General features: G+C 34.5%; 1 protein-coding gene across 3 annotated transcripts; it reads left to right on the top strand.

Moving 5' to 3' along the window:
• Positions 1-23,854: 23,854 nt before the first annotated feature.
• LOC110105722 (probable inactive heme oxygenase 2, chloroplastic) lies at positions 23,855-55,785 on the top strand. 3 transcript variants are annotated; one of them, XM_020835327.2, is made up of 4 exons: positions 23,855-24,322; positions 24,398-24,632; positions 55,069-55,176; positions 55,288-55,785. In XM_020835327.2, exons 1-4 carry the CDS (start codon positions 23,880-23,882, stop codon positions 55,390-55,392), a joined length of 891 nt encoding a protein of 296 aa, XP_020690986.1. In that variant the 5' UTR covers positions 23,855-23,879; the 3' UTR covers positions 55,393-55,785. The 3 variants fall into 3 exon arrangements, with proteins under 3 accessions (XP_020690986.1, XP_028552012.1, XP_020690987.1); XM_028696179.1 differs by having other exon boundaries at positions 24,422-24,632; XM_020835328.2 differs by having other exon boundaries at positions 23,855-24,312; positions 24,409-24,632.
• Positions 55,786-65,883: the final 10,098 nt, after the last annotated feature.

The following is a 65,883-nucleotide window of genomic DNA, read 5'->3' on the forward strand; positions in this document are numbered from 1 at the left end:
TATATTATATAAAATATATTTATTTAACATCATTGAATTTTGATTATTTGAAGTTTATATAAATTTTATGATTATCAATATTAATGTCGAATGTTCTTGTTGGTAATTTAAATTTTTATATTATTTTAATAAAAATATGTTGTGCTTGATTTTGTATTTATACTTACAAATTTATCAAGAATGCATCATAATATTTTTTCATCTAAATTATAATCATTATGTGATTTTATGTATTTTTCTTATATATTTTAAATTATAAATGTAAAATGATTTTTTAATTATCATTTAGTATGAGTTATATGTGTCTTATTATTTGAAAACATAATAAATTTTTTACTTAGTAAGAGTTAGTGGACTGCATGTTTAGTCTCTATGTGTTTGTTTTCATCAAAACTAATAATTTTGTATTTAGTAATTATAAACATAAAGATAGTTAACATTTCAGTAAAAAGTATTATAATTTCTCAATATTTATTTAAAGAATATATACTTTAGACAATAATATTGCACAAGCTGGGATGAAATAATTTAAAATAGTTAAATAAAAATTAATTCATAAAAATTTCTAACAGAATATGAGATAAAATAAGCATAAAATTTTAAAAAAATAACATAAATCATAATAAAAAATAAAACAATACATGAATGAATAAGTTTCAAATTAATAAGAATATTAGGTTAGGAATTTTTTTAATAAATAAATTTATCAGAATATAAGACAAAGTCACATACGCTACTAATCGTTCGCCTTTTTCTGCAATAATAATTCATGCATTAGTAAAAAATAAACAAAATTTATGTCATCATTAATTAAATAAAACAAATTTTTTGATATATTTGGAGATATAATGCGATATAGGGAGAGAATATCCTAATAAAGATAATAATTTTCATAATAATATAGTAAGAAAATAGAAAAAATAATATAAATTTGCTTATATAAAGCAGGTTAAATCTACATGTGCACAAATTATTTCGTACATGCAGTTTAGTTTCATAGTAATCATATAGACGTGACATTTGATAGTTAAAATGTAAACATTGGTTTCCAACTAAGGATTGGCTTGTTAGTTTTCTCAATGACTTTCATCCAAGCTAAAAGTTAATCCGAATTTTCAGCGATATTCGATCTTCCAGTGAAATTCACATTCTTATTTATGATGGCCTTGAATGATTATTGAGAAAAGTATGGATAATGGTTTTTAAATCAATCGTTCTCCAAATTTTAGAAAATTTAATAATCTTGTGGAGTGTTTTCGGCAACCTCCCTACATTCCCTCCCCGTCAGGAGAAGACGGGACAGCATTTGCTGTAATTTCTTCCCGCCCGAATCTAAAATTGACGGCGCAAGGTCTTGCATTTGGAACATTCTCACCCGGATCTAAGATCGATGATGTGAGGTCTTGTATTTGAAACTATCCCAACCGGATCTAAGATTGACGGCGCGAGGTCTTGAATTTGTAACAATCCCAAATTGTATTCTATATTATTTTTAACTCTCTCTCTCCCAATTTCTATATTAAATTAACATCATTGATATATCATCAAAAAAATATGTTGATCGGGCACAAATCTCGAAGCAAAAAATCAAGTTGGAAACTTCAAAAATTAAATCTGGGATAATCTAAACTCCGATTTCAGCAAACTTATAGTCGAACTAACGTTTCGAAAATACAAACCCAACGACACCAAATTTGACTCAATCTGAGGCCAAATGAGTCCAAATCAAAGACCCAAAGCACATTCGGAATGTTCAAACCAAAATTTGGATTACCAAACAGTTTCCAAACATGACATGCTTATAGTCGAATCAAGCAGCTCGATGGGACGAATCCAAGAACCCAAGATCACTGAATTCTGATATCATTAAGACATTCAAATGCCCAATAAACGGTCTATGATCAAAGGAGTCAACATCAGCTGTCCATTCAAACCAATCCCAACTTCCTTCTGATCTCCTCTTTATTTACTGTTCATGCCACTCTCAGAAAACTATAAGTAAACCCCTCAGTTCTCATAGAAGGGGACCCCCCAACAGGGGGGGGGGAAGGCGGCCCAAGCAAGAAGTGAAGAGAAGAAAACAATGAAGAGAAGGAAGAGACTCCTCGATAACCGTCGGACTTTCAACTAGCAACCGACTAATGCCGGACTTCTGCATAATCACTAACTGAGACCGGAATTAAGCAAGGAAGTAAGAATAGAAGAAAGAAAAGGAAGAGAAGAAAGAGAGATCTCTTATCACTAGACTCTTCCTCGACCACCGCCGGACTTCCACCCAGTAGCCTATCGACGTTGAAGTTCTACCTGAATGCCATGTGACATCGGAGTTTTGCCCGGCCGCCGATTGACGTCGGACTTCTACTCGAAGCCATACCTCCACTCATCATCGGATATCTACCCGACGTTGGACTTCTACTCGATGTCAGACTTCTGTACGTCGCCGGACTTTTATCCGACGTCAGACTTCTGTCCATCAACTGACTTCTACCCAATGCCAGACTTGCACCCGTCGTTGGATTCTTATTCGACATCAGACTTCCTCCTGTCACAAGATTCTTACCCAATACTAGACTTCCACCTATCGCCGAACTCTTGTCGTACGTCGAACTTCTGTCCGTCACCAGAATTCCATCAGACTTCTGCCCGTTGTCGGACTTTTGTCAGACTTCTATCTGATGGTGAACTTATGTCCATCGTTGGACTTCTACCTAACGTCTTCCTTCCGACCTCCACTATTAGACAATGATCATTATGACCTCTGTCACCCGTCGACTACGGTCCTTCCGACTTACATCACCCACCAACTATAATCCTTCTGACCTTTGTCATCAGACAATGGTCATTATGACCTACTTCGCCCGTCAACTATGGTTCTTCTAACATAAATCTTCGATCGACTATAGTCCTTCTAACCTTCATCACCAAACTATAGTCCTTCCGACCAAATGAGCACATCAATAGTGATTCTTTGTATCCCCACCATGTAATGTACTCCATATGATGTATATTTGTTATATCAAGCCAAGGGCTTCCTCCCAATGAAGAAACTCATTTGTAATCAACTGTAAATACTAGTGGATTCATTTAAATTGGGTTAGGCTCCTTTGTTTCCCCCCTTTTTAGGGGTTTTTCACATAAAAATCTTGGTTCCTCTTATAAATGATGCATCCTCTCTCATTATATAATTGTGTGCTGGATCTTCGTACAAAGATAAGATGTTAAACTTTATATTTCTCTACTATCATGAATACTCCAGAATGTAACAGTTTGATTCCATACGTGGGAACGTGGCTTCTGACTAGGGGGGAAACTATTACTCTAATCTCAAAAGTTTGCTCTTATTAGTATCCTAATATTAATCATTACTGCATAAGTTTCATAAATCAGATGTGGACCGGGGGAAACTTTGACTCCAATTGTGGTTAAAAGAACCTCCAATGCTTTTAACATTAAGATGGTATTTTAGAAAAATACCAACAAATGCAAATATGCTTCCAATCAATTATAAGCTTTATACAGTCCCTTACGGGACTTCTACTCCTTAGACAATGACTTAATCTTGACCTCAAAAAGATAGTAACGTTCTAAATATATACCATTCTTCATCTTTTATTTGGGATACACGCGGCGTTCTTCCCCTCCCAATCAAGACAAAATCGATCTCAGGAGGATTCGATTCTACCTCTTTCACATAAGTTAACATCATTCATTAGGGCTCTAACATACAATCTCGGATAGGTCATACATCCTTGGTGGATTCTCTCAATCTCTTTCATACAGGTTGAAATTAACAAGTAGGGCTCTGACATACAACCTTGGATAGGTCATAAATTCTTGGTGGATTCTCTCAATCTTTTCTATATAGGTTAAAGTCATCGAGCAGGGTTCTAACATACAACCTCAGAAAGGTCATACATCATTGGTGGATTCTCTCAACCTCTTCCACATATGTTAATGTAATCGAGCAGATGTCTAACATATAACTTCGGATAGGTCATACATCTTTGGTGGATTCTCTTGACCTCTTCCACATAGGTTAATGTCATCGAGCACGGCTCTGACATATAACCTCAGATATATCATACAACCTTAGTGAATTTTCTCAACCTCTTCCATATAGGTTAACGTCATCGAGCAGGGCTCTAACATAAAACCTTTGACAGGTCATATATCTTTGTTGGATTCTTTCGACCTCTTTCATATAGGTTAACATTATCGAGCAGGGCTATGATATACATCATCGGATATATCATACATCTTTGGTGGATTCTCTCGACCTCTTTCATATAGGTTAACTTCATTGAGTAGGGCTCTGACATACAAGATAGGTCATACATTCTTGGTGGATTCTCTCAACCTCTTCTATAAAGGTCAACATCATCGAGCAACGCTATGAGTTAACAACATTTTCTCTATAAAGATTTCATGAAAGTAAGTGGTTAATAAAATTATCATTCATATGAAGATCTTAGTAGGCTAAAAAGCCTCAAAAAAGTATATTATATAATATATTAAAGCATGTCTCAAAGATGTAATAACAAATCAGTTTCCTCCAAGGGACAAGTTCTCAACTTCATATATAATATTAATGGAGTTACATAAATTCAGATTTATGTGTATATTTATTCTCATTAGAAGTTAAAATTAAAAAAGTACATTTGCATCATCCATATAAACTACTATCATTAAGAAATAAGCAACTTCAAAACTGTCAAATATCTTTGGTGGATTTAAGTGACGTATTCTCTGCTACACACAATCATCTCTTACAACTTCTTCTTAAAAGAAAGCACATAACCTAATCATCAATAGGCCTCCACTCAATTAATAGTGTTAGTGTGTTTCTAAAATGCTGGCATAACACAATACTCTGGCCCCTTGACTCAGGAATATCTGATGTCGGTACACTTCAGTATGGATGCATATTACCTTAGCAAAATGTCACTGGACACATGCAATTATTAACCCTTCATCTGATATCTGCTAGTGGTCCTTTACTTCATATCAATCATTATTGACTTCTCGCTTGACCATTATTAAAAACACACCCTCCAACTCTCTCAACACTCCACTCAGCCATTGATACCTCAATTCCCCATCGTCGAAGGACTTCTGCTCAAATAGTATTAAAATTTTCCCCATTTGCTAATCACTTATAGTTCTCCTCCCTTATAATATTACCATAAGATCTTCTCAAATCACATTCGCATGCAAGAAGAATTTGATATTCTTTTGTCAAGGACAATTTAGTAGAGAGAATAAACTCTCGCCATGACTTCTTCTACACAAGAGAGGGGCACTGAAGCTTGATAGGGGAATATCGCCTATCTCCAACAGTAGAATACCTCCAATATATGAAGAAGAACATATGAGAAGAAAAAAGGAGGAAATTTTACTTCTACACTAAAGAGGAGTATTGAATTTGGATATGGGATACCTCTTATCAAAAATAGTGGAATGCCTTTAGAGTAAAAAAAAATGGGGGAAAAAGAAAGGCGAAAGACTGAAAAATTCTAACATCTACACAATGAGAGGGGCACTAATTTTGTGTAGGGAAAGTCACCTACAAAAATAATGGAATGCCTCAACTATAACAAAGTTAGAAAAAGAAAGAAGAAGAAGAGAATGATTAGAAATTCTAACTTATACATAAGGAGAGGGGCATTGATTTGAAGTAGGAAAAGTCACATGCAAAAAATAATGTAAAGCCTTAATTATAAGAGAGTTAGAGGGAAAAGGGAGAAGAAGAAATGGGGCAATTTACCCCTTGCGTTAGGGGGTTTTTTATATGTGAAGGGGGAGGGAGGAATATTCCATAGGAATAAGAATATTCCAAAAATATGTTAGGAATAAGAATATTCAAAGAAATATTCTTGTAAAAAATTGCTCTCTTTAAATAGAGAAAAAAATCTCTAAAGAAAAATTCATGAGGCCCACAAAAAAAATTATAAGCGTGAATATTGACGTCGCCCCCTTAAAGAACAATTTTCGGTGGGCCCCACCAAATTATATAAAAAAATTAAATTTATAACTGCAGCTGGTTAGGTCGGCTGCTATGCTTAAGGGTGCATCTATTTACAATTGTCGTTGCCGCCGTCGACGAGCGGTGACCGGCCAGTCGGTTCAACCGCCTATGGGTGTTGGGCCCAATTTTTGGCCCGGATGGTCCAAATTATACAATTTTGGGGTTTACAGAATCATTTTTTGACATTGTGGACTCAATTTTGGTACTTTCAAAATTCAACAGAGCCTCTATGATTAATTTAAACAATTTTAAATTTTTGGAACACAAGTTTTTATGATTTAACGAATATAAAATGCTATGACAAGTATTTTTCGAACTTCTCGAGTTTTGACATTCAAAAATAAGGGGACAACTGATATATCATCAAAAAATTATGTTGATCAGGCACAAATCTCAAAGTAAAAAAGAAGTTGAAAATTTTAAAAATTAAATCCAAGATAATTTGAACTCTGATTTAAGCAAACTTATAGTTGAAGTGAACTTATCGTAAATACAAACCCTACGACACCAAATTCGACTCAATCTAAGCCAAAATGAGTCCAAATCAAAGACCCAAAGCACATTCAAAAGGTTTAAACCATAATTTTGTACTACCAAACATGATATTCTTATAGTCGAATCGAGCGGCTAAATGAGATGAATCCAAGAGACCAAGATTGTCAAATTCTGATATCATTACGACATTTAAATGCCAAATAAACGGTCTATGATCAAAGGATTCAACATCAGCCATCCAACAGGCAGATCTCCTCTTTATTTACTGATCATTCTACTCTTAGGAAACTATAAATAGACCCCTCATTTCTCATAGAAGGGGACTAGGGGTGTAAGTGACCCGAGCTTATCGAGTTCGCGAGTCGAGCTCGAGCTCAAGTTTAAGCTTGTTTAGTAAACGAGCTCGAGCTCGAGCTTGAGCCGGCTCGGCTCGTGAGCTCACGAGCCGGCTCGAATAGTATTTAGGATTTTTAAAAATTAATTAATTACCTAATTGCATTTTTTATTAAATTTAAATCTTTAAAAATCTGTATTTGGTTTTAAAAATATGAAAAAATTTAAAACTGTAGGTGGCATAGACTATAGCTATAGCCTATAGTCTGCCATACAGTCCAAAACCTATTCAAATTAAATATTTTATAGATCTACTGCAACAGTTCTAAAAAATAATGTATATTAAAAATAATGTGTTAGTTTAAAATAAAAAAAAACAAAAAATAGAAAAGTTCGTAGGTCTTAAAAAATGCACAGAAAAACAAAAAATCCCTTTTTCCTGGGGAAAAAAGTAACCAATCGCAGTCAGCCTGTCTTTTAGCCATAAAACGAGGCGGAAAATGTTTGAAATAAAGGCGAGGAAAAATGAATTCGAGCCGGCTCAAACAAGCAGCCGACAGCTCAATTTAGGTGTATTGCGAAGTCGAGCTCAGTCGCTCGAGTTCGACTCCATATTAGCGCAAGCTCGAACCCCCCATCGACATTTGGCTCGCAAGTCGAGACTCGAACACAACCCCAGCATCGAGCCGCTCGACTCGTTTAAACCCTAAAGGGACCCCAAAGGGGGGGGCGGGGGGAAGAAAGAGGCCCAAGCAAGAAGAGTAGAGAAGAAAGCAAGGAAGAGAAGGAAGAGACTCCTCTTCAACAACCGCCGGACTTTCACCTATCAGCTGACCGACGTCGGACTTCTACCCGATCACCAACTAACGCCGGAATTAAGAAAGGAAGCAAGAATAGAAGGAAGAAAAGGAAGAGAAGAAAGAGAGCTCTCTTATCACCATACTCGTCGTCGACCAATGCCAGACTTCCATCTAGTAGCTTACCGATGTCAAAGTTTTGCTTGAATGGCATCTGACACTGGAGTTCTTCCCGACCGTCAACTAATATTTGACTTCTACCAAACGCAAGACCTCCGCTTGTCGCTGTATTTTTATTGACGCTGGAGTTTTACTCGACGTTGAATTTCTTCACGTCATTGGATTTCTATTCAACACCAAACTTCTATCCATTGAAAAACTTCTACCCAACATCAAACTTGCACCCGTCGCCGGATTCCTATCCGATATTGGACTTCCACCAGTCACCAGATTCCTACCCAATACTAGACTTCTTCTTATCGCCAGATTCTTGCCATACATCACACTTCCACCCTCCACCAGAATTCCATTGGGCTTATGACTGTCGTTGGACTTCTATCAGACGCTGGACTTCTACTTGACGTTGTCCTTCTAACCTCCGTCGTTAGATAACGGTCATTATGACCTCAGTCGCGCGTCAACTGTAATCCTTCCATCTTATGTTGCCCATCAAGTCCTTCCAACCTCCTTCATCATACAACATTCATTATGACCTCCTCGATCGTCGGCTATGATTCTTTCGACTTACATCGCCCATCGACTACAATCCTTATGATAATTAAACTATGGTCCTTTCGACCAAACAAGCATGTCAATAGTGATTATTTTTATTCCCACCTTGTAATGTACTCTATATGATGTATATTTTTTATATCAAGTGAAGGTCTTCCTCTCAATGAAGGGCCTCATTTGTAATTAACAACAAATACTAGTGGTTTCATTCAAATTGGGCTAGGCTTTGTGGGTTTTCCCCCTTTTTAGGGGTTTTCACGTAAAAATTTTGGTCTCTTATAAATGATGCTTTCTCTCTCTTATCTGATTGCGTGTTGGATCTCCGTACAAAGCTAAGACATTAAACTTTATATTTCTCTACTACCGCAAATACTCCAGGATGTAATAATCATCAATAGTAAAATCAAACATAGTACATGGTCTCTATATCATTTGTGTAGTAGGATCATAAATCTTAACATTGAAATATTGATTTAAATTAAGTCATGAAAAATATCAGGAATATTATATATTACCACATTCATAAACAAAACAATATAATATCGAATATGATAATCCTGATGATAAAATCAATAACAATTCATAATTAAAGTCTATATATATCTTACAAAATAGTCTCATTACTTGAAAATCAAATAAGAGTTCCTTAGAGCTAAAAGTAACAATATTAGTTGACGCTTGATACCTAAGTTTTTATTTGGTTCAAATTTTATGGAGACCATTTTTCAGTTAACTCTCCAGATTAAGTCTTGAAAATATAGTCTAATTAATTTCAAAGAAAAATCTTTAAATGATTAGGTAACCAACTTTTAATCACACAAACATCCTAAAACCTCCATTAGTAATTATCAAATCTCATCCAGTATTCTTTGCATCTGATCAATTCAGAGTTATAAAGTATGAAGAATAATTCAAAGTTGTAAATCACTGTGAATACACAATGCCTTTCTGCAACAATAGGAACTGAAAAAATATTAACTACTAAAAAATGTGGTTTTGGAACCATGCCTATGCAAGGGTAGAAAAGAAGCTATGTAGGACATCATAGAGTGGTACCTACACCTTAGTGCCAAAAAAAAAACTTAGTCAAGAAGCTCAAGCAAGCCAAACAAACAAAGCATGCACTTTGTGAATATATCTTCCTAAGCCGTAAGACTAAGTAATGTCATTAAAGGGTGAAGAATTGGCGCGTAAGTGAATTGAAACTATAAATTTAGCCAATCAAAATGATAGACTCTTTTCAACACTAATTAATGTCTTTCAAGCTTGATAATATAAATTAGTTAACTCAAGAAGTATCATAAATGATGGGAAGATAGGAAACTGAAAAAAAAGCAAAAAATAAGAAAATAATAAATTAGTTGTGAGTCAAGAGTACAATATCAATTACATAATGACTCAAATCTAATAAGGGTATTGAAATAGATGTAAGACAAATGAAGAGGATTCTTATGAGCATTAATATAATTTAGTAAAAAGTTATTATGATGTTGCATAATAAGTGTTTGAAGGTTGCTTTTAGCAATATTGTTGTGATGCTACAAATAATGTTGGCCACTTATAAAGTATACCTAAGAAGAAAATGTCAATAGAGTATTTGACGACGGAGAGCTCTGCTAGGGTTTGCCTTCCCCCTAGCCACTTCGTTTTGCGCCGCCTAAAATCTTCTCTTCCTCCAGCTCTGCTGGAGGCTTCCCCTCCATTTCTTTTCATTCCATGGATCCTCCCCTTCTTTCCTCTGATTTCCCTCTCCTTGTTTCTTCTACTATTAGAGTCTCCTCTCCAAAGCAAAGAAATTGGAAAGCTATTTTCACTCCAGATGAACATACCGCCAGTGAGCTACATCTGTCGCATTTTCCTTCTGAACTAGAAATTGTTCCTTTTTCTGGTGATAAACTCTTGAAATGAATAGAAGATTGGAGTTTATGCTAGTTGGATACTCTATTGGCAGAAGACCTTATTATGAGGCGCTACCTAGCGCCATCAAGAAAACCTGGTCTCTTAAAGGTTCGGTAAAAATGCTTTCTTTAAGCGAAGGTTTTTTTCTTTTTAGGTTTTCTTGCTCGGAAGACCTGGATATGGCATGGTCGAAAGGAGTTTGGTTCCTTCTCAATAAGCCTTTTGTTCTTCAAAAATGACATCCTAAATTCAAACTGAAGCGAGAAAATTTCACATATGTGCCAATTTGGATAAAAATCCACGATCTCCCCTTAGCATGTTGGAATTCTGAAGGGATATCTAGAATAGCAAGTAAAGTTGGGATCCCTCTAGCTGTAGACACTCTCACAACTCAAAAACTCGTCTCACGTTCGCTAGAGTCTGTGTTCTTGTAGACAACAAAGCAACTTATCCTAAAGTTTTTCAGGTTTTGTTAGATGGAGACATTGTTGATTTGAAGGTCCAGTACGAATGGAGGCATTCCCCCTCTGAACACTGTAAGTCGCTAGTTCACAGTTCCTCATTCTATCCCACAAAACCAAAATCTGATGACATTGGCATACAACCAGACCACGATGACCACCCAGGCCTCCTAGAGGCAGAAGTTTCACTCACAACTCCCGACATCGTTATCCCTCTAATTCGCAATCCCGACCTAATGTCTTAGTCAACCTCAATACGCAACCTATTTCAAACACCGCCCCTCCCTCCTCTGTTCCAATTAAGCCCACTACAGATAACATCCAAAATTCTACAACTTTAAATTCCATTGGCTAACCACTCTACCAACCACATTCCCCCCCACCGCAGCCCATCTCCAAGAATCTGACTCCTGTTTCAGAGACTTGTAATCTCGCAGCAAAGAATGTTATCTCATGCATTGTGCAAATCAATGTTCCTAATCTAAACTCTCCTACGGTTGAGGACACCTCCTCTTGAACCAGTGCTTCTCAAAAAAATCATGTGACCACTCTTATTATTCATGGAGTTTTATCTCCTAATAAATTTGATGTGCTACAAAACCGACCAGATATTCATATATCTTCAACATCTACAAAAATTGCAGAAACGATCTTGATGTCCAAAACATCACTGCCATCAACACACCAAAATTTCATTACTGTTACGTATATAAAGCCTGCTAGGGGGAAGCAAACCAAAAAACCCTCATCCTTCACTAATGCTTAATGCTTCTCCCATCCATTGCAGCGTGGAATATTCAGGGGTTTAATCATTCTGATATAGTCCTGTGTTGCAAGCGGCTGTCCGAATCGTTCAATCTAGATGTGTTGTGTATTTTGGAAACCAGGGTACACTCGACTTCTTTTCAAAACCTTTTTTTTTTTAAGTTCTCATTCAGTTTTTTCTAATGAAAAAAATGCAACAACTTTGACCACTCATCCTCTGGTCGTATTTGGGTTAAGTGGAACCCAAACAAGCTTAACTTTCTTCTAGATCATATTACTTCCGAGCTAATTTCAGGTTCTGTCATTACATCCTCTTTCCTCCTTTCCATCTCATGATTATTTATGCATCAAACTGCTCTGCTGAAAGGAAGGAGCACTGGACTATATGAAACAGATTGCTCCAAATCAAGATGTGCCTTGGATTATTATGGGGGATTTTAATTGTTGTCGTTATGCAAATGAGAAAATGGGGGGATGCCTCTATCACAAAGATCCCTTGTAGACTTAAATTCAATGATATTTGAGAATGGTCTTGTGGGCCTTCATTATGTGGGTTCTACTTAAACCTGGTTTAACCATCAACCTGGAAATCCGATACATATCAAAATGGATAGGGTACTTATTAACAATGCTTGGTTGCTGGCTTTCCTGACCTCTTATTGCTCATACCAAAGTCCTTCATGCTCCGATCATTGCCCTATTGTTCTTCATTATGGAATTGTCTATTAGTCTCAACATAGATTTCTCTTTAAGAACTACTGGACGGACATTGCAAAATACTGGGATATACTTTTAGATGTCTTTTCTAAGCCATATGTTGGAAACCCCATTTCCTTGTTATGTTAAAATCTTAAGCAGATCAAGAAGAATATCAAATTACAGTCTTGGGCTCACTCCAAATTTGTTAAGTCTCACCTAGACAACCTGCATAATCCGCAATTAGATTGATTGAGGGATATTCAATTCAATCGAAATGATTATTCCCTAAATTGCACTCTAAAAGATATCAATCTCAAAATTCACTAGGATCCTTGCATCCTAGACTATTCAAAGAGCCAAAGTTAAATGGCATAGAAATGGTGAGGAAGATTTGAAATTTCTTTACTAAATAATTAGAGCTAGACAAGGCAGAAATAAAGCGGCAGTTAATCTGATTTCTTCCACCTCTAGCACAAACAAGTATGTGCGCTTATCACCATTATTCAGCTTTTTCAATCTATTTATATCCCTTCTCCTCCTTCCAATTTGGATGTGAGTTTGGATCCTATTCGCTCTGCATTCCCTACCAGTCACTACAATATTATTACTAATCATGTTATGATGAGGAGATCAAAAAGGCTGTCTTCTTGGGTTCTTCCTTCTCTACCCCGGGGTCAGATGGTTATACATTTCACTTCTATAAATCTGGTTGGCACTGTTAAGACCCTACCAGTCACTACAATATTATTACTAATCATGTTATGATGAGGAGATCAAAAAGGCTGTCTTCTTGGGTTCTTCCTTCTCTACCCCGGGGCCAGATGGTTATACATTTCACTTCAATAAATCTGGTTGGCACGCCATTGGACCCATGGTTTGCAAAGCGGTTAGATCCTTCTTCTCTAAAGGTTATCTACCTAGTGGTGTTAAAGCTACGGTGCTTGCCCTTATTCCTAAAAAGATTAATGCTGAATCCTTACCAGATTTTTGGCCTATTTTCTTATGCAACACTATGTACAAAATTATTGCTAAGGTGCTTGCTAATAGACTCAAAAATATTATGCCTATGATTGTGAGAGAAAACCAATCAGGATTTATCAAGGCAAGGGTCTCTTCTGACAATATTCTACTTGCTAAGGAATTTCTATCTCATTCTAACAATAGGAGAGGTACCAAGTATTTATATGCCAAATTAGATATTCGGAAAGCCTTTGATACTATTTCAATGGAATTTTTATTAGCTCATATGACTCAAAAAGGTTTCCCCAATAACTATGTGGTTTGGATCAAATCTTGCATATATGTTGTGAATTTTTCTATTATTATTAATGGAGAGCTAGAGCGCTACTTTAACACATCTGCAAGTCTTAGGAAAGGGTGTCCTTTGAGCCCTTATCTCTTTTGTTTGGTTATGAATGCCTTCTCTAATCTTTTAGATGATGGGAACTTTAAAGGTATAACGTTGGATGATTTTTCTCTCACACACCTCTTATATGTAGATGGCATATTAGTATTTGGAAAACTGTCTGTTGAGAACTGCAACAAACTCTCTAACATTCTTAATACATTTGTAAATGCATATGAATTGCAAGTCAATCTTGATAAAAGCTATGTCAAGCTGCCTAGAAATATGATTAATCAAGATGCTATTTGTTAAACTCTGGAAATTCACAACCTCGCTTCCGAAATTACTTATTTGGGTATTCCGCTATCATTTAACAAACTAAGGATTGGGGATTTTTTGTCTCTTATGGACAAGGCCACCCAAAAGTTGTCTGGTTGGAAAGCAAATTTCCTTTCATTTGTGGGAAGATTACAATTTTTTAAATACACCATTGTGAACTCTATAGTCTACTGAATATGGGGAGCTATTATACCTAAGGCTATCATCAAATACTTTAAGAAATCTTGCTCTAAATTTCTTTTTTTGGGGATTTGACTGTTGGTAACAAAATTCACATGATTTCTTAGGATTCTGTTTGCAAGCCTAAATAATTTAGGGGCTTGGGTTTGCCATCTTTTTAAGCATTACAATTCACATATAATTGTTCTGTCATTCACATGATGTAGAAGAACAACTCTCTTTTGTCTAATTGGCTAATTTGTAGATACTCATCCCCATGGAAACATGTTCTGAACTGCGCATCCCAGTTTTGGAAATAATTTTGTTCAACTGCTATTTTAGCTAAGCAAAATTTCACTTTTAAAATTAACTCTCAAGCTCCTATCTCTTTACACTAGGATAATTGGTTTTACAATGGTTTGATTGGAGATATTGAGGAGGGGTACTTATGGCTTCATGACACTAATTCTAATACTTTTGTTAGCTGCTACATTTCAGATGGGGCTTGGGCACTTCCTGCTCATTTGCCTCCTTCTTTATATAATGACATAATGACATTCCCATTTATGATACTCATAATTCATGCTTACTGTGGGATAACCATGACAACTACAAGTTTGGTAATTACCTTAATGAGTTTTACTCTCACTTGAATAGAAGCAATTGGCACAATCTGATATGACATCCTTATCATTCTTTGAGATATTCATGCTATTCTTGGCTAGCTGTGGTTGGGGGATTAAAAACTGTTGATGCTTTACTTAAGAGAAATATTACTGTTCCATCTATATGCAGTTTTTGTCATGAACATTCTGAAAGCGTTTCACACTTATTCTTTGAATGCTCATATTTGCATGCTGTCATAACTATCCTGATCCCCTCCTCTACGAATCTGCTTCTAAGACCTACGACACTTCAAATTTGTGAGTGGATTGATACTGAATTTAAGTCTCAAAAGAGTGTCAAAAATCTTTATCTTCTTTTTGTAAGCATTTATATATGCTATCTTTGGAAGGAAAGAAATAGTAGATGTTTTGAGAACATTATTAATAGCAGTACTTCTACTTCTGCAATTATCAAAAGAGCTATCTATGATAAAGTCATCAAGTGGAAAACTTTCCCTCAAATTCTAAGTTGTTTCTGATTAATTTCGAGCTTCATTTCTGGAGTCTGGCTTGGTGAAGTTCTTACGGTGGTGTTCTTATGGACTGGTTTCTTTTTGACTGACGCTGGGTTGCTTATGAGATTTTGGAAGAATGCTTGTCTACGATATACCTGCTTCGACTTTACAGTCTGTTATGCGTATGCCTTGGACAATGATGATGCTCCCTTTGCAGGATCCCCTTGGATGATCTTCGGGTAACCAAGGGTTTGAATTTTTTGCTATGAACTTCAGTTATTTATCCTATGTCCAGGCTTTTTTTGGCTTAGGGAGCTTTATTTTATCATTTTTTATCCCTTTTTTTTTCGTGTGCTTATTGTGTATCTTTGAGCAGTTTTTCTGATGCTCAGTTGAGCAAGCTCCTTCTGTTAGAGCTCTATTCCATTTTTTGGGGCTTTTCATTTCTTGTAATATTTAGTTTTTCCTTCTTCCAATATACGGGAAAATCCCAAATTTTCCCAAAAAAAAAAGAAAAAGAAAATTTTGTCTTAGTGTTTTTCTTCTACATTTTCTTTCCTTTTATTCTTCAATCAAATGCAAACAGGAAATATGCCTATAAGAAATTAAGTACAGGAAAAGCAATCCCCAGACACACCTAATTTAACTAAGAAACTTTCGAAAGGGGAGAGAAATTGATACATTCGAAGTGACCAAAGTAGGCGAATTCGAATAGAAACCAAGAAATAAAGATTATCTTATTTTTTAAAATCTAAATGATATGGGCTTGAATGCAGTAGTTATATTTAGGATGCACTAAATAGGTTGGTTAAAATTGTTCCTTATCGCGATTTATTGTTGAAATTAATAGATAAAATTTATTGCAAATGCATCTTAATATACGTTCTTAACTTTACTCCAACAACCAAAAAAGTTAAATGTTTAACAACTGAGTTGACGACATAAAATGATTCCAAAATACACTTTTGCCTCAATTTCTATCTAGTTTGGTTCATTTTCTAACAAAATTCTATCAAGAAACTGTCATAAGATATAAAAGCTTCCTATCAAAAAGAATGAGGATGAATTACAAATCTAAAGCAGTTTCAGACCATCAAAGCAGTACACCAGCATCAACAACTACTTATAGACAAAGAAATAGAAGCACATTACATTTATGCTTCGTTTGTGATGGCTTTCTTACTGCTTTTAAAGTAATTTTTTAGTAAAATAAATTTAATTTTGTACCGTATAACAATTACAGATCTCAAGCAGGGACAGCATGAAAAGAATAAACAAATTATATTAAAGAGAAAATTCTTGCATATATATAATTAATAAAGAAAACTCATTTGTTGGACAATCATGCGAATAGGCAAAATAGATTTGAGCCCAACGTAAGTTGTTCACTTTGATATTAGTTTGATTTGACTTAAAATATGATTTTATAAATATTTTCCATTCAATCCCTCAAAGATTAATTCATAATTTTCTAATTCATATAATGATTAACAAAACTGCAATTGATAAGAAATTATAATAATGATACACAATTTCCTAAAATCAATTAAACACAAAATTTTGCGGTATTCTGTACACAAATAAGGAAAATCATGCCTTAATCCATTTGAAGAAATAAAATAAGCAGGTTGATTCTATCTACTTTTTTTTTTTAAAGCACAAATGCTAATAATATTATTAATCAAAGCTTCCTAATTACAAACTACTACCATAACTTGATTCCTCCTTTAACAATTTACAAAACATAGAAGGAATCTTATTACAAGAGAAATGTTCCCAACAAAAATCACTACAAATAGCATAGCTAGCACAAAGGTTACCTAGCTTATTAGATCTCCTATTAACCCAATTAAAGAAGACAAACTTATGATTCTTAAGAAATAAGACCTCATCTCTCCATTTGCCTCCCAAGTTTTGCAAGTATTTGATAACATTGTAGTTGTTGCCTTTTATGATTATACCTTGAAAGTCTTGCATCCAATCTTTCATAATTTCCCTTATAAAATGAATTGAGAATAGTTCTAAACTTGTAATATCCCAATCGATACATGAGTGACCATATGCCAAAAGAAATCTTACTTCACTGTCACGTACGACACCACTAATTCCAGCTTTGTAAGATTGTAACAAAGATGCATCAACATTAATCTTTATCCAATTGGGAGGAGGAGGGTACCAATGTTCTAACAGTCTAGAAGTATGATTCGTACCCCAGTGTCCCAACTTCCCTTCAGCCATATAAGAAATGGACGCCAAACTTATAACATTTGAAGCTATAAACATAGAACAATCCTCCTTACCTCCACGAATAAGTTTGTTCCTAGACTTCCATGTAAGATAGACTGCATTGCAATAAATATTAACAATAAAACCTTGAGTTTTTTGAGTTTTATAAAACTCTTCCATCCATTCCCAGTAAAGTTGAAAGGAATAAAAAACTTGAAATCCAAAACGACTTTTGTTCAAACAACTGATGACCTCCTTCATCTTCTCACATTTTTCTGTGATATGATCAGAATCTTTCGTCAACCCGCAGCCTCTTGGACAGCCATAATTCTCTTGCATTCTTCTCTGATACAATAAATTGAATGTTGGGATTGCATTGTTAAACAATCTCCACCAGAAAACTTCTACTCGGGATCTTAACCTGATCTTCTTCAAGCATTTCCAGTAACCACATTCCAGCTCCTGCATAAATGAATTTTTGTAAACGAAGCAGAGATTGAACATCCTAAATTTTGATAAATTAGCTCCAAATCATCTCTATCCTGATTCGAAAAGGGTTTTAGGATCTAGGATCTAAGGGAATCCTAGGCTCTAGAGTAGGCCCTAAGGTTTGTCTCTAAGAAGGGATCCTAAGGTCTAGAGTGGATCCTAGGATCTAGAATTAATCTGGAGTTTGGAAGGGTCTTAGTGACCTCATACCAAAAATGAGGTCAACATCTTCCTAGGCGTAAGAGAGACGAATTCCTGGGAATTCCGATCAGAGGGCGACGGAGTTGGTTCAGGGCATTTTCGCGAATGGAGATGGGGGAGCGTTCATGCGAATCAGAGGGAGAGAACGCGCGCATTCGACGGAGGCAAAGCGAAGGAGGCGAGGCGAAGCGCGGCGGAGGCAAAGGGGCGGAGGCGAAGCAGTTGAATACAAGAAAGATGAAATACACAGTAACTTATCCCAAGATGGTTGTGTTAGCGCCTTAGAGCCAAATCGCTCTATTAATGGGCGCGAAATCAAAATATGCCCTAATACATATCTCTTAAGGCACTTAAATATAAGTGTTATAATATATATGTTGTTATAAATATATTTTTTTGTAGTGCATGAATGACCTTCCAAGCTAATTTAGCTCTTAAAGCACCCACGATCTCAACACATGAATGAATGCCGCTTCCACCTAATCTCACTGGTTTACACAGATTATTCCAGTTAACATAGTGCAATCCCAATCTCCCATTTTGTTTATTCCAAATGAAATCACGACATAACTTGTATAACTTTTTAAGAATACTTTTAGGAACCAATGAGAAAGTGCAATAGAAATTAGGAATATAAAGCATCACTGTTTTAATCAACAACATCTTCCCTGCCAAAGAGAGTTGTTTGCTTCCCCAAACAGCCGTGAACTTCAGAGCTTTCTCTATAATAAAATGGAAATCTGCTACTACAAGCCTTCACAATGCCATTTTAACACCAAGATACATGAACTCCTTTAACACCTTGAAACCCATGATCCTTTCAATAGTTTTCTTTTTTCTTCTCTTAACATGCCTTCCAAACAACATCACTGATTTTTCCAAATTGATCTTCTGACCTGTCCAGTTATAGAAATTAGTTAATGCTCCTTTAACTTCTCTCACTTCTTTAACAATGGCATGAGAGAAAATGATGACATCGTCTGCATATAAGAGGTGGGAAATCTTTGGCAAATCGCAACCAATTTTGATACCGACATCTACATCATTTTGCTTAAAAGGATTGGTAAGCAACTGTGAACATAAAATAAACAAAAAGGGTGAAAGAGGACATACTTGTCGAAACCCGCTCTCGTATAAATCTAGTTTGAAATCTTGTCATTAATAATCAAAGAAAATTTTGGATACTCAACGCATTCCATTATCCACATAGAGAATTTCTCCGAAAACCCAAAATAATCTAAAACATTTTTCAGAGTATTCCAAGTCATGTTGTCGTAGGCTTGTTCCATGATCTAGAACTCCTGAACTTTTGAAAAACCTCTTGAGCCACAAGGATATGATCAACCAAATATCTACCATTGATGAATGCAGCTTGTTCCAACAAAACCAATTTATGAATCATTATTTTCATCCTATTCAATAGTATTCTAGCCACCACCTTATAAATTGACCTGCACAAGCTAATTGGTCTATAATGGCTCGGTATGACAGGTTCCACAACCTTAGGAATGAGCACAGGAAGTGTTTCTTTCCAGTCATCATTCATCTTTCCTGAAATAAAGAACTAATTTACTGCATTCCAGCAATCCTTCTTATTTATGTTCCAACAAGCTTTCATGAAGGAATACGAAATCCCATCATTCCCAGGTGAAATACTATCACTAGTTTGCAACACTACCAACTCCAATTCCTCCATAGATAGATATTTGATTAACCCTTCCCTATCATTCTCATTAATAGAATTATTAGGAATAGGTCAACCACTAAGAGAACCAACCCTTTTCTTCCATTTCCCATTAAAGAAATTTAAAATAATTTCAGAAACCTGTTTGTAATCTTCAGTGAGCGATCCAAAAACATCCTTAATTTTGTAAATACAATTTGAATTCCTTCTAGCTGAAGCAAAATAATGAAGGAAATTAGAGTTAGTGTCTACCTCCTTCATCCACTTGACCTTAGCTCTTTGCTTCCACCACGTGTTGAGTCAAGCCAAACCAAAATGAAGGTTAAAGATTTCATCTTCTGACAGCCATCCATCTTCTGATTCTTTAGATTGCAACTCCAGGATTTTAGATTTCAGTAATTCTTTTTGCTGATCAAACTCCCAAAATTTTGCTTTACTCTAGTAAAAAAGAGCTTTTAAGCTTCTTCAGAATTTACAGTTCAGAACTTTGGCAAAGTCCCCATAAGACTTCTTACTCCAAGCTTCCTTTACCACACCAAATGAGGCTGGATACGATGCCCACACTTCTTCAAACCTAATGATCTTATCAGAGAAGGAATTTTCTTCCAAGAAATTCAATAGGATTGGACAATGATCCGACGCCACCCTGGATAAATGCCTCAACACCAATCGATTAGCCTTCAAAGCAATTGGATTAATAAAGCATTTATCCAACCTCTCCAATATTCTAGCATTACCATCTTTGTTATTACACCAAGTAAATCTAGGTCCAATAACACTCACTTCATGAAGATCACTTCTCATCAAAAACAAACTCTTCTCTCTTGAGCCTTGAGAAAATCGAAAAGGTCTTCCCCCTCTCTTATCTTCCTTAGACAAGATACAATTAAAATCACCCCCAACTACTAAGGGATAGCTGTTAGAACCAAATTCGTCCAACTTGTCCCAAAGAAGTCTTCTGTGAACCACCTCTTTACCACCATATACCGTGGCTATTCTCCACCTCCCCATATTTATAATATCAAGATCCCCTATAATCACTTGATTGGAAGAAAATAACATAGAAAAGGAAGAAATTTTGAACTTCCAAAATACCAATATACCACCAAAAAGACCTTCAGATGGTATTTGAAAAAAATCCCATTCATTATCAATGAGAACATCAATTTCAAATTTACTGAAATTTGAAACTTTAGTTTCCAAAAGTCCCACAAAAAACACATTGTTGTCTCTCACCACCTCCTTTAAATATAGAGAAGCTTGTTTTTCCCTCGCTCCTCTACTATTCCAAAACAAGATTGAAGCCATTAAAGAACATAAGGGGAAGAGTTCCCCGCCTTCTCATTTGCTTCATTCTCCAATTTCCTTCCTCTAGGAAACTGGTTTATCGGACCAAGACTTCTGAGCATCTTGGCAAGCTTGATCTTGATGTTAGAAGAACTGCCTTCTTTGAACTCCTCCATTACATTCACAGCAAAGGCCTTAGGGGAACAACCACCTTTATCCATCGGTCTCATAGAATCAGAATTAATAACTTCTATATCACCTTTCTCTTCCCGAATAACAGTTCCATCTTTTCATAATCCTCAACCACCAGCTCCCCTTCCTCATACCAATTACTAAGAACAGAAAACTTGTTAACCTCTGAATTAACTTCAGGATTAACTCTAGAATCTTTCAACTTCAAATACTTGTTAACTTCCTATTTTGAATTCTCTGGAGCAACAGGTTCTGCCACCTTGCTGCCATTTAACAATCCGGAACCATTATTATTCTTCACCCTGAATTTCTTTCTTGACAACTGATTGACATTGTTATTGATTGTATTTTTGTCTCCACCAGTCTTCTTACCATGAAATCCATTTGCCTTAAAATATTTCCTTCCATAACTAACATGTCCATAAACATTATCTTCACCAGAGGCATCTTCAGTCATTTTTTCTCTAACCGGTTCTAAGAACGGTTCCTTCACATTGCAATCCACCTCTTTCAAACCTTTAGAGGTCATGCCAATAATCTTCTCAGGACAATTGTCTTGGTCATGACCAATCTTTCCACAACCAAAACAAATATTAGGAATCCTTTCGTATTTGATTTTTTGAAAAAATATTCCTGATTTTCCCTCTACCCACAAACCAAGCGGTAGAGATTCTTCAAGGTGGATGTGGACACAAATTCTAGCAAATTCACGTTTTCCCCATTGAAACATATTTTCATCTATTAAATAAAGTTTCCCTATCTTTGAGGCAATCCTACAAACATTTGTAGGATCCCAACAATGAAGTGGCAAATTAGGCATTCTTAACCATATAGGTGCTGTCAAGCCCTTCAATGAATTAGGAGAGAATGATTGACTCCACTTATCCACACCAATAATGTTCCCCTTCATATACCACAGACCATTAGCAAGCACCATGTAAATTGCTTCTTCATCTTCAAATAAACACAAACTCCACCCTTTTCCAAGCCAAGTTAGATTAAACTTATCAATTGGAGACCACTGCCTCTTGAGTTCAGCATTAACTATGAAATGTGGTATGTTCTCCCCAAATACCTTAACCACCAATGCATTCTGCAAAGCTATGGTGTTTTCCGAAACCTTCTCCTCACATAATTTGACTGCCATCCCATCTTCAAAAATGCAATTGCCAAAATCCCAATCTGAATCACAAATTCTTTTGTGGGTTTTCTTATGCCAAACATTTACCAGACCATTTCCAGGTTGTTCTTTAATTGAACTATCTCCAGCTTCAACAACATCCATAATAACAGGATCTCTTTCCCCCGATACACATTGTCGAACCATGTTCATGTCTTCAATCCCTTCATGCTTTCCATTCACAACATTGTTGTTAACTTGACTATATATATTAGATTCCTCCAGGTTTGCACCAATCTCAAGATGTTATGCATTTCAGCCACAGCAGCAGGAACAATGTTTTGAAATTTATGAACTTTCACATTCTTTGTAACCTCTTCAGACATTATCACACCCTTTCCTTTCCCAATCACCAGCGCAAATTTGTCATTTGAAATACCACCTTCGTTAATTACCAAAGGTTTGGCATAAATGGATGAATACCTTATTCCATGGCTACCATCTTTAGCCAAAACTCATGTATTTGAATCTCCAAAAACATGAGAGATTTATTATTTAGAAAAAAAACTTGCATCTCCGTAGAAGAACGACGATCTCCTTTAGGACAACCATCGGCATTAGGCCGGTGATTTTCCACCGCCATCAGTGGATTCTTCTTCGGCCGCCAAATGATTTTTGAAAATCAGTTTTCTCTCACTAGAATCCCACACCTTTTCTCACTAAAATCCCGCATAGTTTTCTCTCACTAGCATTAGGCCGCCAAATGATTCTATCTATTCATAATAACAAAAAAAATAACATAAAATGTCATTGAGAAGAAGAAGGGAAGAAAGGGAAAAACAGAGAAGAAGAAAATAAAGAAGAAGAAGAAGAAATGAAGATAAGCATGAGGAAGGAAAGGACGGATAAAAAGAATAAAGGAAGATGAGGAAGAAGCACGAAGAAGAAATGGGTAGAAGTTACCTGTGCGTGAGAGAGGGTCGGCGGCAGCGATCGTGCACCTAGGGCAGTAGGTCGACGACGAGCGTTGGTGGGCTTCGGGTCAAGCGAGAAAGGGGGAGGCGGAGGCCTTCGTTACATGTGCGATGTACGGAAAGTTATAGTGGGAGAGTTTCCACTAGATAAGGCAAACAAAATTTTCGTTTTGGAATAGATATGATGAAATGCAATAGTCAAAATAATAGAGGGCCAACATTTATTCAACAGTTTGTAAGCTACAATCAAAATCTTATGTGGGGAGACTCACAAGCAACACTAATAATAGCAGGGAGACTCACAAACGACACTTATAATAGCAATATAATAGTATAATATTTAAACATCTTTTTTTTGGAACATTTAAATTAATTAAGGCAAATTCATACGCACATCATATACATAAAACTCAAACTTAAGACCTCATAATTGATAGACAAAATCCCAACCAAGAGACAAGATGAGCTGCTTATATTTAAACATCTTAAAATATAACTTCTTCCTCAAGAAGGCTAAAACCGCACTTCGGTTCTGAAATGTTGCAGCTGCTGAGTTTCTTTACGGGAGGCACAAAAATGGTTCATTGTGGGTCATTTCCGATGCCTCTTCCCTTCAAAATCCCGCAATCCGCCAAACCCTACCGTTTCTGCAGTTTAAGTAGTAAAAAACCCTATTACTTCGTCTGCTCTTCTTCGTCGACTTCCACCACCTCGTCCACCATTTCGCCGGTGGGCGGCGGCGGAAGAAAGAGGGTTAGAAATCGGAAACTTAATCCCGGCGAAAAGGAGGGCATCGTTGAGGAAATGAGGTTCGTTTCCATGAGACTCCGCACGAGCGACGCCAATGAGGCGTCGGCGACAACCGCTACTTGGCAGCCTTCCATGGAGGGCTTTCTCAACTACCTCGTCGATAGCAAGCTTGTCTTCGAAACCCTAGAACGGATTGTTGAGGACTCCACCGATGTCACCTGTAAGCCTGCGTAGGTCTTCTAATTCAGTTTATTTCTTTTTATTTTTTTTACACTTTTTTGTGCTCTAATCTCTCTTTGGCTAAGGTTTTCTGCAGATGTTTACTTCAGAAGGACTGGTTTAGAACGATCAGCTAGTCTGTCAAAGGATTTAAAATGGTTTAAGCAGCAAGGGTTTGTCATTCCACAACCGAGTTCTCCTGGGACTGTCTACGCTTCTTATCTTGCGGATTTGGCTGAAAAAAGCGCGCCATCATTTCTTTGCCATTTCTACAACATTTATTTTGCTCATTTATATGGTGGCTGTGAGATAGGCAGACAGGTATGGGGCTAAAAATAGACTTTGCATTTCTAGTTTCATCTGTTTTAATGTTGAAACTGCTAGTTCAAACAACATTGTGAAATGTACCCTGCAGGTGGAGTTGTATTTTGACTTGATGATCGAGGGTTGAACTTAAATTAAAAAAATTGTGAGCCAACTAATGAGCTATGTTCAACTTGAATCTAACTTGAATTAGGCCAATCCTAGAGATTGCATCTGTTAGGTTGAGATTTGATTGAAATGTATATGCCTGCGTGTCTTTGAATGCATGAATGCCAATATTCATGGACATCTTTTTATTGTAAATCAATTTAAAATTGATTTGTTGTTCCACTTGGGTTGAGTTTAGATAACAATTAATTAGTTAGACTTAGCTTTCGGCCAATGAGCTTTGTCAACAACTAACAATTGAAAGCTTATGAATCATGTTATTGGATTGAGCTATAGCTTTTGATCACTCGTGCTTGATTTGGTGCTAATTTCTTAAATGTTTGACCCAAGTCAGCTATTAGGAGGCTAGGAAAAGGAGCAAGGGTTTGATATGCTTTTTTGGACTCCTAGATGATCTAGGAGAAAGTTAGGATATCTCTGGATTGAGTCATTCTACTATAGATGACTTTACTTTGTTGTCTTCTCCTTCTAGTTTACTTCTTGGATTTAAAACTTTCCTGTAATACAACATGTTCATTATTTCTACTGCAGGAAACAACAACATCAACTGCACTAGCAACTAGGCTGTTGCTAGACATAGAAACAAAGCAATAAGATATCAACAAGGCAGTAGTAAAACATTATCAAAATATTAATAAGACGTCAACAAGGCAACAATGGCAAACAACAACAACAACAACAAAAACGTCAAGCCTTTATCCCACTATGTGGGATCGGCTATATGATTTCTTTTTCTCTCTTGTGTCTTATTAAGAGTTAAATTCTCATTTAAATCTAATAAAGAATGTAATTTCTAATATTTTCTAACCAAGTCTTGTTAGGTCTACCTCTACCATTCTTAACATAAATTAAATCTTCTATATCTACTTTCTTAACCGGCTCATTTGTAGGCCGCCGTTTTATGTGATCAAACCATCTAAGGCGACTCTCTAATCTAATCTTCCACTAGAGCTACTCCAACCTTTTCACATATATGCTCATTTTGTATCCTGTCTATAAGAGTAAAGCCACTCATCTACCTAAGCATCCTCATCTCTATAACACTTAACGTAATATTATGCCTCTCCTTTAATGGCCAACATTTTGCACCATAAAGCATTGCAGGTCTAAGAACCATCTTATAGAATTTTCCTTTATGTTTGAGGGGACTTTTCTATCACACAACAAGCCCAATGCATTCCTCCACTTTAACCAACCAACTTGAATTCAACTAATAATGTCTCCATCTATTTCACATCACTTTGAACAATAGAGCCAAGATATCAAAAATGTGTGCTCTTATTAATGCCTTGATCACCCAAAGTCACAATCCCCCACTAGATTTATTATTACTAAAATTACACTTCATATATTCAGTTTTATATATACTCAAACGAAAGCCTTTAGACTCTAAGGTTGATCTCCATAATTCAAGTTTACTTTCAACTCTCTATAGTCTTATCAACAAGAAGAATATCATCAGCAAAAAGCATACACCACACCAGGATACAACCTTGTTGACCTCATTTTTGTATGAGGTCACTTGGACCAATCCTGACTCTAAATTAATTTAATCTCTAAACCAATTCAAATTCTAGGATCCTCCTAGAATTCCGACCTTAGGATCTATTCTAGATCTTAGGATCCTTCTAGATTCCATACCTTATGATCTACCTAGAACCTTAGATCGCTTCAGACCTTAGGATCTACCTAGATCTTAGAGAAATCCTGACTTTAGGATCTACCTAGATCTTAGAGAAATCCAGACTCAAACCCAAGGCCAAAGGTCCAAATCCCGAAAGTCTTTTTCATTGAATTTTCAAACACTTCAAAATACAATCAAAAGACCTATGATTCAGAGTCTATCACTTGCAAAGTGATAAGACATATCTCTAGAGGTAACTCTCCAAATTTGAGCCCATTCTGGGGTTTCTAACCCCAAAAACTAAAACAAAATTCAAAGGCTATAAAACCTTCAAATATTCACGGCCTATGCCACTAGACCTGTCATCCAGTATAGTCGCCATATTTTTGTTTGATTGAAAAAGTATAGTTTGAAAAATTTTAATTATCTTTGGGAAATATCAATTTTTTGAAATTTTGAAATTGAACTCCTCATTATAAATGATATATCATCTCGAAAGGTGAACATATCGTTCTCTAATGAGTTCAAATTTCAACGTTTTAAATTCATGCCGATTACTATAATCAAACTCAAGAGGAGACAACATATGATCCCAAATGATCAAAATGATGTTTGATCAAATATTTAACTATAATGATTGGGATATGGGATCATTAATTTTGTAGTCAGAATAATAATAGAACGATTTATCTTTCCAGAGAAAAAGGATATCGCTTATTATTACTCATTTAAAAACGATAATAATGATCGTAAAGTTTAAGTTTCCCAAAGATAATTAATTGAAGGTTTTGAAAAGTTTAATTTTGAAAATCTGGTTTGGGTTCTAAATCTCATACGAGTGCAAGTCATCGTAGTTAATTACATCGTAGGAAAATTGAAAATTTTTCTACGAATACTCTCGATTAAAATAGCGGTAGAAATTTATTTAAGATTTCAAAACTCAATATCAAAGGTGATAAGGATTGAAATTTTCAAATGGGAATGATTCAATATTGAACACTTATTTCTGGAGTCAAAGGAAGAAGGGTAGGTGTTTTTGGATTCTGAATTATTTCAGAAACACCTCAGCCTATCCTAAGTGTTGGGCTTGAATTTGATTGAAATATATTTTAAATTTGAGTGATCAATTTTATTAGAAATTTGAGATTCAATTCCCGAAGGTTGAGGTCTTATAGCCCGAGCCTGCCTCAGAACTTAAGTCTAAATTGGGTACTAAAAATCAGTGACCCGAACCTAGCTAATGCAAAGCAAATCTGGACTTACCCCGACCTAAATTAGGGAGCCAGCTAAACCACATAGGCCCTTTAAAATCATGTGTCCGATCTTTTAATGTTGAGTGGTAAGGACGTTACTTAAGATAAGTTTTTGAGAATAGGGCCGACATCTAGAGCAGATCCTAATTGGCCCTTTGACTTATGTTGGGTGTTTAATGTCTAAATAAATGTAATTAACGATTTAGACTCGATTTAATTTGTATCTAATGCGATGCATGTTAATTGACTCAATTAAATGCTTAAATTTAAAATATATATATATATTTTTTTAAATAAGGCTTAAAAAATAGGTTTTATCCTAGTAGAATGCACAGATTCCCCTTGGATAGATCTGCACCCTCATAGGCCAGGTGGTCTGCCAAAACCCGCAGGCGGGGAGGTGCCTAGCAAGAAGAAAGAAAAATGTAACAAGTATGCATGCGAACTCCCGGCGGTCCCGGGTTTACTTCTTAAATTTGTTAGAGTTGCTATGTGAGCTTAAATGTTTTAATTTTGTTTAAGTAGAAATAGTTTTGAATGAGTCCTTATGAGTCTACGATCGGATTCCAGGCTAAATCAAAATACGACATGCGAGATCGCAAAAAAAAAAAAAAAACTAAGAAAAGTAGGCAGATCCTAATCATAATCAACACATCAATCGATAAATAAATCAATTAAATGAAATTAATATCAAATTGAAAGGCCACATGACAAGGGAAACTTATTATTATATCCCAGAATTTGCAGAAAAGTAAAGTGGCCGGGCACCACTGACAACAACCCGGATTTTAACTCCTAAAAGACAAGTGACTTTGAGAATTGAGACTCTTCTCGACTTCCACTTCTTTGTCTTTCCATGAGCTTCTTGATCCGTCGGTTCAAGATATCCAAATGAAAAGAAACACCCCCTTGAAAAGGGGTGTTATCTTTCCTCTTTGGATATTTTCAAAATCATCCAAATTTGAATCTCTAAATGGAGAGGGACTCTCCCCTAAGGGATGTCTCTTCCTCTTTGGATTCCAAATTAGATGTTTTAACATCCCATTCTCAAGTTACTTAACATTACAACGTATTTCAAATCAAATTACATCAATTTAAAATAAAAATCTAGACTCGATTCTGCAGGGTTATCCTAATAATCAGCAGTTAATTAACATCCCAAGCAGTTATATTTAATCTCAAGCAGTTAATAATTGAAATTTAAAATGCTCAATTACTCACAACACAGAGTGCAGAAAAGTAAGTAAACAAACATATCAATTCTAAGCGATCAAACACCATGTAGTGAAAACTCAAAAATCATGCACACAGCGGAAAAATAAACACTGGCCTAGCCTAAAATTAGAGTTGGTTATCCTAGCAAACCATCTAAAGTGTATGAGGTAGGTCGTGTGGTTTGGATATGTCCTATGGAGGGTAATTTGTTTAAGTTGTTTGAATTTTTGATTGGTTGAAAGGCTTAAGGGAAAAATTTAATTAAAGTTTAAGTATTAATGATTTGAAATTGATTTTAAGATTGATTTTAATTATTTGTTGGATACCACATTTGTTTTTCACCGAGGCCGTGAAGTTTATTTCACCTTCCTTGGGGCTAAGTTATAGCCACTTAGGCCTGGGTTACCTAGTGGTACCTGGTATAATTAAGTGTTTTTATTTGATTAAGGTTTAAATGTTAATAAATTTTAATTAAAGTTGATTGATTGCTGGTTTTAAAGTTGATTTAAACATTTTTGGAGTTTTAAAGTGATTTTGAGTTTTAAGAAATTTTGGATTATTTTAATCATTTAATTAAAGGGCCAAAAGTTGACTTTTAAATTAAGTGTTTTATGGAAAATTAATATTTTATTAAAATACTAGATCTTAATACGATCAGTTAGACTGTAAGTGTGCTGAAATTGGATTTTTTTAGATTTAGTTATGAAGGTTTGAAGTTTATGCATTTATTAGAATTTTAAAAATTATTTAATTAGAGACCTTTTTGTGATTTTGATCCAAAGGTCAGAAATGACCTAAGAAGAGATTTCCAAGTGTTTGGGAATTTTCTGGAATTTTTTTAATTATTTTTAATTAATTAAAGATTCAATTTTACTTAAAATTAAATTAAGACCAGATTTGCTATCAAATTAAATTGGTTCCATTTTTTATTGATTAAGGGTTTGATTCTGGTCAATTAGAGGTCTTATTTGTAATTTTTGGATTTAAATTTGATTTATTACAATTTTTAGAAGTTTAAAGAGCTTAATTAAGGGTTTAAACTTAAGAAAATTGATTAAGGGTCTTAATGATCTCTAAAACCAGTGAAAAATTTTCTATGGGCTGAGAGTGTCACTATGTTCAAATGTTCAAAGTTTCAAGTCAAGAGGATGCATATCCTAATACTTATAGTTTCTCTAATTATTTTCTTAAATGATGTCACTAAATTAGCTAGGTTTGAATCAATGTTTCTTACCCTTGGACAAGCATGAAATAAGCACACACAAAGATACAATCAAGTCCTTAAAATTAGGAGATACTTAGGCTATGTGATGTATGCTCCCTAAACGTGCAAATCAAATTAAAGCTTAATTAATTGAAGGATCAATCAATAAATAATTAGCAAATTAATTATTCATTGATTAATCATCATTCCACATAAATTCTATTTAATCAAGCTCAACCCGTGTCTAAGATTTTAAACTCCTCACTCAAAGCTCTCAAAATTTAATGTATATAATTTTAAAACTAATTTTGATATTTAGAAAATAGATTAATTTTAAGGATTTCTAGAAAATTTAAGTAATTCAAAAGAATTTTGAATAAGTCTAAAAAATAGTTTTAAAATTATTTTAAAATAAATTTGAAAATATGTTTTTTAAATAATTTAAGATGATTTAAAATAAAGATTTTTTGAATTTTTAAAAATTATTGAATTAAATATTAATTAAATACTCAAATCTTAAGTAATTAAAATTATTTAAAATATATAAAATATATCAAATTAATTTTAATAATTAACATTTTTAGTGCACTTCTTGAATATTTTCAGAAAATAACTTAAAATTGAATTTTGAAAAATATTTAATAAAATTATTAATTAGTAATAACTTAATGGTTGAAAATCTATAAGTAATTCAAATTATTATAAAAACAAATTAAATTTTGAATTTAAAATTAATTTGGATTTAAAATATTTAAAATTTTAAAAATTTTGAGAATATTTAATGTTTAACTAATTAAAAAAGTAATTAATTATTCAAATATTTAAATAATACGAATTATTTAAACATCATTAAACATTTGTTATTTAAGTTTTAATTTTAAAAGATTAAATATGTTTAATAATTTAGTTAAAGTATTTATAATAACATTATGGATATTTTTATCTTATTAATTGGATTAGTTTTGATTAAAAATGAGTAAAATATTAATATTAAATATTTGAATAATTTAAAATATGTAAATATTTTAAATTAATTTTAAATTTAAATTAAAGGGTTTTAAAAAAAGCTGAGCATTTTGATATAAAAAATGAAATTTTTAGATTTATATTTTATTTTTAGTAGTTTTTATGAATTTTCTGTTAATTAAAAATCATTTAAAAATAATTTAGAAAACTAATTAAATAAAAAAATCAGCGGCGGCGCCACATGAGCGCTCGCTAAATTCGTCCGGCTGAACCGCGCCAATATTTGATATTGTATATATATTTTAAAATAATTTAATTATTTAAAATTGAGTTATTAATTAATATTTAATTCAAAATAATTTTTCAAAGTTCAAAGAACTCTATTAAAATCATCTTAAATTATTTAAAAATTTTTATTCAAATTTATTTTAAAAGTATTTTAAAACTATTTTTGAGATTTATTCAAAATTATTTTGAATTACTTAAATTTTCTAAAAATTCTTAAAATTATTCTATTTTCTAAATATCAAAATTAGTTTTAAAATTATATACATTAAATTTTGAGAGCTTTGAGTGAGGAGTTTGAAATCTTAAGCATGGGTTGAACTTGATTAAATAGAATTTATGGGAATGATGATTAATCAATGAATAAGTACTTTGCTTATTATTCATTGATTAATCATTCAATTAATTAAGCTTTAATTTGATTTACATGTTTAGGGAGCACATACTATATAGCCTAGGGATCTCCTATTTTTAAGGACTTGATTGTATCTTTGTGTGTGCTTATTTCATGCTTGTCCAAGGGTTAGAAACATTGATTCAAATCTAACTAACTTAGTGACATCATTAAGGATAATAATTAAGAACTTATGTTTAGAAAACTTAGAGAAATTATAGGCATTAGGATATACATCTTCTTGATTTGAAACTTTAAATATTTGAACATAGTGATACTCTCAGCTCATAGAAAAATTTTCACTGGTTTTAGAGATCATTAAGACCCTTAATCAATTTTCTTAAGTTTAAACCCTTAATTAAGCCCTTTAAACTTCTAGAAATTGTAATAAATCAAATTTAAATTCAAAAATTACAAGTAAAATCTCTGACTGACCAGAATCAAACCCTTAATAAAAAATGAGACCAATTTAATTTGACAGCAAATCTGGTTTTAATTTAATTTAAAGTAAAATTGAATTTTTAATAATTAAAAATAATTAAAAATTTCAAAAAATTTTCAAACACTTGGGAATCTCTCCTTAGGTCATTCCTGACTTTCAGTGGAGTTGATTTCAAAGAGTTGGAAGTTCATTGAGAACAAAATCACAAAAAAGCCTCTAATTAAACAATTTTTAAAATTCTAATAAATGCACAAACTTCAAAAATTCAAAACTAATTCAAGAAAAAATTCAAAGCAGTCAAACTCAATTGCATTCAAATCATAATAATGTATAATATTTATTAAAATATTAAAATTCTAGAAAACCATTAAATTTTAAAAAATAAACTTTTGGTCAAATCTCAAGTCAAAATCAAGTTAAAACATCAAACCTTTATAACTAAATCTAGAAAAATCCAATTTCAGCGTACTTATTGTCTAACTGATCATATTAAGGTCTACTATTATAATAAAATATTAATTTTCCAGAAAACATTCTTAATTTAAAAGTCAACTTTTGACCCATGAATTAAATGATTTAAAATAATCAAAAAATTTCTAAAACTCAAAATCACTTTAAAACTCCATAAATGTTTAAATCAACTTTAAAACCAATAATCAACTAACTTTAATTAAAATTTATTAAATTTTAATTCTTAATCAAATAAAAACACTTAGTCATACCGGGTACCACTGGGTAACCCAGGCCTACGAGGCTATTAGCTTAGCCCTAAGGAAGGTAAAATAAACTTCACGGCCTCGATAAGAAGCAAAAGTGGTATCCAACAGACAATTAAAATCAATTTCAAAATATTAATACTTAAACTTTAATTAAAATTTTCCCTTAAGCCTTTCAACCAATCAAAACTTTAAACAACTTTAACAAATTGCCCTCCATAGGACATCCAAATCACACGACCCACGTCACACACATTAGATAGTTTACTAGGACAATCAACTCTAATTTTAGGCTTGGTTGGTGTTTACTTTTCCGCTATGTGCCGGGTTTTTGAGCTTTCATTGCATGCTGGTTGCTAGCTTAGAATTGATGTGTTTGTTTACTTATTTTTCTGCACTCTGTGTTGTGAGTAATTGAGCATTTTCAAATTTCAAATATTAACTGCTTGGGATTGATTATAACTGCTTGAGATTGAATATTAGCTGCTTGAGATTATATATAACTGCTGATTATTAGGATAACCTTGCAGGATCGAGTCTAGAATTTTCTCTTTTATTAAATGTAATTTGAGATATATTTATGGTTGTAAATATTGAAAGTGACTTGAGAATGGGATGTTAAAACATCCAATTTGGAATCCAAAGAGGAAGGGACATCCCTTAGGGGAGAGTCCCTCTAAATTTGGAGCTCCAAATTTGGATGACCTTTCAAATATCTAAAGAGGAAAGATAACACCCCGTTCAAGAGGGAGTTTCTTTTTATTTGAAAATCCGGACCTAACTATCCAAAGAGTTGCAGAAGGACGAAGAAGTGGATAGCGAGAATACCCATTCTTAAAGTCACTTGAGTCTTAGGAGTAGAATCCTGGTTGTGATCAGTGGTGCTCGGCCACTTTAATTTTTTGCAAATTCTGGGATGTAATGACAAGTGACACTTGCCATATGGATATTCAATTTGAGCATTTAATTTGATTGATTTATTTAATTGATTGCGCAGTAAAACTACCTGTTTTTCAAGTCTTTTTACTTGCATGCCGTATTTAATTTAGCTTGGAATCCGATTGTAGGCTCTTAAGGACTTGCTAAAATTTTTCTACTTAAATCAAATTAAAACATTTAAGCTCACATAGAAACTCTAACGTTTTAAGAAGAAAGCCCGGGGCCGCCGGGAGTTCGCATGCATACTTGCTGCATTTTCTCTCCTTTTACTAGGCACCTCCCCGCCTGCGGGTTTTGGCAGACCACCTGGCCTATGAGAGTGTAGATTTGTATAAGGGGAATCTATGCATCTTTAGGATAAAACCTATTTTTAAGCCTTTTTAAAATTGCTTCATTTTGATTTGGGCATTCAATTGAGTCGACTAGCATGCATTGTATTAGTAACAAATTAAATCAAGTCTAAAATTTTAATTGAATTTATTTAGACATCAAATACCCAATATAAGTCAAAGGGGCTAATTAGGATTGCTCTAGATGTCGGCCCCAATTCCTCAAACTTAATCTAATTAACGTCCCTATCACTCTATATTAATTGGCCGGATACATGTTTTTAAAGCGCTTAGGTGGTTTAGCTGGCTCCCCAATCCAGGCCGGGGTAAGTCCAGATTTGCACTGCATTAGCTATATCCGAGTCACTTTTCAGTACCCAATTTAGACTTAGGTTCTGAGACAAGCTCTGGCTATAAGGTTTCAACCTTCGGGAATTGAATCCCAATTTTCTAATAAAATTGACCATTTAACTTAAAAATTTCTTTCAATCAAATTAGAGCCCAACATGTAGGATAGACTGGGGCATTTCTGAATTGTTGCAGAATCCCAGGTGCCTCCTACCTTTCTTCCTTTGACCCTAGAATAAGTGTTCAACATTGAACAAATCCCATTTGAAAATTCTTACCCTTTTCCTCCTTTGATATCGATCTTTGAAAATCTTAAATAAAATTTATACCGCTATTTTAATCGAGAGTATTCGTAAGAAACTCTTGTTTTCCTATGATGTAATTAACTACGAGGGCCTGTGCTCGTAGGAGATTTAGAAACTCAGACCAGATTTTCAAAATTAAACTTTTCAAAACCTTGAATTAATTATCTTTAGGAAATTTAAATTCAACGATCATTATCGTCATTTTCAAATGATTAATAACAATATTTTCTTTCCTTGGAAAGATATGTCGTCATATTATTATGATTTTGATTTTGAAATTAATGATCATTTTATTCAGATTAGTATAGTCAAATACTCAATTAAATTTCATCTTGACCCTCAGGGGTCATATCATATATGATTCACTCCTGTGTTTGACTATAGTAATCAGGATAAATTCAAAGTTTTATAATTTGAACCTATTAGAGAATGATATTATCGCCTCTCAAGGTGATATATTATCTATAATAAAGAGTTCAATTTTAAAACTAAAATATCAAAATTTAATATTCCCAAAGAAAATTAAACTTTTTCAAAACTATATTTTTTTAATCAAACAAACCTCGTGCAATGTCTAGTGAGAACATCCATAACTAAAGCAAACTGATATGGACTTAAGGTCGATCCTTGATGTAATCCAACTAAAATAGGCAAATACTTGGTCAAACCACCTTGTGTTTGGACACAAGTAATAGCTCTTGCATATATATCCTTAATGACTTGAATATAAGCATTATCCACCCCTTTCTTTTCTAGAACTCTCCATAGCCATTCTCTTGTAATTTTATCATATGCTTTATCTAAATCAATAAATATCATATGTAGATCATCTTTATTCTCTATACTTCTCCATCAAACCTCTCAATAAATGTATAACTTCCATAGTAGACTTACTTGGCATAAATCCAAATTAATTTTGAGAAACATTAGTATCATGTCGTAACCTATGCTCCATAACTCTCTCTCTCTCTCTCTCTCTTAGAGTTTTAAAGTATGAAACATTAACTTAATTCATCCATAATTCGCACAATCTTGAACATCACCATTATTCTTAAAAATAGGAATCACTACACTCATTCTTTACTCATCTGACATCTTTTTAGTCTTCAAAATAATATTAAAAAGTTTAATAAGTCAAGAAATTCCTTCATATTCTAAGCATTTCCACACTATTTGAATATCATCAGGTCTAATAAGCTTTCGCACACTTATTTCTTTAAAAAACCTCTAAATTCGATTTTAGCTAAGTATATCGATAAAAACAAAAAAAATTAGGTTTTCATTATAGTAGTGCGTTATCGGTTTCACATAAGTCAATCGCGATTGACAAGTCATATTCGATTATGTTAAGAATTTTAGAAAATACTATCTCTTGACCATTATGTTGATATCCTCTTTAATAAAAACAGATATTTTGATCTCATACTTATATACACTTTCACTTGATCTAAATCATTAACTACATCCTTATCTTGTTAGCTAAACTGTAAATAACAGTAATCGTCTTTGCCCTCCTTTAGTACTACACTTATATTATATAAATCATTAAAAGTTAAATTTTTATATATCTCCATTATTATCTTTTTAAGACGCCTTATTAAGCCTCTTTGGATACTTATTGCACTAATTATTAAGAATTTTATATATAAATAAATTTTTATAATAAATCTTCTTATTTTTTAATTTTTTTCTATACATTTTGATTCCATCACCAACAATTTTTTCTATCAGGAGTTTTTCTCTTTGATACTCCAAGTACATCTTTTATAATATTCTTAATATCACTAATACCTCTTTCCTACATAATATTAGCTTCCTCATGCATAGACAAAATTTTCAGATCTAGTTTCTTACTCTCAAAAATATTTTTCCCGTTCATCTTAATGTTCAAAGCGATGTTGGGTACATAAATTTTAATTCGGAATAACTTTATAATATTTGCAATCTAAACAATATATTTTTCTTATAAGAAAATAATCAATATGAGTTTTACTATATCCATTTTTATAAGTGATGAGTTGCTCATCTCTTTTCTTGAATAAGATATTAACAATTATAAAATCATAATCTAAAGAAAAATCTAAAGGAAATGGTTGTGCTTTGGTATTGGATACAATAGCTATGATTTTTGATGGAATAAACTAGATAAAATTGCTAGGAATCTAAGTCTTTTATGTTATGGGAAATAGGAACAGCATCAAGTAGAATTATAGAGGATTAAAGAGGATCTGCTTTGGGAAGAATTTTTATTTTAGATTAATTTCATTGTAGGAAATTAAGGCTATTTATACATAAATATAACATGGATGAATTCTTATCCACTTTCTAAGTAATTTCCACAAAAAAGAACCCTATCTACAAATAATCAACTAGATAAGCTTAAACTAAAAGATAATTTCAACATGAATTATCCTCATGCTAAATTAAAAATATAAAAGCAAGCTTATACAAATGAGTTTTCAAAATTGTCCATATCATGCTATAATTTTATATTTCAATTCCTCAATTGATGATTTATTTTCATCAGTGGACTCCTGAAATCAACACCATCGATAATATCGATGATGAAATTAGATTGATAATAATTAATGGAACATCATGTCGTAAAAAATTTCTTGATCCTTTAATGATCTGATGCTTAAATTATGATTGTTGACATCTCTTCTTTCTAGCTGTTCAAAAATGATGTGGATTTGATTTCTTCTTATCCTTTTTTTCTGTTTGAATTTGTAAGAATTGATACGACTGTGGCTTTTCAAGCTCCTTTTGTAATGAAGACATCTTTGATTTTTGCAGCTTTTGCTCTATTGCTCTTTTAGAAGACATGTTTTTCTTTCTTTATGATGTCTAGCGGGTACACTATTGTGTAATTGTTCACCACTCCTTGATGGTTTTCACATTGGTGGAGTGGAGTCAATCCTAATGATTGAATTTGATACATTGAATATTTGGGAATGAGCCTGTGAGAGAGTATCATGTTCATGAGTATGTAAATAAGAAAATGAAATTAATTGAGATGCTTAGAGAAAGAAGAACCAAATTAATAAATTGAAGACTTTATAAACAAATGGTTTTAGTCCTTTCTAGACCTTTTGAGTTGAACATTTGGATGCATCATTTTTTTTTATTTATTTTTTATTTTTTTAACATTTGAATGCATCATGATTGTTGTGTACTTACCCTTTTTGAAAGGAGAAAACTCAAGAAGTTAATGTTTATTTAATTTATTTTCATCTTTACAATCTAGTCGTTAAATTAAGTTGTCTTTAAAAAGAATCATTTAGATTGAGGCAACATTTATGTTGTGATACCAAATGAAAGTTAGAACAGTCCATGGAAGGAGAATATGTTTGATTCTGACATGTTGAGTCATTTGAGGTTGAGATAGATCATTTGAGGCATAGGCTAAGGCGATTACATTTACAGTTACACATAACAAATATAATTCTAAATCAATGTTGATTCTATCTAAAATATATTAAAGATGACCCATGAATATAGTTGAGTAGAACAAAGACATGCTTGAGTCATTTTGGAATCATAATTGATGCAGACAAAGCTAGTTTTTTTAATATATGTTCCTACCTGTTGAATTTATTTACTTGCTTCCTTGATAGCTATATGTGTATTTAATCTTTGGGCTATTTTTTTCCTTACTAGGCTTGACCCATTTCCTCCTATATTGGCCGGATGCTTGGTGTTCTCCATGATGATTTCAGATTCCCATATTGCTGGCTGTTCCTGTTTGTGTTCCCTGTGCTAATTTTAGATTCCCGTATTGCTGGCTATTGGTTTTCCCATGGAGATTTTAGTTTTACTCCTGCTGCTGGTTTCCCCTGCAGATTTTAGATTCCTATTGGTGTTCCCCATGCTGATTTAAGATTCCCATATTGCTGGCTGTTGGTTTTCCAAGCAGATTTTGGTACCCTACTGTTGACCGTTCATTTCCCTCCTTGCTAATTCCAAGAATAGTGTTTTATCTTCTAAAAAAAAGTGGTTGACTTGATTGATTTCTATTGACTATTTGGTTGGCACATTTATGTGAGCAATTGGGCCTTCTTCTCCTATAAAAGGTGACATATCTTCTTTGAAAGAGTATTTTAGGAGAGTGATGTGATGAATATGTAGACACTATAACCTGCGGGTTATTTAGTTTGCGAGCTATCTTCTTCTACCTTCTTCTATTTTGTCTCGGTCTTCTATCTATACTTCTCTCCACGGTTCCCAATCCACCTATATCTTTCTTCTCTAAAACTTTTTATAGTTGTAAGGTGTCGTTGCGTCATGTTTATTTAAATTGTTTGTTGTTGTTGTCCCAAATGATGTAAGGTGTGTTTTTATTTAAAATATTATTGTTTTGTTTGTAATTTCTAGTGTTTGTACTCTTTTTTTTTTTTGTTGCATCAATAATTTAGTCGAGTAGGTCTGAATTATGGCTGAATGATTTGGAATCAAGCTAAGTGAAATTTAACTATTGAGGAGTAAGATGGAATGTTTAAATTTCAGAAGCTAGGGGAGAAGCTCCTTCTTTGGTTGGTTGATCAGTTTAAAGTAGTCAAGCCCAAGTATGAAGAGGATTCTGGTCAGTAGGTGCGGCTAGAATGATTTCACATGAAAGTGGATGGTTTCCACATGGCGCATGACTTGTGTGAGGTTTGTTCGCTATGATGATTGGTAGGTGACATCGCCGAGGTATTTGAAAGGATCCTTGAATTTTAGAATGGCTTTGCGCACTGCTAAGTAGATTAGTTTTTGGTTTTGGGCTGAAGACTTCTGGAAGTGCTAGTCATAGTTAAAAAAGGCAACTAGAGTAGCAAGGAATTATAGCCTAGATAGGTTTTGGGAGAATCGTGAGGATCACAAGCAAGTATTCACTGGGATGATCTCTGAGAAGAGCTATTCTATGATGAGGGTTTTCTTGGGTCATTGAAAATGCTTGCTGTATGACTTCAACTATTCAAATCTTTATGTTAATCGTTTGTTTATCTTAGAGTGGCATGTGGATGACCAGGATTGCATCTTCAAAACATTTTGAATTTAGCTTACACTTTGTCACTTCGCTCTTGTTTTTGGTCCTTCCTCCAAAGCTTGTTCAACTACACCAGGCCACTAGCTTCCCACCTTTGAAAGACTAAACTACTATTCAGCTCATTTTTAGGCTTTTTGCTGGTACTCGAGCCATATCAGATAAATTATGCATGTGCTAATTTTTAACGGGTGTAGAGATTTTGGTGATATAAAGGGTGTTATATACCGCAACAGCAATTGTTTTTCCTTTCTATTTTTTTCTACCTTCTAGAGAAGAGTTCATGGTGCAATTTTCAACATTTTTCATTGTTATGGTCCGATATTTGACAATGGTCATCACTTTACTAGACATATTGGTCTTATAAGACTTGGCATCTCCAACCTTCCTCTCCTTTTTATTGTTGGCAAAAGAAGACCCACTTTGGAATAGTTTTTGAATCTTCTTTCATTTTCTTTAGTTTTTGTGCTCCATAGTGTCACCGGCATATTGTCCGAAATAAGATTGATAATTGGGAACAAAACGGGCTCATTTACAATTTGTAAGTAAAGTACTGAGGTTTCCTTCATTAGTACTCTATCTCCATAAAATTTATTTCCAATGTATCCACTTGATGTTGAAATTTTATGGTGTACACATACATAGATTATCTTGCATGTTCTCCTCAAATTATGTGTCTAATTATTATGCAATAGCAATTGTTTTTTCCTTTCTATTTTTTTCTACCTTCTAGGGAAGAGTTCATGGTGCAATTTTCAACATTTTTCGTTGGTATGGTCCGATAGTTGACAATGGTCATCACTTTACTAGACACATTGGTCTTATAAGACTGGGTATCACCAACCTTCCTCACCTTTTTATTGTTGGTGAAAGAAGACCCACTTTGGAATAGTTTTTGAATCTTCTCTCTTTTTCTTTAGTTTTTGTGCTCTATAGTGTCACCAATATATTGTCCGAAATAAGATTGATAAATGGGAACAAAACGGGCTCATTTACAATTTGTAAGTAAAGTACTGAGGTTTCCTTCATTAGAACTTCCATCTCCATAAAATTTATTTCCAATGTGACCACTTGATGTTGAAATTTTATGGTGTACGCTTATATAGATTATCTTGCATGTTTTCCTCAAATAATGTGTCTAATTATTATGCAACAGCAATTGTTTTTTTCTATATATATTTTTTTATACCTTCTAGGGATGAGTTCATGGTGCAATTTTCAACATTTTTCGTTAGTATGGTCAATATTTGACAATGGTCACCACTTTACTAGACACATTGGTCTTATAAGACTGGGCATCACCAACCTTCCTCACCTTTTTATTATTAGTGAAAACAGACCCACATTGGGCCGGTTCTTACTTACAGGCGGCAGACCAAGCCAGCCACCTCCTAGGGATTGACGTCCAAGCTTCTAGTGGACACCACTAGGAAATTCAATAAGGAAGGAGGGGGTGGCTAGGATTGGAGGGAAAGTTTGAATTAAGTATTTGAATTATGTATTAAGTAGGAGGAGATGTTTAGGGTTTAGGGTTATTTGATAATTTGTGGCTGATTTGGTGTCTTTGGGTATTGGCGTCTTGGGCCCTAGATTCGTCTAGGGATTGGGATGGATCGATCCTCCTCTCAAACTGAGGATCAATTGTATCTTGCTATTTGCTTCCGTTAGTTGAATTTTGCTACTCTTTTCTCTGATTTTTCCATCGTTTTGTGGAAGAAAGGATTTTTTCAGCCATTGATCCAACAATTGATAGATTGATCCTCCTCTTTCTGTACAACCATTGATCCAATAATTCAGTGAGATTTTTCAGCCACTTCAAGGATTGTCACTACCAAGGGAGTAGGAGTATGCTATCATATTGAAGGAAGATGTGCCACCCATCAATGTTAGACCCTAGCGCTATTCTCAATTTCAGAAGGATGAGATTGAAAAGTTGATTAGAGAGATGTTGAAAGCAGGGATTACCAGACCTAGTTCTAGCCCAATATTACTGGTTAGAAAGAAAGATGGGAGTTGGAGGTTTTGTGTAGTCTGAGGAGCATCAGAGATGGTTGTCCAGTTGTTAGGGTATGATTTTGAAATACAGTATAGACCAATAATGGAGAACAAGGCAGCAGATGCATTATCTAGATGCACGGGGGAGTTACAGGCGATAGTAGTGTCGGTCTCAATAGTGCTAGATTAGGAGGCCATTATGGAGGAAAGTGCACGGGATGAGGAGTTAGGAAGGATTATGGTTGATTTATTGAATGAGAGGAATAGTCACTAAGGGTATTCTCTAGAAGGGGAGAGGTTGTTGTATCAAGGGAAGGTTTGTGATGCCTAGGACATCAGTCCACATTCCACATTGAGCACCTACTCCAGGAATTCCTTGGAAGCGTTGTTGGGAGTCATTCAGGGGTGCAAAAGATGTACATGAGACTTGCCTTAGATTTGTATTGGAAGGGGATGCACAAGGATGTGGAGATGGTAGCTAGATATGAGATCCATCAAAGGAACAAGTACATGGCCATGTCTCTAGGAGGATTGCTACAACCTTTAGCTTTATCAGGTAGGCTGTGGGAGGAGTTATTCATGGACTTCTTAGATGAATTTGTTGTGAATCTGGATTCAGGGATTATAATTTTGATGATAGTAAACATTTCAGACATTTCTGTTTTTCTACTATTGTCCTGCTTACTAACGTTTTAGGTCTCCATAAGATCAATTGCAAATCAAGCCAGCTCAAGATTGGGTAGATTAGGACTGAGTTAGTCTGTAAGTGTATATGTTACACAGATACGGATACGGCGACACGAATACGACACGATACGGATACGGGACACGTCAATTCTTAAAAATATAGGATACATATACGATGTAGATACGACATTATAATATATAAATCATACATAAAAAATTAAGAAAGTAATTAAAGCGTAATATTTGAAATGACAAAAAAAATTAAAAGCAACATGATTTTTAGCATTGTATCTTATAATATCAAAATAAAAATAAGTATTAAATATTGAAATGTCTAGTACAAAAAAAAAATAAAATTATAAATTGTTCAGCACATGAAGTTTCAACTATTCAATATGAGGAATGATAGGATTAGCTTCTTTTGTGGTTTGTTTTTGAATTTCTATATCATCTTCAATAAATATCATAGCTTCCAATTCAGGCTCATCAAGTTAATCATCAATTTCTAATATTCCCATATCCTCAAGAGATTCAAATCCATCTCCAACAACATCCCACATCCTGTTGTATCCTTCAATATAAGTTGGAGTTTTTCTTGAGAGAAGTTGAAGGTTTGTATGCACATAAACTAAATCTTCAGCTCGTTGTGGAGTAATTTTATTTTTCTTCATTGATTGGATGAATAAATATGTGCTCTAATTTCTTTCACAACAAGATGAGGATGAAACTTGGCCAAACAATTTTATGGCGATTGTTTGAAGTAGAGGTGCTAAAGCTCCATGTATAATCCACCATATTTTTTGATCAATTCTCCATCTATTACGCAATGACTCTTGGTCACCAAAGTCCTCTAAATGACCAAAAAATTTAGTAAGTTCAATATTGACATTTTTTTTCTCCTCATTTGGAAAATAACGCTTCAAACATGTCTTTCTCATATTTGAAATTTTTAAATCTTTCTTTGGAGAAACTCTTTGAGGATCCTCTTGAAGCTATTCTTTAGTTAAATATCTTCAAAAAACATTAAAATAAAATAATGAAAAAAATATTGAAATTACTAAATGACAAATTGTTAATTAATAATAAAAAATAATAAAATTTACCTCGGGTTTAGTGAGTGAGCCAAGCATAGCATAAAAATGTAAATGTGTATTACTTTTGCTTTAATTATCTTCTAGAATAGTATAAATAACATCCCAGAAGCTTGAGTCTTCATGAAGTGCCTTCTTCTCATGTCTATATATAATTTCTTTTACTTTGGCTAGCATTGAATCCCACATCTCATAAATGAGTTGTAAACAAGACTTATTCGTATCAGCTACTCTCAACATCTCATAAATTGGATCTGTAAAATTTATGATGTATTCAATCTCATCCCATCATAAATCTTCTAAAAGCTTCTCCTTTACATATCTAGTCTTTCCAACATCATCTTCCCTATAACATGATCATTTGTTACTGATCACCATAGCTTGAAGAGCATTTTTTATTTTTTTGAATCTTCTCAACATCACTAAAACAGAGGCAAATCAAGTTTCAGTAACTGCAAGCATCTTTAAATTAGAGAAATCATTGAACATAGAGAGTCTCATGAAGTGATTCATAATAAAATTCCTAATTACAATTGTATCTCCAGCAATTACTGTGATCCAATGACATTCATTGTAGGTGATTTCGTTTGCCTCGATATTCTTAGCTGCACAAATGTACTTCAAGGCAAGATTAAGCGTATGCACAACACATGATGTCCAGAAAATATGAGGATAGGCTTGATCTACAAGTAGATCTGCAACTTTACAAACAGGTGCATTATCAATAAAGACTTGGATGATGTTTGAAGTCCCCACCATCATGATAACTTCTTTGATTATTAGAAATGAAAACTTATCCTTGTACTATCCTTCACAGTTTACAGCTTTGATAAATATAGGATAGCTCTCTGTTACAGACATGAAGTTGATAAGTAGTTTTCTTTGTGGATCTGTCCACCCATCACAAACCAAACTAATTTCTTTTTTTTCCAAACTCCTATAGTAGGCTCGAACAATTCTCAATACTACCCCTCTCTCTTTGCAACAATTTCATTCTAATGACATTATATTCCTGGTGGCACGTATCCTGCAAGATTATTATTGCATGCATAGGTAAAGTCATTCTTGTAATGTGGACTCCTTGCTAAATTAAAAGGAAGTCCAGCTGAGTAAAACATTCTAGCTATTTCCCCATCTAGTTGTTCTCTCATTTATAAATTAAATGCTTTCTCCAAAGCACTATCTACAACAATTTTTTTTTTTTTGATTCAAATCCATCCATTCGAAAAGGCCCTTTATTTACAGTCCTGTCATCACTTCTAATTGAAGAAGATGATGAAGGATATGAAGCATGGGTGCTTGAAAGTGGAATATATTTTTGAAGCTCTTTTTTACTCCTTTGCTCAGCTTCACTGATTTTTCTTTATAATTCAACCATTTGTGATGAGCTTATCTTCGGGCATAGTTTAATTCCATGGCCACTAATCTTCAACAAATGAGCTTTCACTCTATAATATGATCATTTGTATGTGACATTACAATAATTGCATTTGAATGCAATATTGCCACCCCTTCTGACATTTTACCTATTTTTGTCACATAACCCAACAGAGGTTTGTTATCTTCAATATTGATCTCTGATGAACCATCATCAGACCCAGTACCTACACCATTAGAGTTCATTATCCTACGAAGGATTGACACAAATTAATCCACATAAATTTGAAACATGAAAATTTTTAATTAAAAGTGTAGATATGTTGCGCTTATGCCGGGGGTCCAAGGGGGCGTTGCCCCTTGGCGGAGTTCAACCTTGTCGGTACTGCTCGGTACCATTCCGTACCCCTCTATATCGAGTAGTACCGTGTGCCGGAACTGAGCGGTACCGAGTGCCGGTATCGAGTTCTGGTACCACTCAGTATCGAGTTCCGGTACTGAGCAGTACCGAGTACCGAGTGGTAAAAGTTCCTGTACCGAGCCTACGATTAAGAAAATGAAGAACGAATAAAATAAACCTTCAATGCTCACGTCACCTTCACTATTCGTGTTGTCGAGCGGCTCTGTCGATGAAGGATCCTGTTGGCTTTAATGCTTGCGTTGTCGAGCCTCTTTGTTGACGAAGAATGATCCTGTCCATTTCTATGCTCACGTCGTCGAGCCGCTCCTTCGACTATAATGAAGAAGACGACCACCTGTGCGGAAACAAAAAATTTAGCTCACCGAAATGTTTAAGCCGCATAAATGAATAGGGATATCGAACGGATAGCCAAAATGAATTGGGCAAATTGCGGTTCTTTTTTTGTTTTTTAATAGGACACGTGTATCTGATACGCGTGTCTGGTCAAATTTAAATAATATTTTAATTGGACACGACAAAGCTGTATCCGACACGTATCCGTGCCGTATTGGAGGTGTTTCCATATCCGACACATGTCCAATACAGCATGCCTCGTAAATAGAAGTATCCGTGCAACATAGGTAAGTGCACATCAAGTGTTTTTATCTTTTCTTGAGTGAAATGTTACAAAGTGGGTCCTGATGCAAAGTAACCTTGCACACACATACTCAGGGGAAAAAATTCTATCTGTTTTAGAGTTTTCTGTTTTTGATCATATCATCCTAGACGATCCCAAATCATCCTGGACGATCAGTTAAAAATAGAAATCCTAATTAGGACATCCTGGTTAAGGGAGTCAAAATTAAGCAAATCGTCATGGACGATATTAGCATCATCCTGTACGATATGCTCAAATCAGAAAGAATCAGCTGCCAACTATTTTAGGCATGTTATTATTTTTGGACATCATACAGGATATCGTCCTAGACGATGCATTACAATTATGCCTAAATTATTCTGATGATTAAGGAAAGCAATTAAGGTTTGATTGATCGATCATATCGTCCTGGACGATCGCAGGATCGTCCTGGATGATCAGTTAAACAAACCTTAGTTTATTCCTGGACGACCAGAATGATGTTCTGGACGATATGTATTCATTTGAACTAATTGTCCGGGACGATCAGTTATTTTTTCATCGTCCAACATGAAAAGTCTGGCCATACAGAGCGATGGTCTGGATGAGATTTGACATTTTTGAACTAATCGTATAGGATGATGTCCAATCGTCCTGGATGATCAGAACAAACAAATCTTCTAATCGTCCAGCCTCCTTTAGATCGTCATTGCTGATTGAGCTGAATTTCTACTAATCGTACAAGACGATTCGTCGATCGTCTTGAATGATATTTGTCGGTTTGTTGTAATTTATAGCAATTTTGAAACCCTTCTATATAAGATCTCTTGTTTACTCAAGATGTGATCTTTTGCTGCTGTCATGACCTGAGAGAGCCAAGAGGAGAGGGAGAGCTTGGGAGAGAGAGAAAAGATCTTGTGAGGGGGAGTTTATGAGGGTTTCATAAAGGTTTCTCCAAGTTAGGATCCGAGTCGTCTTCTCCGGTCGTCGTCTCGGTTTCCTTGGAGATTATAGAGAGGTATACTTCAGGGATTGATTGAGGTTCTCTGCCTGCTTCAGGAGGAAGCGAAAGGAGTCGGGTTCTCTGGTTCTCTGCCTCATTGGGGTCGGTGGAAAGGAGTTTTTGTACATGCTTATCCACCTTACTGTCGGAGCAAAAAGAGAGTAATTGAGTTTAGTGCAATACCCGGAGGAGAAGCTCCGGGGAGTGGACGTAGGTCAGTTGACCGAACCACTATAAAATCTGGTCTGCTCTTTTTTATTGTTTTTCTGCATTTAATTTCCGCACTTTTATTTATGGTGAATGATTGTTTGGTTTAGATCGTTATTTTAGTTTGAGAATTTTTAAAATATCAATTCATCCCCTCTTGGTTAGCCTCGGGCTAGTTCATAAGGGCTTAACATCCCTAACGAACTTTCAGAATTACCAAGTTCAGAAGGGTTCACAATGATCTTGGTGGTAGTGGATAGACTGAGCAAGTATGCTCATTTCATTCCCCTACGACATCCTTACACAGCCGTGACAATGTCATTAGCTTTTATAAGGGAGGTGGTTCGCTTGCATGGGATATCGGAGTCTATAGTATCAGATCGGGATAAGCTATTCCTTAGCTATTTTTGGAGGGAGTTATTCAGATTACATGGTCAATACTGAAGAGGAGCACCGTCTATCACCCCCAGACAAAAGTGGTCAACAGAAGCTTGGAAACATATCTATTATGCTTTGTGTCGGAGACACCCAAGTTGTGGGCCAAGTGGTTGGCATGGGTAGAGTATTGGTACAGCACTTCATATCACTTTGCTTCTCAGATGCCTCATTCAAGGTGTTGTACGGAAGAGATCCTCCTCACTTGGTGCACTTTGGGCATAAAAACACCTAAGTTTTTTCAGTAGGGGAGTATTTGGAAGAAAGGGACCGTATGTTGGAAGAATTGAAGAGGCATTTATTGAGGGCCCAACATATTTTGAAGAATAGGTCGATGGGCATAAGAAGGACATCCAATTTGAGGTGGGGAAAAGGGTGTTCTTAAAACTCCAACCTTACAGGCCGAGGACCGTCGCCAATAGAAGGAATGAAAGCTTGCACCAAGGTAATTTAGGGCCTTTTGAGGTACTGGAGAGGATTGGAGAGGTGGCATACAAGTTGAAATTGCCTTCAGTGGCAACCATACACCTTGTTTTTCATGTATCACAATTGAGGAGAGCAATTGTGGAGCATGCAGCTAGTTCTGAGCTATCAGTGACATTAATAGAGGACTTGAAGGTGATAATGGAATCCCTTGAGTTACAAGGGGTGCGCCAGGGGGAAGGAGGAGTAAAGGAGGTGTTGATCAGGTGGAAAGACCTTCCAGATTATGATGCAACATAGGAGCCTTATGAGAGGGTGAAGCATCGGTTTCCCTCTTTTCACCTTGAGGACAATGTGATTCTTTAGGATGGCGGTATTATTGTGTAGGTTCCTTCTGAACCGGCTCAGCCGACCCAAAGCATTTGACCGGTTCTTACTTACAAGAGGCGTACCAAGCCAGTCCGCCCACTAGGGATTGCCTCCAAGCTTCTAGTGGACACCACTAGGAAATTCAATAAGGAAAGAGGGGGTGGCTAGGGTTGGAGGGAAAGTTTGAATTAGGTATTTGAATTTATTTAATTTTTTAAGTATTTGAATTTATGTATTAAATAGGAGAAGATGTTTAGGGTTTAGGGTTATTTGATAATTGGTGTCTTATTTGGTGTCTTTGGGTCTTGGCGTCTTGGGCCCTAGATTCGTCTAGTGATTGGGATAGATCGATCCTCCTCTCGATTTCAGGATCAATTGTATCTTACTATTTGCTTCCGTTAGTTGATTTTTGCTACTGTTTTCTCTGATTTTCCCATCGTTTTGTGGATCGGTCACGCTGTTTTCATCTCTATTGTTAGGGTTTACTAGAGATCTCCAAGTACTTCCTAACATACTCATACAAACTGAAATAAGTCTCCAACTGGTTGTTCTATGCGTCAAGCTTCTTGGAATCAACTTTAGTAATATGTAGGAATTTCTGCCATGGTTTCCATCTTGAATTCCACTACTATTATAAGACTTGCACTTCATTCTCAATTTCATGAGTGCTGCGGAGTCCGATGCGATTTCCCATAATAGTTGCCTTTACTGCAGCATGCAATTGAGCATACTCATCTTCTAGGGGATGTGAAAAAGAGAATTTTACTTTTGTGTTCCTTACAATATTTTTTACAGATTTTCTTTCATTACATTGGCCTCTTGTCATGCTTCTTTCAAATAGGGGATTGGTTATCCAATGTAAACTATTATTTTTATTTGATTTAGGCCCATCTCCCTTGATGAATTGATAATTGCATTTAGTCAATATCCTTCATTTATTTGATGAATCCAAAAATTTTTCTTTATATATAAAATAACGAGCAATACCCGCTTTGCAAATTCATGCAATTAGTCATGTATAATTCTCATGTATTTCCTTTTTCCTCCCTTTCACCTTAATGGTTTTCTTGATAGAGGCGTGATACACCATATTATGTGAGATTATTATAGTTGAGATATATTTCTGCTTACATTTTTATCATAATGTGTACTAAAATATGCAAATGCTAAAGAAATTGTTATTTAGAACTATATCAATATGATACAACAACAACAACAACAACAACGAGCATTTATCCCATTGACTCTATCAACATGATGACATTAAGAAATTGCAATGCTATAGTTCTTAAGGTGCCGTTTGCTTTGTTGTAATAGGAATGTAGAGTAAAAGAAATATAATGTATTTTAAATATTTTGGAGTTGTTTAGATGAGTGATAAATTCATGTAATTTTTTTTTTAAATTTTTGATGAAGTAAAATGAATGCAATATAAAGCCCAATGATGGTGGTGGCTGGTGGTTGGCGGCAATCGGCGGTGGTGGCAGGCTATAGTCGGTGGAGGCGTCTGGGGCATCAGCCGATGGGCAACATTAAAAAATTATTTACAGAGTATTTGGAAGTCAACCAAATCTAATGATTTTTAAATTCACTAAAAATTGAACTAATGGGTGAATCCCAAATACTTCAAAATTTTATTTTAGTATTTCTTTTACTTTAAACCAAAAATCAATACTTTCTATACCTCTACATTTGGAATATTTTACACTCATTTTACTTCAAAACAAATAGCCCCTAAACAGGTATAACATAAAAAATGATGCTAGTTTTTTTTTTACTCAAGTAAAAAATCAAAATATCGTTTATACGGAGGCACAATATAATTCAGTCATAATAAATTTCTGAACATTAATACGCTTGTCTTAGTTTCTGGCTCCAACACATCTAGAATATATCAATGCTTAAGGTGGCCATAATTTAATATGATATGTGATGCATAAACATATTTCATCTCCTAAGGTGACATGCATCATCATTAAGAATAGTTTCATTTTGATGGTTATATTTAAGTATACCTGTCAAAAATGGCTTGAAACTTTTCATCCATGAAATTTTAAATACATTAACTATAAAGTAAATATGAAGATAATTCCAAAGCTGCATTTGGTTCTTCAAGGTTCAATCAATTACTGTATAGGATAATGATTCCATCCATATACTAAAATCAATTTCAAATTACATAGATTATTGATTCCAACATCGAATGAATATAAGAAAATTAAAGAATATTAATACAAATTTCTAGTTTTGGCATAAATCATTTGATAAGAATTCATGTTAGAATATCATTATTTTGATTCATACACGGAGGATTGTATGAATATGTTCCAATTATTGAAGTACTTGTACTTGGCTGTCACAGAGCTTTATCATACTCCAGTAAAGGTGCTATGCCTTGTTATTTAGCCTCAATTACATGAGTGTAATTAGGTAAACAAAATTTATGTTATGCAAAACCCAGATGGATATTGTATGCTCAAGTGTTCGACTGTGATGCAAGTAATTTTGATCATGTTATATAAACGACCACAAATATAGAAATTTTAAATCTAAATATCGACTACCCTAATAATGTTAGGAATATTGTTAGCTAGCTACCTGAAGATCCTCTTTTTAAATTAGTTATCTCATTTTAGTAGATTCCACTCTTTTTGGGTTTTACTCCACCTAACAGCAACTAGTGGCTGTGCCAAGTCCTATTTTGCTGTAAAAACAGCAAAACATTGGCAAAATTTGGGCCAAAACGTTGGCGAAATTTGGCCAAAACAATGGTGGCAGCAGTAGGATCAGCAGCAATTGGCGGCAGCAGTAACAGCAGCAATTGGCGGCAGCAGTAACAGCAGCAATCAGTGGCAACAGCAGCAGCAATCAGTGCCACAGCAGCAAGCAATCAGTGCAATAGAAGCAGGCAAAGCAAGCTTCAAGCAGCACACTCCAGCAGAGCAGCAGCAAGTAAATCCAGAGAAACAGGTTTCAGCACCTAGGGCACTGCTTCGGGAACTGTGTCTATCATTTGGATTTTGGCAGGGAGGAAATGAAAACTGAAGTATTAGGGAGAGTTTTTGATTTCCTTTTTTTCAGAATTATTGTAAGTTTGATAGAGTCGTCTTTAGATGGTTTGGTCACATAAAACGTTAGCATTCCAATAATCTTTTTAGGATAGTAGATGTATTAGATATGATTTATGTTATTAAGTAAAGTAGAGGTAGATCTAAAAAGACTTGGTTATAAATTATTAAAAATAGTCTTTTTTTAATTAGATTTAAATAAGAATTTGACTCTTGATTGAACAACATGGAGAAAAAGGATTCATGTAACTAACCCCATGTAGTGGGATAAGGTTTGTTGTTGTTATTGTTGTATTGTATGAAAATAATTCTTATCTACATCTAAATAAATTCCACAAAGAAAAGAACCCCATCTATAATAACATCTACATGAGTTCAAACTAAGTGGTTGTTTGGTTTGCTGCAAAGAGGGTGTAAAGTATTCCAAATATAAGGTTTTTGAAAATATTAGTGTTTGATTTGAAGTAAAAGGAATGCAGAGTAATATTTCAATGCATTTGAAATACACCAGCTAGATTTAGGGGTGTCAATTCGGGTCAACGGGTCGGGTTCGGGTCGAACCCGGAACTGACCCGGCACTGTTCGGGTCAACCCGAACCCGACCCGTTTTTAAAAACGGGTCAGGTTTCCGGAATTTTAAGTTAATCGAGCGGCTCAATGAGCTTACGAGCCGAGTTAGGTTGAGCTCATGCTTGTTTAATATACAAGCTCAAGTATGGCTCGAGCTTGAACTAATGGCTCAATAAACTCGGCTCGTGACCTCGTTAACAAATCGAGCTCGAGTCGGCTCGTGAGCCTGCTTAGTTCACTTACACCCCTAGTTCCAACCAAACATAGGTACAAATCTCTTAAATTTCAAATATATTGTATTTAGTTTACAATGCATTTAGAATACCCCAAATTTTAAAAACTTGCAGTCCAATAGCCTCTATGAAGTAAACCATGGCACCCTTTCAGGAGCAATATTGTTAAAAGTGTGCTTCAATGCATGTAGTAGGAGCAAAGTGAAGTGCTAGGTGAAGTGCAAGCTTGCAACAAAGAGTACATGTTGCATAGCTTGACTGCATCATGTCGTAACATTATGCGGTCGACTCCTACTCAAAGTGAAATCATTGTTTAGATATCATGGTTTGATTCAACATCTGCCATAATAATTAGGCATGATCAATTTCTTTTTCTCATTCTTGTTCATTATCTTCGAGTCATTGCTCCTTGAATCTCCATCATCTTCTGTGGAGTTAGTCACTTGTTAGTGTCACTTCTATCCAAGCTCACTATTTTCTAGTTCTTATACACTTTTCACTAGTTCTTATTGTTGGTTCTAGTGGCTTCTTGCTTACAAGCTTTTGTTCAAGAATACTTTTGAATGCCCCATCTTCACCTCGCACCAAGGGTGTAATTGAGCCGATTCAAGCTCAAGTTATAGCCAACTTGAGCTTAATTCATTGGTTAAAGGCTTAAAGCCTCAACTTGAACTTGAGTTGTGCTCATACATTGAGCTTAGGCTTGGCTTGTCCGTTTATTCCAAAGCTCGAGCTTGATACGATTACTTAGGAAAAAAAAGAGGAAATTGCAACTTGAGTTCATTGAAGAAGGATTGATCAGACCACTGGTGGGGCTTGGGAGCTCCTTGGAGAAGTATTGACAAGGTTAGCAGTGTGAGCCCACATATTAAGTTGTGGTGAGAGCTCATTGGAGAAGGATTGATGAGACCAAAGGTGGGAGCTTGCTAGAGAAGGATTGGCGAGACCAATGGTGGGAGCTCACTAGAGAAGTATCGATGAAGTTGTGATAAGTGGGTCAATGAGATAAGAAGTTGTGATGTGACATGGAAGCTAGACTGTTAATCTAAAGGAATAAATGGTATTTAATTTCAACTATAAATCCAAATCGAGCTTGCTCGTGAGTTGAGTTTGCTTAACTCGAAGTAGAGCTTCTTTAATAAACAAGTTGTAATTTAAGCTCAAGCTCATGGCTCAACAAGCTCGACTCATGAGCTCATTAGCTAGTCGAGTTTTTATTGGCTCGGCTCACGTGCAACCCTACTCGGATCACCTACATTCCTACTTCACACTACATGCATATGCCAATCTAGCTGGTCATCAATTTATGCACATGATATATGTGTATATATTATATAGCTCATGAGCATTTTAGTTAATAAAGTAGTGTTGTTTAAAATTGCGTAATATGGGCGTGAGGCGTGCCTCAATGTAAATATAGAAAAATGCCTTAAGATGTATGCCTCGAGTCATTCTTATGAGGTGTGCGCCTCGGTTTGGCTCAGGAACGCCTAGAGGTGCATCTTGCCTCTTCATCTTGAGGCGTACACCTCAAGAGCTAAGTTATTATTAATTTTTTTATCAAAAGTAATGAACCATTAAACCTTAATCCAACTCAACTACAAACATGCACCGGAGAGTGAAAACTGTGACTTCATGAAGACTTCCATGAGCAATTCCATCCAGTGTAAGAAACACTCTACTTTCCACTAGCCTCTGTTTTCCATTGCCGGCGAGCCAAGTGAGCTTGATGCAGTCGCCACCCCCTCCTTTTCCTATTTTTCAACTTTCTTTCATTCCAAAGCACTCCTTTACCTATTTTATTTTTTTAATGAAATTTTTTAAACATTCATTTTTTTTGAATAACTTGGTTTTAATTAGATGGCTTTGTTGTTTCATTATTTGAATGTTGTATTGTTCTCACCTTTGAATTAATTGCTCCATTCGAGGATTTTATAGAGAATGGTTAGAGGCAAGGAAAAATCCATTTCCGGTCATAGGAAGGGCTTGATGTGGAATCATAGCACACAAATCGATGTAAGAGACAGTGACAAAACTTATGCAATTATTGTGATAAAGTGGAGGGTTGTATAACAATGATGAAGGAACATGTATCTAGTTCTCACAAGAATGTGCCATCCTGTGCTAAAGTGACAAAAATGCTTAAGGAATCAGATCATTAATTACTAAGTTATCCTTATAATATATTATTTGATTATGATGCTAAAAAAGCATGTAGACCTTCATTTTTACATCATGCAACTTTTGGATTATGAGGCTTACGTCTCAAAATGCCTTGATGATTAGCCCTCACCTCACGGACAAAAAACGCATCAATATCCAATTGCACAATTTTAAATCTTGTATAAAAGGGGATGCGTTGCTTTGTACTTTGCACATTGAAGCAAAAAAGACTTGCGCCTTGCATTGCGTGTAGAGAAATTATTATGTGCGGATATTAGATGCAGAACGTCGTCCCGAGATCAACCAGAATGCGCCACATCAGCGGTTCCGAGTGGTACCGAGCATGGTGATGTGGCACATTCTGGTTGGTCTTTGGACGGCCTTCGATGTCCGCACAGAATAATTTTTCTTGCGTGTAACACTTTTAAAACACTAGGAATTCGGTGTATGAAAAAAAAATTCATGAACTTGATTCAAGCAGTAAAAATTATAAGAAGTATGAAGTTTTCTTTTGTTTTTATGCTTCTGGAAATAAAGTGCTTATTGTTTCGTTCTGATTAGGTTTGTGAGAAGCTCTTGTTAGGGAGGAAACTAGAGTTCTACAAATGGGAAGGAGATGCCCAGAAATTGCTGAAAAATGTGAGGGAGAATCTCAATAAGCTCGGAGAGGTATTTCTTTACTCAGCTTATATATGTTTTCAGTTCCATGAAAATGAAGATTTATTCTTGCCAATTAGCTCTTATATTTGCTTCTTGTGACGGGATTTTCTGTGTTCGAAGCATTGGCCTCGCATTGCAAAGAATAAGTGCCTGAAAGAAGCTGCAAAATCATTCAAGCTTTCCGGACAAATTGTGCGCCTAATCATCCTATCAAATAATCAGTAATTGAGGATAATCCAACTTCCCTTTTTGTTACTGACCATTATATGCTCTAAAAATAGAGAGATTATTACGTGCGGAGTCCGAACACAGAGAACCGTTCAATTTTGTGATTGTAAACAGTAAAAGCGCTAGGGTGAACAGTAAAAGCGTAGTGGTGATCAGTAACTGTAATTTTATTGTTCACAGTCATAAAACCGAACAGTTTTCTATGTCCGGACTCCGCATGTAATAATCTCTCTATCTCTGTTAATTTCGATTCTCTGCTTCTAAATGTTTAAGAAAGGAGTAGAGAGATGATTAGGTTCTGTTTGTATTTTCTTTGCTTTCATTTTGTTTGTATTTATTTATTTTTGTTTTGTTTTCATTTCCATTTAAAATAAAAATATATTTGATTCTTCTTTTTTTTTGTTGTTAAATCAAAATATAAAAATGTTTGGGAATAGAAATGTGAAAAGAGTAAGCAATATTTTAGAAACCTGCATTTAAGTGTGCATTGGCAGTCAAATTGATAATGTTTTTGAAGATCAGATCTTTACGATATGCCATTATAGGGAATCTGAACCTCTAGAGAGAAATAAACTTATCTAGCCACCTATACTAGAAAAAAATTATATTTGATATATTTGGCAAGCTGATCATTTCATTCTTGTTCAGTCTGAATTTAGATCTTTTTGTCAAAGAAAAGTGAATCAAAAAGGAGCCTTTATATGTCTCGTTACCTGACAATTATTGGAAGGGTAGCATCATAAATTAAATTCTGAATTCCTGACAATTATTGTTTTATAGATTTAACCCCCCATTTTAAAATTCAAGTTTTAATTAAAATTTTTTGCTCACATATAGCTTTGTTTGGGGTGGCTTTCTTCTTGCTTTCTAAAACAGGTTTTTGGTATAAAATTTTTTTGAATTTGAAATTTTTGTACCAAAAAATCGTTTTAAAAAGCAGTTCAAAAGCTGTCCCAAACGAAGCCTATGTTTCAAGGATATGGAAGCAATTTTAGCAAAGTAGACGGATGTTATATCTTCTCTAGTTCCAATAAAAAGAAGCATAATGGATGCATTATACTTCATGATGCATCAAGACTGATTTTATTTTATTTTTTATTTTATTATTTTTATTTTTTTTTAGCTTCAAGACTAGATTTATTTTCTTTTATTTTTAAAACTTTTAGAAAATATGTTTCTCAGAAAATATGTTTTAGAAGTTAAGGTGGAATAAAGGTCTGCATTGTTGGCTCCATCTTCGGTACTTTCTGCTTTTCAAGTTTAAAAACAAGTAGAAGAGCCCATATTGGCTTACAGTCACAATGTGTTTTGTAGCATATGGCCCCTAAGAGCTCGGCTTGTAGCCCAATAGATCATGAATCGTTTTCGCCTGACTCTATATTGTCTTTTATTTGGAGCCTCAAAGCACGCGAAAGAGTAATGAAGTATCTCATGACTGCGTCGAATGACACGTTGGAATGAAACCCTCGACTTTGTTGCAATGTCAAATGACATGCTAGAATGAAATCTTCAGCATCCTACAAATGCCTGCCGAAGGTCACCATGAAATATACTTGCAATGTCGGATGACATGTTGCGTAATGTATTCTATAAGTTACGATACACGTTGTACAACACATTGACATGTAAATGCAATGCACTGTTATAATAAAATGCATATTGCAATGTATGTATGATGTTATATATATATATATATATACTGTGCAAATGGGTGTTTTGTGATTATCAACCATGCAAATACCCACTATTAGTAAACGTGCCAAATTTATTTAGGAATCTCCAAATGCTTTTTGCCCGCTTGCATGAGTGTTGCGGATCCGGTGATATTGGCGCTGTAAGTTTATAACTTCAGTGTACCTGTGGTTTGCAGTTTTTACTATAGATTTTCTACTTTTGCTTACAGACGAATCGTAGCATTGTCATCCGACGTAGTCATGAGAAACTTCATTATTCTGATGTAGGCTCCATCCTTATTCGTAGCAGCCATGACATAAGTTGCATTCTACTTCCATTGATAAGTTAAATCACACAACTTAGTCTAGCAAGCTACCTTATGATTGCCTTTTCTTTCTTAGAGATTAGATTTATAAATTATCGATCCTTGCTTAGACTAGATAAGGACATCCAAACGACATAATATTGTTTTGTGATAGATGAGGTATCCTCATCTGATGAGAACAAAGGCTCGGTTGGTGCTTCATTAAATTGCTTTGTCTTCGACTCATCATGAGGTAGTCTCCTTAAAGCATGAATATGACATAGTGAAAGGTCATCTTTGATGTCTCAACGACATTCTAGTATATAATATACCCATTGTAGATGGAAGGTTATAGTATCAAAATCTTATGGAATAATTAATTGAAGGACTTAGTTGTACTTGATCAATAAAACTTTCAGTCCTGGTAGAGTGAGCATGCTTCTATGCTCATAAGGGATCTACCACACTTGCGGTGTCTTAATCATCACTATTATAGGTGCTTGTGGAGAGCATTGTTGTTTGTAGGTGAGTTAGTGTACTCGCCTGCAGGGAGCTTGTGTATCTGCTAGCTACGTGATAATCATTGACTATAAGGGCATCTTCATAATAATTACACATCCATCTTCATCTACATGTTGCTATTGACTACCAGTGATATGCATTTATTGTTGATTTCCTTGCGCTTGTTGGTCTGCAACATGTATCAGGTGCAGTAGATCTCTTACATTAGCTTGTAGGGGTTCACACCTATTACATTTTCTACTCTTTCTTGTAGTGGGTCGATGCACTTTCTTGATGATGCGTCTCCATTGATTGCAAGAATGCTCCAGCATTTATTGTCTGTTGCATGCATAAGTATACAAGGGACATTACCATTTGCAAGTGAGCTAAGTTGTTCAGTTGCATCTTGAAGTGGGTTACCCGTTGATTCACATTCTCCACTGATTTCCCTTATGCATGTTAGCTGGCTAGTTACTGTTCACTACACATCTATCTCATCTACTTGTAGGATAGCCTTGTACATTTATTTGTTAAATTCTTACTTGCAAGGGGTCAATATATTTTCATGATTGTTGGCTGTATGGATGATTTAATATCTGCTGCATGTTGCTCGTCGTCATCCATAGATGGACTATTGTGCACAACATATTTACCATAATTGCTTGCAGGAGCACTTGTTCATAGCGGGCTTCTGATTTTAGCTTGCATATGTATTGTCACATCATAGATTCCCTACTTATGGATCAACTGCAACTTCTTAAATGTGCTTGTAGGAGAGTTGCTATACTAGTGTCATATCCAACGTTCATATGAACCATCATTTCATAGGTTTTATACTTATACATTTATTGCAACCCCCTTGAATGTGCTTGTAGGGAGATCCTTGTACTTATATCATGCCTACCATTCTCATTCACGGGCAACATAGTGCACTTGTTTGCAATAGCATTAGTTGTATGCAAGTTGTTGATATTGACTGCAAGGCATTGTTACGTTCATTGCCTGTCGTCTTTGTTAAAACTTGTTCAATATGAATTAGGTTGTTAGACTTAAGCTTATATCCCAGCGGCTAACCCGTCCGTCCTTTCACACTCTCCAAGTGTGGGCAGAGAACCCTTCGTCCTTTCACACTCTCCAAGTGTAGGAAGAGAACCCTTCAACTGTTCACACTCTCCAAGTGTAGGCAGAGAATCCTTCGGCTGTTCACACTCCACGAGTGTCGGTAGATAATCGGATCTCCTTGACAGATCTTCTCATGAGAAATCTAGAAGGACGAGAGAAAAGAGTGAAGTAATTATAAATCACAATTGGAGATTCTTACCTTTGAGTACCAAGTGAACCATTCACGCTCCAGTAGTAAGAACCTCATTCAAACACTCTCTCCTTCACTCTCCCTTCAGTTTATACGAAGACTAGTAAGCAAAAAGATTACAAGACAGTTTTAAGTGGACCTTATATAGGAAAGACACGAAAAATCGTCCAAAAACTGCTGACTTTCAAGTCTGTACACAATCGATCATCCCGGACAATCGTTAGATCGTCCTGTATGAATATTGTAAAAATAGTTGCATACGAACCCAATATATATTGGTACGAATTGACTTCGTACCCGATTATCGTCTCGTATGAATTAAGTTCGTCCTGGGACGAACAATTATATCAAGGGTTCGTTCAGACGAAACTGCAGGACGGTCCCAAATTTTTAAGGAATAGAGGACATCGTCCTGGGACAAATATGAGTGTTCGTCTGGACGAATAGTTCATGTCATGTGTTTAGAGAACTTTGTCCTGATACAAATAGGATGAATCATCTGGACTATCAGTACAAAGTGAGAATCCAGAGCATATCATCCTGGGATGAATTATACACTTCGTCAGAACGATGAATACAAAGTGAGAAATCTAGAGCCCATCATCCAGGAACGAATGATACACTTCATCTGGACGAACAGTTCAAAGTGAGCATCCAGAGCACATCGTCCCGGGATGAATAGGAAAATTTATTTGGACGATTAGGACTTAGAAAAATTATCTCACTTCCTGTTCGTTCTATTGCTTTTCCGAGGGGATAACTGACCTGATCGTCACGTACGAACTTGGTTTGTCCCGTACGATTAATATAAGAAAATTTGATTTTTAAAGGTCTCACCAAGTGTGTGTGTGTGTGCTAAGTTATTCAATTACAATCACACTCTGTCAAACTCAATAAATTGAAAAAATACAGACTTCAATTTATAAACTATCTTATGCTGAAATTGATTTGAAGCCTTTATTAGTCTGGAGTTCGATTATCCTGAAATGTTAGTTCACACAAGAGTAAAAATAATTCTTCCAAAAAGTGTTAGGAGAATATAATACTTAAAATAATAATATTTGGAATCATCAAAACTATATAAGTTGCAAGAATGTAAAACATGCAAATAACAGCTCTCTTAACAATCTCCCTCTTTTTTATGATGACAAAATAATTATTGTTTGTATAATTTTCAAATTCTAAGATTCTCCTAAACTCCCCATAAATTGATAAACATGTGAGAATAAGGAGGCATTGCATGACAATGACAATTTTATCTCTTTTTTTTTAAATACAAACATATACGATACGAAACAAAAAATACGAACAAATACGATACGGAACAAAAAATATGAACAAATAATATTTTCTCCTCTTTTTTGATAACAACAAAAAGTGAAGAAGAAAAAGAATAAAAACAAAAATGTAAGAAATCATATGATAATCCGTTGATAATTGATCCTTGAAAGTGATTGAGATAAAGTTGTAAATAAAATTAAAAATCATCAGGAAAATAAAATGATTCATATGATTTAAGAAGAGATATAACATCGATAATAAAAAGAATTATCAGAAACATGAGTCAATTTAGACATTGAGATAAAGAATATCATTGCAAAAAGGATGAATATAAAATTTATATACTTCAAATTTTCAATACAGAATAAAATCACACAGAAGATTAATTTGAATTAGTTAAGGAAAGAATTAACTACCACATGTGGCGCTTTGCGCATCTTTTTTAATAGTTGTGACACATTTTTGTGCATCTTTTTACATGTGGGCTTATTTTGTACCTCTTTTTTAAATTGCGAACCATTGCACATTCTTTTTGATTTTTATATATTTGTACATTTTTTTAAGAGTAATCTTGATCTTTTCAAAATCAATAATAAAAAATTTCAAATTTCTCTTAAGTATAATAATATTTATATTGAAAATAGAAATACAAAATAAGAAAACATCACAATTACAATAATAATATAAAAATTTAAATTAGTCTAACAAGAGATATGAGATTGACAATCTTAATTACATCAAGTTATAAACACAACTTAAATTTAGAAAAATTAGATTTTCTAATGAATTTAATTTTGTGTTGTAATTCAAGGTATAACACTTGTAAGATAAAATTTTTTAGGGATTTTCATATAGGCTAACAAATATTTCAAAATAAGATTAAAAGTAAGACAAGATAATTTATATTGATATCATGATGAAGAATATTACAATCAGTAGAAATGATATCAATACGCTTACAATCTGAACTTAAAACATAAAACTTAAATGCTAACACATCAAATAATAATAACACATAACTAATACAAAATACATCATATCACAATCACATCACATTAGTTAGATAAGATCATAAGGAAGTACATAAATCACTATGAGGGCCCCTGATCTGGAGGAGGTGGAACATTGAAGAAATTAAAATAATTGCTCATCATAAGCATATTGGAAATTATACCATCTATCTGCTCATGCGTCTATCCAATGTCCTGATTGTACTGAGCATCATGCTGTTGTAAGCGAGTTTCAATTTGATCAAATCTTTGATCCAAAGGAGTTTCTAAACGATCAAATTTGTGAACCAAATCTTGATAATTTGGTTCAATAGTAGGTGTAGTTGGAGGTGTTGTTCTTCTTTCCTCCTCAGAATTACTAATTATCACTTGTGTTTCTTTATTGAAGATTGCTCTAAAAGATCCATCATTATAGTAGAGAGGTTCTTCAAAATCTTGAATTGGATGAACTAGATCATACTTCTTCTCTAAAATGAAAGTCACAAGATGTCCTAAGGCAATATTTTTCTTTCTCTTGTGGGAGACATGACCAATCTCAGAAAGTCCATAAAGGTAGTCAATGATTAATTTGGCTTCATCTATAGGTTGGCTAGTTAGAATCAAATAGGTCACTGTATAAAGAAGAGAAGTAATGTTTACTCGATCACCAGCTTTAGGTATAATAAAGGTACGAAGAACATGCTGAATGATACTAGCTTTTTGACTAAGAGTAGATACCTTGGGTAAATGAGTTATTGTACCAATTCCTCTAAGAACATTATTAATTTCAGATCAATCAAAATCAGAAGCAGTGGTCAAGGTATGGGCTCTAATCCCTTGAGTCTTTAGATTTTAAAATATTTCCAAATCCTCTTTAGTAATTCTACTTTCTTCTTAAACACATATGACCTAATCACAGAATGATCAGAGTTAAAGGACATGTTCACAAGAAAGTAGTGAAAGGTCTCCTTATTATAGAGGTGGACAAGAGTGAGAATGAGGCCAAATTGGGTGGAAGCAAACAGATTCATCACCCTAAAGTTGAGTTATTCTTGAAGAAGAACTCTCAAGGGAGTGATTTTGGCTGAAGGAAACCTATGGAAGGACTCCTCATTGGCCTTGGACAGGAAGTTTTCATTAGAGTTTTTGGGTGATCCCTTAGCCAGTACATTTTATCTTTTGTTAGAGCTAGCCATGAAGAAGATATAGGGGAATGGGGGTTTGAAGTGATGACATTTGAGTTCAAAACCCTTCAATTTAATGAGAAAATGAGTTTTCGTACAAACGAAATTAATTTCGTCCCGTACGAATTTGAGTTCGTATGTACGAATGAAATTTTGTATAGACGAACGAATGAGTCCAAAAATGAAATGGCTTTTCGTAATCACACAAGTTACGATGCATACTTTCGTACATACTTTTGACTAAACGATCGTACAGACGAATAGGTGTTTGTCCCGGACGATCACACATTTAAGATCATTTTGATGGCAGTTTAAATCATCCCCCACATCGAATCGCCAAGCGTTCGTATGTACGAATTATAAGTTCGTACGTACGATCATGCATAATGAAATTTACCTTATCCGTTTAACTGTCTACATTCGTACATACGATTGAACATATCGTCCGGACGATCGTGATGATCGTACAGACGAACAGTAAAATGAAAACTGAAAAACTATATGCAAACCGTTCAAATCCGACAGTTAATACACCACACAATTCGTCCCGTACGAAATGACTTTCGTCCCAGACGATTTTCAGTCAATTTTCAAGTATGCATTCAAAAATCTAGATGTGAGAATTTTTTTTTAAAAAAAAAAATACAAACACAATAAAAAATGATATAAAACACAGAAAATCACAAAATAAAAAATACACAAAAAAACACTAACTAGAAAAACACACATCAATGTTGCAGAATCACTTTAATTAAGCATTCAAATCGATTACACTAAGCCTTATTCTTAATGTACTGAAAGTATCAAAGGCTAGTGGTTTTATAAAAATGTCTGCAAGTTGATTTTCTTTAGAAACATGAATGAGTTCAATTTCTCCTTTGGATACATGATTCCTTATGAAATGATGCGTATGTCTATATGTTTAGTTATTGAATGTTGAATAAGATTTTTAGAAATGCAAATAGCACTAGTGTTATCATAATAAATGAGAATAGTGTCTATAGTTAATCCTAAATCAATCAACTGTTGTTTCATCCAAAGTACTTATGCCACACATATTCCTAATGCAATGTATTCAGCTTCAGCAGTAGATAGAGCTACTAAATTTTGTTTTTTACTGGACTAAGAGACTAAAAAAATTCTAATAAACTGACATGTTCCAGAAGTGCTCTTTCTATCAACCCTACAACCTACAAAGTCAGAATCTGAATAACCAATTATTTCAAATGAAGAGTTAAACTTAGGATATCAAATTCTTAAATTCTGAGTTTTTAACAGATATCTTAAAATCCTTTTTACTGCTGTCAAATGTGATTCTTTAGGATTTGATTGAAATCTAGCACATAAACAAACACTAAATATGATATCGGGCTGACTAGCTGTCAAGTAAAGTAAAGATTTAATTATCCCTCTAAATTTCTTTTGATCAACAGATTTTCTCTTAGGGTCCTTATCCAACTGAACTGAGGAACTCATAGGTGTACTAACAGGTTTAGCATTGTCCATTTCATACTTTTTGATTATGTCTTTAACATATTTCGACTGACTAAGAAATGTACCTTCCTTAATTTGCTTAATACTAAAGCCTAGAAAGTAACTTAAATCTCCCATTAAACTCATTTCAAATTCAATACTCATTATTTTAGAAAAATCATCACAAAAATTTTTATTCGAAGATTCAAAGATGATGACATCAACATAAATCTGTACAATGAGTATATCCTTTCCAAATTTCTTCAAAAATAGAGTTGTATCCACACTTCCTTTTTCAAATGATCTTTCAAGTAGGAATGTGCTTAATCTCTCATTCCAAGCCCTAGGTGTCTGTTTCAATCCATAAATGCCTTTCTCAATTTGAAAATATGATTTGGGTATTTAGAATTTTCAAAACCTAGAGGTTGTTCTACAAAAATATCCTCTTGAATTACACCATTTTAAAAGACACTTTTTACATCCATTTGGTACAATTTAAATCCTCTAAAATAGGCAAAGGCTAATAAAACCCTTATTATTTCAAGTCTAGCTACAGGGGAAAAAGTCTCCTTAAAATCAATCCCTTCAATCTGATTATACCCCTTAGCAACTAATCTAACCTTATTTCTAATGACTACTCCTGAGTCATTCATTTTATTTTTGAATACACACTTAGTTCTAACTACACTTTGATCATTTGGCCTTGTAGTTAATTCCCAAATTTTATTTCTTACAAATTGTTTTAACTCTTATTGCATAGCCAAAATCCAAAATTCATCTAAAAGTCCTTGATTAATATTTGTGGGTTCTATGGTTGAAATAAAGGCTAAATGATTGACTTCTTTGTTTAGTCCACGCCTAGTCCTTACACCTTCACTAGGTTCACCTATAATCAATTCCTTTGGGTGGTTCTTAAAAAATCTCAAATCTCTGGGCAAAGGGTTTTTTATCTCGAAATTTTCTTTCAAATTTATTTTATCAATCTTTTAGGAGTTAATCTCTATCTCATCTTCTACAATATTTGACTCTTCTAAAATTCCAAATTCATCAAACACAACATGTGTAATCTCCTCAATTATCAAAGTTCTTTTATTGAATATTCTATAAGATTTTCCAACACTTGAGTATCCTATAAAAATACTTTCATCTGATTTTGGATCAAATTTTCCTAAGACAGATTTTCTATTATTATGAATAAACACCTTACATCCAAAAACATGCAAATGTTATAAATTAGGTATTTTTCCTTTTAGCAACTCATAGGGTTTTTATTTAATTTTGATCTCACATTCACTCTATTCATAACATAACATGCAGTGCTAACCGCCTCATCCCAAAAATATTTAGGAAGTGAGTATTCTACCAACATGGATCGGACGGCTTCAATTAATGTTCTATTCTTTCTTTCGACTACCCCATTTTGCTGTGGGGTTCTAGGTGCAGAAAAATTATGATCAATTCCTTTTTCCTTACAAAAATCCTCAAATTTTTCATTCTCAAATTCTCCTCCATGATTACTTTGAATAGTCATAATTTCACATCATAGCTTTCTTTGAATCCAAGTCGAAAAGTTTTTAAATTCTTCAAATGATTCACTCTTATGAAATAGAAATATAACCCATGTGAATCTAGAGTAATCATCCACAATCATAAATCCGTATACATTCCCTCCTATTCTTACAGTTCCAACTGATCTAAAAGATTCATATGCAAAATCTCTAATAGTTTACTAGTTCTAAGATCCTTATTGGACTAAAAAGAGGACTTCAC

This window comes from Dendrobium catenatum, unplaced genomic scaffold (genome assembly GCF_001605985.2).
Source record: "Dendrobium catenatum unplaced genomic scaffold, ASM160598v2 fragScaff_scaffold_716, whole genome shotgun sequence".
Taxonomy (NCBI): domain Eukaryota; kingdom Viridiplantae; phylum Streptophyta; class Magnoliopsida; order Asparagales; family Orchidaceae; genus Dendrobium; species Dendrobium catenatum.

What these genes read in the sequence shown, in the direction of transcription:
- LOC110105722 (XM_020835327.2), top strand. Translation starts at nt 23,880, where the DNA reads ATGTTGCAGCTGCTGAGTTTCTTTACGGGAGGCACAAAAATGGTTCAT. An exon ending in GATGTCACCTGTAAGCCTGC is followed by an intron (nt 24,323 to 24,397) that starts GTAGGTCTTCTA and finishes TCTTTGGCTAAG; the next exon opens with GTTTTCTGCAGATGTTTACT. An exon ending in GCTGTGAGATAGGCAGACAG is followed by an intron (nt 24,633 to 55,068) that starts GTATGGGGCTAA and finishes CGTTCTGATTAG; the next exon opens with GTTTGTGAGAAGCTCTTGTT.